Genomic DNA, 72089 nt, shown 5'->3' with positions numbered 1-72089 from the left:
ATAGGGAGTTCGGAGCTTAGGACATGCATTTTCTTTATTGCTTCAAAAATCGTAGGGGAATAGTCATCTACAAATACACAGCACGCTGATCCCACAATCTTGCGAATTCCCCCACGATCAACCAGGATCACATCGAGAGCCATTCTATTTTGCAGCGTCATTAACCTGATTCCTTTTTCTTCCAACGTCGTGTTAAATAGTATATCTGTCGTTGTGTTTATGGTATCTTTTAGTATTCTGGACAGCTGCCTTATGTTATAGGAGTTCACTATCTGGGACAAGAATGGAATGAATGATTTTGCTACGTCAGTCGCTATCAAAACACCTTCGCTACTCCTTCTGGTTCTAGATCTGGATAGTCTGCCATTGTCTGCTGTTTCTAAGAGGAACACTCCCGGGAACAGTAGACCTAGGTAACATGTACCTCCCCAGTTTCTGGGCAACCAAGGATATGCTTTCTCTCCACATATAAAATAGACTGGATCTCCCACATATACTGGTTCTATTTCCCATTTTAATACCACTGTATTCATATCATCCAGTAAATGTTCCTACTGAATAGGAGCCTTTCTTTTTTAGACAAAAAGGGACAGTTCTCGGGTTATAATTCACTGTGTAAGAAGGGGGAACTGCATCTTTGTTCCCGTCTGTTCTTACACGAAACGTCATTACATATGTTTTCACTGGAGGGGACAATCTATCTTGTCTATTTTGTCGTGTTATTTTTCGCGTACTTTTTCTCGTAGGTTCTGGGATCATCACTCGCGCTTTATGGAATATGGAACAACCCACAGGCCTCATAATTAATTCCTCAAACTCATTCATGTTTGTTCTGTCTAATTGACCCGTACCACTCTTATTCCATTTCCCATAGAACATTGCACTTAAAGATGCACTACATGCAGAACGTAATGGTAATGGCTGTACATACCAACCTATTCTTTTCCCAGCATGCTGCGGTAAAGGGGCACATACCCAGCAATTATTTTTCTTTAGAATTGCATGTGTCATATTCATAATCAATAACAGCGTATTGTTCCCATACACTTCTCTGTGTCTTTCTTTAATTGGGGACAAGGTATAAGTAATCACCTGAACCAGGCTTTCAGTAGTGGATATATTAACTATTGGTAAAAACATTCCCAATGGGTGTATAGACTCCACATACCATAATACTAAGGCTGTCGTTATTGGTGCTACCACACTCATGAAGCACATGATTAATGTCAAAGCCAGCATACAATGTTTTTTACCATGCGTATTCCTTAAGTTTACAGTCTTTATAATTAACTCATTCTCAGCAGCATTGCAGGAGGAGACTGGAACCGGTCCCGACTTGTTTCTCATGTCAATAAGTTCAACGGAATTGTCACAGTTCAGTCTGCCAGCCCTTTATAGCCTGGATTTGCTTATTTGTTTTAGGCAAGATCACTTGTCCTTTCTCATACTGCTCAGAGGACTTCTGATCAGTTATCTATTGTCTTAATACCATATGCGCCCAGCTTGTCCGCTCTGGTTCCGGACACATGTACTTTTTATGATCGCACCGAGGAGCCGCGAGTCTTGAATTGTCCGATTTGCACAATTCTCACGCTTCTCTCCTCTACACCTCTAGTTCCTTCTCCGTCCATGAGCGGAACCAGAGGTTAACATAAGCACCAAAGAACTGTGGATCACTTTGTCTTTCGAGGCCGTAAATCATATCGCCTCACTCCTGGTATTGTGTGATCCGTGAACAGTGCTGGTGCACTTCCAGATCCAGGCTCAAAGTCAGCCTGTGGCACTACAACAGGTGCTGGTGTGCGCCGCGCCAGTGATGCAGATTCGGTCTTTGGCGTGCTGGCAAGTGCTGGTGGGCGGCAAAGGGGTACACGTTTAGTGTCTGCCGGTATTTGCAATGCAGATTTCGTGTCAGCCAACAGTGATGTAGATTCTGCTGGGCAATGTTGGGGCACTCTTTGCCCTTCCCCCTTTTTGGCAATCTTTTCAGGCTTCGTTTCGAGTTTCACTTCTCACTCAGGCAGATTTGGTGGCAGTTTACTGACAACAGTTTCTTTTGTTTCTGGGACTGCTGTCTCTTTCCGGTCGTCTGGGTCAGGCAAGTCTTTCAGCGAAGATGGGATCTTTTTGGCATGGGTGGCATGGATCCACGCCTTCCGTCCATCCACCCGTATCATCGTCTGCGTTGCCAAGAGTACTTGATAGGGGCCGCGCCACCTGGGTGCTAATGATGATTTTCTTTCAAAATTCTTAAGCAGCACCCAGTCGCCTGGCTCCAGCACATGCCCCGGACCGGTGTATCTCACTGGTAGAGCCTCCTGCACCTGCTGATGAATCAAACGCAATTTCTGCATTAAAAGGCCACAATAAGTACTAAGCACAGGATGTTCTAACTCGCTAAGTCATTTTGGCTGAGGTGCGCACCAAACATTTGTCGGCCTCCCCATTACAATTTCGTACGGGGAGAGCCCAGTTCTAGCCTGTACAGACGTACGCATGCATAATAGCGCTATTGGTAATGCATCCACCCAACTCAATTTGCTTCCTGCACATATCTTGCTTATTTTTGACTTGAGGATCCCGTTGTGCCTCTCCACAAGACCGGCCGAACTCGGATGTCTTGAACTATGAAATCTCTTATTAATCTGGAGACCCGCGGATATCTGTAACACCACTGCGCCCACAAAATGTGGACCATTATCTGAATATATGACACGGGGCAAGCCAAAACGGGAAAAGTATTCTTTAAACATTACTTTTGCCGTACTCATTGCTGTGCAGTCTTTTAAGGGATATGCCTCCACCCACTAGCTGAATGCACAGATCACCACTAAGAAATATTTTAAGTTTTGGCATCCCTCCATCTTTATGAAATCAAAATGGATTACCTCAAAAGGCATAGAGGGTGGGCCAAAACTGCCTATTGGAGTCACTGTTCCCTTTCTTACATTGTGTTGTAAACACGTGATACAGTTCTGCACCAACCTCTCTGCATTCTTCTTTATGTTTTCATTCTGCCATACCGTAGATAGGTGCTGTATTATTTTTTTCGCACAGATGTGAGTAGGGCTGTGAGCCATTGTGACCATTGCAGTCACATAAGAATTTGGCAACATCCAGTTTTTAGTTCCCTTGTCCACCCAATAACCCTCCAGATCTAATTCAGCAGAGCCCTCAGCCCACCCTTGTATTTCATCGGCTGTGGCATCGGCCTGTATTTCTTTGACAGTGGCAATTCCATCTTCTATCATGCAAGGTACTTCCTCAGTCTGAACTGTCATCATTTTATTATTCAAATCAGTGGCAGTTTGTTTTGCAATTCTGTCTGCAAACGCGTTTCCCTTTCCTACTTTGTATGTTACCTTTTTATGTGCCTCGCATTTCACTATTGCTAGGCGTTTTGGAAACGTGAGTGCAGACAGTAATCGTACAATCAAAGGGCCATGTTGAATTCTGGCACCATGTGATGTCAAGAAACCTCTCTCAGCCCAGAGTCGACCAAAGTTATGAACCACCCCAAAAGCATACTGACTATCAGTATATATATTCAGATTCAAATTTTCAGAAATCTCGCAGGCTCTGGTCAATGCTATTATTTCTGCGGCTTGTGCCGAGTTGTAGGGGATTCTTTTGCTTTCTACAATGCTCTCTAGGGTAGTGACTGCGTAGGTGGCAGTTGTCGTGCCATCAGGTAATTTGAAACAAGAGCCATCACAAAATAACTCTCCATCTGACTCTTTTTGTGGGGTGTCACTTAAATCAACTCTCCCCTTCGTTTCTTCCTCAGTGACTATTAAGCAATCATGGGGTGGTGATTTGTTGTCACCAATTTCTTTTATGGGCAGGGGCATTAATTCTGCAGGATTCAAAGCGCTACACCTCATAATTTGGATATTGGGCGCGAACAAGATAATCTCATATCTTGTCAGTCTAGCGGAGGTGAGGTGTTGCATCTGTGTCCTATTTAATAGGACATCTATGGCATGTGGCACCATCAGAATTAAAGTATACCCCAATACCATCCCTTCTGTTTGTTTCATCGACGCAGCAGCCGCCGCGACAGATCGCAAACATCGTGGTAGTGCGCGCACTAAAGGGTCCAGCGCAGAAGAGAAATATCCGCACGGCCTATTTCTTCCACCTTGTTCCTGTGTCAAAACCGCCAATGCACATCCTTCACTTTCACACACAAACAGTCTAAAAACCTTTTCATAATTTGGTGTGACCAAAACTGGAGCAGAACACAAGGCAGTCTTCAATTGATCAAACGCTCTCTGACATTCCTCATCCCACTGTAAAGGCATGACCGCATCCTTTCTAGTCGAGTTCACCATCGGTTTCACAATTAACGCAAAATTACTGATCCATTGTCGGCAATACGAAGCCATGCCTATTATGGCTCTGACTCCTTTCTGTGTCTTTGGAATAGGCATACAAGAAATACTTTCTATCAGCTCTGGCGTTAGCCTTCTCCCTTCTTTCGAAAGTAGGTAGCCCAAATAGGCCACCTCCTTTCGATTATATTGAAATTTCTTCAGACTAGCTTTATGGCCATGTGCCGCTACGTGTGACAATAGTAATACAGTGCTTTCTTTACAAATCTCCTCTGTGTCAGCAGCTAACAACAGATCATCTATGTATTGCAAGAGTACACAACCCACTGGTAATTCTAGCATGTCTAGCTGCTCTTTCAATGCTCTACTCTAAATACTCTGACTTTCGGTGTATCCTTGCGGAATCTGCGTAAATGTAAATGATCGTCCTCCTAATGTGAACGCAAACAAATATCTGCTGTCCTTGTCCACCGGAATGCTAAAGAAAGCATTTTTTAGATCAATTACACTAAAGTATTCTGCTGAGACAGGTATCATTGTCAATATTGTAGTGACGTCTGGGACCAAAGGAAATTGTGGATCTACTACTTTGTTCAGCGCGCGCAAATCAATTATGAAACGGTAAGGTACTTCATTGCCTCCTTTTTTATAAACTGGAAGAATCGGGCTGTTGCATGTACTGCCTGTAATTTCTTCAATCACCCCTAATTTCACCAAATCTGTAACAATACTCTTCAATCCTTTCTCACCGTTAGCCGAAATTCTGTATTTGGGAATTCGCGGTAGTGTAACACCCTCTTTTAAAATGATCTTTATTGGCTCTATTTTCAAGCATCCTACATCATTATCATGCATTGCCCATATACAGGTTGGCACTTTACTTAATTCTACTGGTAAAGCTTCAGACATGAATTCTGAACCAGGGGCATTTTGTGGCCAAATCGTTAGAAACACCCCGTCTGACATGCAATGTATAACTGCACCTAACTTTTTCAACAAATTTAATCCCAACAGGTTCTCTCCACAATTGTCTGTTAAAAGGAAAGGACAATGTTCAGTTAATTGTCCTATGGTAACTGGGACTGGTTGGGACACTGGGTTTATGACTGGTGTACCTGCGAACCCCACGGAAACATTCTTTTGCCCTGACAGTGGTATATCCGGAACCAAGTGATGGTCTATTGAACACTTTTGCGCTCCTGTATCTACAAGGAAGCGGTGCTCCTCATTACCGACTCTCATTTCTACGTAGGGTCCTTTCTATTCTGCAGATGTGGACATTGCGCTCGCCAGTGTCCTTCCTCCTTACAGTACGCACACTGATTTGGTCCCAATGGCCCCCCATGCATATTCAAACTACTCCTTCCTTGTGCATTCCCTCTCCCTCTATTATGTCCTGCTACTTGCTGCACCGTGTCTTCAGTATGCATGCTTTCAAGTCTTCCCCCACCTGTTTTAACAACAATAATTCGTCCACCATCGCCTTTCGCCCTGGCGATGGTAACTGTTGCCGTTGATTATGTGGCCCTAGCATTTCCTTCCTATTTCTCCCGATATCCTTACCTCTGTACCCAGGTGCAGTAAACATTTCAGCATAATCATTATCCAATTCATTTTTAAGTTCAAAAAGTCCATATACATGTTCCCGTACTTCTTCATCTCTTTCTCTACAGCGTGCTAATGCATTCAAATCTAACAATCGCTGCGGTAGTAATTTCCCAATTAACTGTTTCCATCTCTCCACCAAATATTCACCCATACATTCCAACACTACCTGTCTTTCGTTGCTTCTTCGGAAGTCCTACATCGAAGCCAATGCTGCTGTCAAATCATTCCCGTCTATATACATCTCTGCCTGTTGCTGCAATTCCACCTTCCTTTCCTTGCTGATCGCGCTGCGAGTTACCCTTGTGCATCTACTTTGTTCAGTCCTGCCTCTCGCCCCCGCGGTTTCAACTTCAACCCGGGAGGGACGGACGATACCGAGTCTGTATCTAAGGCGGGAGGTGCGGATGGGACAACAGGAGCGGGGAGTGTCTGCTGTGGGCCTGGTTGGCTACTAGGAACTGGTACGTGCGCGGTCTGTGGCTGTGGGGGGGCTTGAGCTACGGGAGGGAGAGTTTGGGCTTCGGGAGGGGTTTGGGCAATAGTTACTGACGTGTTTGGTCTCGCTTCTGATCTTGGGCCTTGTTTTGTATGGATCAATATGTTTTCTATCAATTCATCTGCTATGTGCAATTCTCGTTATGGGTATATTTTTTCTATATTCAACTGGTCACGTCTACCTGACCTCCTTAGACTCTCAGTCCACTCCTCCTCCTCCTTTTCTTCCGCTACTTCATCTTTCGATTTATGCCTGCACGCATGCTTCGCTCTACTTCTAAGTCGGAGCATTGCTTCCCTTCTCCAGTCCTTAACGATATCAAATGCTGCAGGACGCGCTTTCTTTCTTATCAACACCCTTTCCAGGTTATCTATTCTCTCTATCTCAAAACTACCATTTATCGGCCACTGATGGTCTTGTTGCTTTCTGGTTTGCCTATGCCAGGTCTCACAGAATATTATCGCTCCCACACCCTACTTCACATACATCTCATACGCCGGCATTCCCCCAGGTGGTGCAATTTGGCCATCTTCCAAAGATTGTCTACCACAGCGGAAAAACCCTGCTAGGGTGGACAATACCCCAGGCATGTTTCAACCTTCCTCCTGGTTAATCAACCTTACCTAGGGCGTTTGATTTTACAAAGTCAACTCGCAACCAATATCAGGATTACTTTGAATCGGGGAATGACTCACCTGATAAATCAATTTGTCCTCCAGGACACAATTCGTCTGTATACTGACACAACCAATGACATCGTGTCTGCGTTTCTTGGCTTCCGCCTCGTTTCGGGACCCTCGCCTCCTTGTTCTCTGGCCAGATACGTCGATCAGGGATCAGATGTGTGCAGATCTGCAAAGGAATCTCTCATCACTTCTACAAGGCGCCCCGAACACCTCTTGATCCCGGATCAATCGTCCCGTCCTCGTCGTTCTCCGCCTTTACTCAATAACTACGTACATGATGGAACAAGTGGGGGAGGGTCCCTATTCGGGCGCCATCTTGAAAGGGGCCCCTAGGGGTCCCTCACGTGTATGGAAACCAGGCAAGTCACCACACACGATAGATACGCCAGACAAGAGGTTGTATTCCCAAAGCTAGGGTTTATTGCAAAGCAAATATTCTCAGTTGGCCAACTCGGTCTCACGCCCCGCGACGTGTATCTCTAGACCTCGAGGGACGCAAGAGAGTGAATTACGTACATCAGTTACATATATAAAAAATGAATATCATACAATCAGCTGTGACATGTTTAACACCCCCCTTTATTGGGTTTCTTTGAACTCGGTGTGATGGACACTTTCGACGAATATGACACCTTCAAATATCTATTCTAGTAACAATATGCAATTTTGCAAATGCGGAGACATCTTTTACTTGTTGAACAGAACACAGTGCTTCTGTTCTTGGAAGCAACCTACATTAGGGGAATAGTCACATTCCAGACCTTGCTATCTATGAGGTGCTATTTGTGTCCTGGGAGCCGACACGCTCTACAGGGCTCGGTAAAGGGGGGTCATAAGAAGAGCATAATTCAAGCCTTTAGCTGCTTTATTCTAACATATTCTACCATATAACGAGACTGGCTGGCAGCTGTGAAATCATTAAATGCCCTGCGGCTATGCTTCAAGGCTACATTCCGGAGGGAGCCGGGCATTCCTTCCCGGCTCTGCCTACGTTGCGTTTCAACGAACTCTTATTAGCCTCGCGGCCCTGCGGCCTTGTCCTAAAACGTTCAGACAACAATATTAACAGTCGAGCAGTGTAAGCAGAAAATGTGCTGCGAAGCAATTTGAACAGAAAGCAATGAGCAATTGTTAGAAAACAAAATGGCGATCCTTGTTACATCAAAATGGCCGTTCATTGGTAAATTCGGAAACCTGTATTTCTATCGTATCGTGCATGAGACGGTTGGCCCACGGCCACCAAAATAGGCTTGCCGTCAATCATGAGAGGTCTCCATTTTTCTAGACTGACAATATGGGGAGATTCTCAGAATCAAAAGAAATTGTAGCACTGCTCTCACGTTTCAAGATAGTCTTAAAAAAACTCACAGGAAATTTAAACAGAGAGGTTATGGAACGAAAATCATCAAAGAAGCAATCAATAAAGCAGAGCTCGTACCAAGGGACTCCCTATTAAAGGATAAACTAAAAACAGTGAAAACAAATCCTAAAACTCCTTTTATCACCACATACAGCACAGTGGCCAGCAGGATCAAACAAATACTAAAGAATCATTGGAATATTCTTCTCACAGACTCAAGTTTACAAAAACACCTGGACAATCATCCAGACATCTGCTTTAGAAAAGCACCGACCATCAAGAATCTGATCAGCCCAAGCTTTCTGAGCCCAATACCGAGTGAGAGAAAAATCTTTTTCCAAATGGCAAACAAAGGAACTTTTAAATGTGGCCATTGTAAATTATGTCCATTCATGAAACAAGGAAAAAAGGAAATTGATCTACCGAATGGAAAAACTAAACACATTAATCAGATGATTAACTGTAATTCTACTTATGTTATCTATGGAATTGAATGCCCATGCGGAAAGCTATACATAGGGAGCACCATAAGCAAATTAAAGATAAGAATATTTGAACATACGAGAGCAATCAGAAACAAAGATCTAAGATCCCCCATCAAATCATCCACATTTTGAGATTTCAAATTAGAACATTTTTGGCCTGGAGTAAGTGTCTTTACCCCCGAGAGGAGGTAACAAAGAAGATTTGCTGCGAAAGAACGAATGCAAATGGATTTGTATCATGGATACCTTTGTCACGGTTAAATTGTGACACGGAAATGTATAATTGGCTGTGAATTTTATTTTTATGTATTTGTATAATAGGTCTAAATTGTGCATGTATGTAAAGTTTTGATTTGATCTGTTTACTATAGATGATTTGGGAGTCACACAACTTAATGACCAAGGGGAAACCTTAGCCAGTATATATAACCTTGTTTGCAAGAATATACTACTATAGCTTAAAATTTGCTATATAATTAGTCTATACAGAATATGTCTATGTAAAATGTAAATAGAGAAATATCAGTGGGTCAATGATATAATAGAACACTAGAAGGGTAAAACTTTCAGGCAAAATTACCCATTTGAGATAATAACAAACACTATTCTAATTTAATGAACAAACATGGTTATTCCACAACAAAAGACGAGTAAAATGGTATATTTACCATTTTAGAATGGCCGCTGGTACGTACTCGAAAACCTTAGCCTTTTAGATGTTCATTTCACATTAATTCAATTGAGAATAGTTTAATTTTTAGGTAAAATGAACCATTTGCAAATAATAACTAGCAGGCTTTGATCTATTGATCAAACACAGCCATTTATCAATAAGGTACGAGTAGAATGGCATATTTACCATTCCAAAATGGCCACCGGAACGTTGAGAATGTACGTGATGATGTCATTGCGTCACGTTAGATCACGTGGACGTGGCGCGATGATGTCACAACGATGCTTTTTCAGCATAAATAGCGGAAAAAGCGATACAATGTCATCCATTCAACCAGATGCTTATCATGGCAGAGGATCGTTGTACCCAGAAGAACTAAGGTAAGAATATTAACATGTAGAATACATATTAATATAACTAAGTAGTGATAGGAAAGTATGTTAAATTGCCATCCTTCTTCAAGCATTTTAAAAAGAAATATCCTTTTCTCTCTATTTTTTGTTCACATTTTTCCAATGCAATGAGAGAAATGCAGCAAAATATCTGCAAAACTAAGGTTTAACAAAAATCATTTTTTGAAGAGTTACTAAGAGAGAGATGCAGTCAGGTATCTGCAAAATGTAAGGATTGGGTGTGGAGGAAACACCCCATATTAAGCTGTATAAAGGATTAAGCAAATCATGTGGGAATTCAACATTTGTTTGTATTAAGGATCTGTGAGCAAGTTACATGAACATTATAAGGTGTGAAGAAAACACCTAATCTGGAGGACTTTTTGTTTGTATATTTTTTAATAAAAATAATTGTGAAAAATAAAAAGAAATGACTGACTCACCTTAAATAATTCATGAAAGGTTGGCGCATGTAAGTAACTTCTCTAAAACTTTTTTTCTTTTTTCTATATTGCATCTGTGTAACAGCCACACCATTTTGGAGAAAAACTCATGCTGACAACCTAGCACAATTATTTAGAACTGTGCATCTGGCTACTTTTGTTCTGCACTTTAAATATACGGTCGCCAAGGGCATATTGCTTTATTTAAGGCTGTTAAGGTTTGTTCTAGCACCTGACGGGTTGCCTACATTTATGCACGCATGGCCTCCCGTGATGCCTGGATCTCCTCCCGAGTTGCCTGCAGCTCAGCTGAGAGCGAACGTGTGAGTCGCTCCAGCTGCTGTTCTGTCCTCAAATTTGTGGAAGCCTCAAGTTCAACAAGAGTCTCCCTGAGGTTATGGAGTTCTACCCTCAGGGCTTCCCTGTGGCCCTGTGACTCTATAGAAATGGCTTCCCGCAGAGTCTCCAGTGCCGCCCGTCGGTCCCTGTTGGACGCCAACATGTCTTCCCTGTGTGATTGGCAAATGGAGTCTGTTGCCTGCTGTTGTAGCTCCATCTGCCTTTCAGGGGGGATAATGGAAGTGGCCACCCTCTCCATTGCCTGAGCCATCATTTCAACTGATGCTGCCTGTTGGGTTGCATACCGTACATGGAGTTTTCCCATACAGTATTGCCTGGTGGCGTACGGCCACCGCGTCGGCGGGCACCACACCTGTTCGGGGCAAGGCGATCTGCACCTTGCTGTGCTGGCACTGCCTGAGGCTGCAGGACTGCATTCCCCCTCTGATCTGCTGGCCCAGGAACAGGTTCAGATGTTGTGGAGTGTGACCCTGCATCCGTAACCGCCAAAGGCAGACTTACCAACACTGACATCCCCATAGAGGGTTCTACCCCTGGTGCAAGTGGGTTGGACAGAACAGAATCCCTGCCAGAAACACTCACCTGCGACGGCACATAAGTCTCATCATCCGATTCAGCACCTGAGTAGAGGTCTGGGGAGGTGCAGCCAGAGACACCCCTGGACAGTATGGTCTGCAGTAAAATTGGGTTTTCACCCACCACCACACCACTTCCCCCACTGGTGCCCGGTCATGCCTGAGATTCCTCCTGGGTCTGCACCATCGCCTCAACCCCAACAGCATCAAGTGTGTTATCACCTGCAAAAACATGAAAGACAAAAAATGGAAACGGGCCTTAGCACCATAGCACACACATAGGCCTGACAAGCCAGAGATCCAGTACATGATTTACACATGTCCCACATGACTATAACCCTGGCATGCATGCACTGTCACTGAGTTGGAAGGGGAGGCAAAAAGCATACACTGATGACACCAAGATGGAAAAGCAACACATTTGCTGCATGCTGGGTAGCACTGGCATCACACATTAGCCTGTGAGTGGCATGTCCAATACACATACATGACACATGCCAGCACACAGATGGCATGTAGCATAGCCATGGTACATTTGGCAAGTACAGCCATATGTCAGTGAATGAGTACTGTCAGCCATCCATGTGAGATGGACATGATGAGATGAAAAATGCTACATAGTGTGACAAAATATGCATGTGCCACTCACTGCAACACATCCAGTGTACAAGAATACAGTGATTGCAGGCAGATGTACACATCAATGGTTGGTCACTTAAACTTGACAGGAAACAACTATCATGTACCACATACAAACAGGCACCAAAAACCAATGTGAGCAGGCCAATACTCAATCAGCCTGAATGGTCTGATCATTCACATAACAAGGTAACAAATGTGGACCAATGTGGGGTGTAATCAATGACAGAAGCATGTCACATATGTGATAACAGGGCTGAAAAATGTGTTGCAAAAGTGGGAGAATTGAAACAATCAGCCTGAATGAACACTGAAAAATTCTGAACAATGTTGTTGTAAGATCACAGTTCAAGGGCAACTGCAGTAATGTGGTGCTAAATGGCTACAGTGGGCAGAAGGGATACTGTCATACCCAAATCCAAGGCCAGTGAATGTTTTGGAGGAAGCACATGGGTGAACCATACCACTCAGGTGCACACACCCTCACCTGGTACTCAATCAGAACCCGTCACCCACACAACATACACATGGATTACACACACATGCATGGGCACTCACCGGACAATGCGTCGTAATCTGGTAGGTCTCCCACGCTTCCTCTGTGACGAAGGTTCCAGCAACAGACTCATGTTCAGTGAGTTGGTTGTCCTCTTGTGGAGACCCACCGCCAGTCACCAGAGTAGAAGCATGATTTGAGGCCAGCTTGTTCTTTGCTCTGCGTTTCAGGTCATTCCACCGCTTGTAGCAATCATCAGCTGTGCGCCTCACAAATCCAAGGGCACTAATGATGTCCACGATGGTCTGCCAGTGTGCCTTACGTTGACCAGGTGTGGTCTTGCACCCTGCAGTCACCACCATTTCGCGGCTATGTGCCGACACATAGGCCACAAGTGCATCAAGTTTGACGTCATTAAAGCTAGGCTTTCTTGATGTGCCGGAGTGTGTAGCGCTGTCTGGGGTCTCAGCCTGTAGTGCCAGAGCACCCTTCTTCCTCTTTTTCAAAGGTGGTGCAGATCCTGAGTGGCTTACGCCGCTCTGGTCAGTAGGGGCAGAAGCACCGGTGGACTGGGTACTAGGAGTGTGCGAATGCACAATGACCATAGGTCTTGGTGCAGGCATTGGCTGCAGGGTGATGTTGGCAGGGGCAACGTCGGTTTGATGGACCGGGACCTACACTGTCCCGGCTGGGAAACTCAGAGCTGGGGTAGATCTGAAAGGGGCCCCTAGGGGTCCCTCGCGTTATGGAAACAAGGCAAGTCACCACACACGATAGATACCCCAGACACGAGGTTGTATTCCCAAAGCTAGGGTTTATTGCAAAGCAAATAGTCTCAGTTGGCCAACTCGGTTTCACGCCCCACGACGTGTATCTTTAGACCTCGAGGGACGCAAGAGAGCGAATTACGTACATCAGTTACATATATACAAAATGCATATCATACAATCAGCTGTGACATGTTTAACACCCCCCTTTATTGGGTTTCTTTGAACTCGGTGTGATGATGGACACTTTTGACAAATATGACACCTTCGAATATCTATTCTAGTAACAATATGCAACCTTGCAAGTGCGGAGACATCTTTTATTTGTTGAACAGAACACAGTGCTTCTGTTCTTGTAAGCGAGCTACATACGAGGGAAGAGTCACATTCCAGACCTTGCTATCTATGAGGTGCTATTCGTGTCCTGGGAGCCGACACGCTCTACAGGGCTCGAAAAAGGGGGGCCGTAAGAAGAGCATAATTCAAGCCTTTAGCTGCTTTATTCTAACATATTCTACCATATAACGAGACTGGCTGGCAGCTGTGAAATGATTAAATGCCCTGCGGCTCTGCTTCAAGGCTACATTCCGGAGGGAGCCGGGTATTCCTTCCCGGAGCTGCCTACGTTGTGTTTCAATGAACTCTTATTAGCCTCGCGGCCCTGCAGCCTTGTCCTTTTACGTTCTGACAACAATGTTAACAGTCGAGCAGTGTAAGCAGAAAATGTGCTGCGAAGCAATGTGAACAGAAAGCAATGAGCAATTTGTTAGAAAACAAAATGGCGATCCTTGTTACATCAAAATGGCTGTCCATTGGTAAAATTCGGAAACCTGTATTTCTATCGTTTCGTACATGAGACGGTTGGCCTTCGGCCACCAAAATACGTTTGCCGTCAATCATGAGAGGTATCCATTTTTCTAGACTGACAGATCGAGCTGCAGCTGCCCCTGCAGCCTCCCCACCCTGTCACTTGGGGCAGCAGATGACATAGCTGCCCCAGATCCACGTGGCCTGGTGACACCAACTTGCACCACCACACGTGGCGTAGACTTGCTGACCTGAAAGTCAGCCTGGGAGTCACCCTGTGCCGGTTCAGGTGCCACAATGGGCTGGTCCAACAAGGGCTGAGCTGGGATGGTGTCAGCTACGTTTCCCACAACCATGGGGTGGCATGGGTGTCCCTGATTGCTCCTCAACACATGGGGGTCTAGGGGCACCCTGCAAATCCTGGCCACGTCCCCTACTGTGCCCATCACGCCCACCTTTTGGAGCTCAGCCACCTTTGCCTCCCTTACCGCCTGGTCGCCTCCCAACCATGGCACTGATGTTGCTGTGCGTATGGGAATAGCAGTAAACAATTGTCCTGGGCAATTGGGGGTGAAAGGGGTAGGGTACTAGATTGAATTCGTACCCTAGTGCTCTAGCAATCCTGTCTGTGACCCCTGGGGGAAGATGACATGTCACGCAATGCACAGGCACCCCGAAAACAAAGAATAACGTGCACGCAACCCCTCGTAGACCACGTGCATGGAAAAATGAACCCGCACTATGCTGTGGCACCCAGAAACACAAAATTAAGCGTTTGTGTAATACACGCAGCCTACAATGACCTCTGAAGGGGTATGCGACACACGGGGCAAGCACAGTTGGTAAATATGTGCGTGACTCACCATCTGCCTGGAAAAAGAACGTGAAAAAGACGCGCGTGTACGCGTTGGCAACACCCCCGCCAAAAGAAGAATTGTACGCTGTCTGAGAAGACAGGACAAAAGAAGAAGTGAACGCTGTTTGAGGAAACAGGCCCAACAAAAAAATTGAACGCTGTCAGAGGTAACAGGGAGTACCAACTTGAAACGCTGTGAAGTAATCGCATGTGAACCAACAAGAAGTACAGAATTCACCCACTCGCTCTCCACGAAAAGCACGTACAAGGAAATGGCGTCCTACACGTCCCTTTTAAACCGGCCCACACGTACAACGTCACTTACACATGTACGCGCTAAGGCCCTTTCCTCCAATTACACGAGCTGACACTTGGACGTGCAGTTTTTGCATGTGTACGATGAACATGCACCCGTGTTGAGGGAAAAGCCCTTGCGCGTCACGTCACAGACGGTAGGCCCTTTCCTCGGATTACACGCATTCACACGCGGATGTGCAGTTTTTTAACGCGCCCTGAACCACTATGCCCACGTCACGAGGGAAACGCCCGTGCGCGTAACGTCACAGACGCGCTTACGCGCTAAGGGCCTTTCCTCGAATTACACGCAGACATGCAATTTTTTCACGTGCCAAATCACTCCGTATGAAACTGGCCATGCAACAACACGGAAGACCACGCTCCTACCCAGAAGGCCGAATTACTGCCCCCCAGAGCCCCGAGCACGCTCCCACCTGCCATCTGCTGCTGCCTGCCTGCTGCCCAAGTGCCCTGCTATTTGCTGCCTGCACATCAGCCATCTGCAGGGGTGCAGTTGTTGTGACCACCCCTGCTGGAACTGAAGACTCCCGACTGGGATACCATCGCTCCACAGCCCAGCCCCAGGACCCAGTTGCCCACCCACACCTGCCTCTGGGGTTGCCATGTCGGGCACACCACCATCTGGCACCACTGGCAACCCCCAGGCAGGGAGGCAGAGGGCCACCAGCTTCAGTGCCAGGGAGGTTGGTGTCCTGGTGGAGCAAGTCCTGGGGCAGTATGATGCCCTCTTTGGAAGTTCTCGCGCCGACTATGAAGGACGGACCAGGATCTGGATGGACATCGTGACTGCCATCAACGAGGAGGGGGTGGCAGTCCGCGACATGAAACATGTCAAGAAGCGCTGGGAGGACTTCAGGTCCAGGACCCTCGACAAGGCCCGGCGCCTCTTGAAGGCAGCGGATGCCAATGGGCGCCGGGGCCACCTGTCCGACCACCAAATGAGGGTCCTGGAACGCATATGCCCAGCGCTCCACATCCAGGTTTGAGAGGCAGACCCGTCTGGAGTCGAGCGGTAAGTGTACATGCATACTGATTGGACGCTGTGCGTGTCGTGGCAGTAGTGTGCAGGTTGCACACATGTTTTTGTGGGGCCATGTATGGATGTGTATGTACAGGGGCGTGAGGCTGACACATGCGAGTCCTCTCATGTGTGAGACACATGGATGTGTATGTGTGGGTAAGCATGCAGGCCAAATGCAGATGTGGGAGCACACATGTTTGAATTACTGTGTATGTACGTTGGCATGGTTCTGGTTTCACACATGGATGTTGGTTCCAGCTGCATGTATCTTCACTGTGTACATGTACAAGTGTGTGTATTTGACAAGTGTGCAACTGTGATGCAACATGGATGCATGTGACACTGATATGTAGAAGGCTGAATGCCAGATGTGACATGGATGGCGATCTCATCACTGCGACATTTGGTGGAGATGTACACATGCATGTAAGTGTGGTGGCGTGTGTGCATGTCTTGTGCACTCCCCGTGTTTCATGTGATGTCAGGCTCACCTTCGGCTGCTCAAGCTGTTGTATGTGTATGGATGGTGCTGCCTGGTGCGATATTGCTGTGGAATTGCTCATGTGTGTGAGATGAAATGACCTGTGTGTGTTGGGGATTGTGATGCCATGTCTGAAGTTTGACAAAACGATCGTATTGTGATTCCAAGCAATACATGTACTAAGTTTTCACTCTGCCTACTAACCCACGAAATAGCAGATACTTATGTGCTCACTGTTGCACATCCTGAATGCAATAGCACCCTTTTGAAAATATGTCTCGTTTTCTGAAAATATGTCTATCGTGTTAGTGTTAAATAAACTTGTCTTTCTTGATACTCTCGCCGTCTTTAAGGTGTTTGTCTTTATAAGCTAGCCATTACCTAGCTTTGCTGCAAATGTTGTGACCTCCTTCCCCGTCTTGGGTCAGGGTAGCCTTTTGACTCCATTTCCTCTTTTTCCTGAAGTTTGACACTGCCACTCATGTGCAACTGTCATCTGTGTATCAGTCCATTGTACAGTGCCCTGATGCCTGTGTCCTATCTCTCCCTGTCTGCAGCGTCAACTGATGAAGAGGGCGGAGAGGGTGCTGTGGAGCAAGGCGGCAGGGATCGCACCGCCAGCTGGAGACGTAAGGCCCGGCTCCCCTCCCAGGTTGTCATCCCATCAGGGAGTGAAGAGTCTGGTGCCGCGTCCCAGGCTGCAGCTGCCGAGGGTAGGTCCAAGAGGCAGAGGTCGGAGTTGGACTCCTCGGCAGCAGAAGGGGCAGCTGAGACCCCCACAGGGTCTGACGGAGGAAGATGGCACGGAGTCATCCAGGTTGGTGGGGGGCTTGGTAGAGGAGGAGGCCGTGGAAGGGACAGACACATGGTCTGGAGGTGGGGATTCCACTGGTGCTAGTGGTGCAGTGCAGGGGCAAGGACAGGAGGCAGCACAGGCCGCCGCGGAGGTACCTGTGTGTAATCCTGTCCCCGATCCTGTGACTGCATCATCGCGCACCAGCAGGGATGCCTACGTCCAGACCCGTTTTCAGGGAGGGGATCCGCTTACAACAACTGGCCTTCGTCTCCCTGCGGACGTGGCTATCCGGGACCGGGTTGAGCCTGTCCTGAGTGGGATGGCATTGCGCCAACAGGGAATGCGAGGTAACCTGCAGTGTTTTCGTGAGGACACTGCACGTCATCTCGAATGCCTCGTTGACCTACTGGGACAGGTTGCCAGGGCCAGATTCCTCCGTTTGCTGGACCTTGTTCCGACCCCCTCCTCACCTGAACCCCCTATGTGCCAGTCGTCCTCCATGCCATCTTCCCACCCATGTATCACCTGGGTACCGTGTGGAACGGTCTTTGACCCTGCGGTCAGGCTGGTGGAGGACACATCCCTGCCACAGTCGGGAGTCGGACGTCCAGCAGGGGTGGCCACCTCAACAACTGCACCCCAGCCGGAGGAGGACGTGCAGGCAGCAAGAGCCAGGGCACAGGCACAGGCACAGCAGCAGCAACAAGGTGGGAGCCATGATGGCTCAGGGCCTTCAACATCGGAGGTGCAGGCATCGGCCAGAGGGCAGGAGGACCCAGGATTGGAAGTGTCTTCTGTGTGGCAGCGGTTGGGCCAGGCCATAGATGCGGAGCGGCAACGGGCGGAAGAGGCACGTCTCACAATGGTCAGGGCGGAGAACTCCATGCGGAGGGCTCTGAGGCGGGCCGAGTGCCTCGAGGCAATTCGCAGGGAGTTTGAGGTCCACATGTCATCGTCCCTGTGAACCCTCGGGGCCATGGAAGAGGACCGCCTCCGGGACATCGAGCAGGAGTTCGATCATGCCCTGGCCCAGGAAATCGGGAAGTGAGCCGTCGGACTAGCCCGCTGCCATTGTAAATAGTTTTTAGAGTTAGGTTTCCTTTTCCTTTTCCTTTGATTTGTGGTGAATGGACTATGCCACACACATTTGTATATAGTTTTTTTATTAGGTAGATTCTTAGGTAGGTTTCATTTCTTTCGCTGGGCTCATGGACCCTTGACAATGGATTGTACATAGTTGGACAATGGATTTATTTGAACTTTTTCTTTTGATTTTACAATGGATCAATGGATTTTTCTTTTTACGTTTCCTTCGGATTTGCATCGGTGGAGGGAGAGTTTGGACTATTTTTCTTTCGGATTTCTTTGGATTGGTTATACTTTTCATTTACTCATCTTTTGCACATGCTTTTCATTTCATGTTTGCTATTTTGTTATGCTTTCATTTCATTGCTTTATTTTTGTACAGAATACATTTTCATATTTTTGTTCCATGTGTAGGATTCGCTCATTGGGTTAATGCATGTGAAAATGTGGGTTTACTCAATCAATGCCAACCAGTGTGTGTGACGGACATGGGTTGATGTACATAGTTGACTTTTGGTTTGTGTCTTGAGATAGGCATGTCAGTGTAGGGTGGATTGGGAAATCATTGCTTCTCAAGAATGGGGTGGCGTGCTGTGGTATTTTGGTGTAGAAGTGGGCCATGATTGTGCATCTTTATTTCATGTAGGGGGGGGACATGAGTGGGGGCCTGCTGGCAGGTGCCCCTCACTGCTGGGGGGTGAGGGTGCAGGGGGACATGAGTGGGGGCCTGCTGGCAGGTGTCCCTCACTGCTGGGGGGTGGGGGTGCAGGGGGACATGAGTGGGACATGAGTGGGGGCCTGCTGGCAGGTGCCCCTCACTGCTGGGGGGTGGGAGTGCTGGGGGACATGAGTGGGGGCCTGCTGGCAGGTGCCCCTCACTGCTGGGGGGTGGGGGTGCTGGGGGACATGGGTTGGTGATCATATTGCAACGTGACATGTGGCTTGGCTGGGGGGCATGCCCATGGTGGATGGGCTGCCTGCGGGACATAACCAGGGGTGCAGGGTAGTCCCCTGTGGTGTGGGCTGCCTGCAGGGGCCGTGGAGGGGCTAGAGGGGACACCTGGAAGGACCCACACTGCCAATTCACGTGTAGGACTCCCCACGCACCACACTGGATACACGTACCCCGCTCTGACAGTGAAATCGCGTGTGAAACTTCACGCGCACCCCAGAAATACACGTACCCCGCTCGCACAGGGCCAATCGCGTGTGACACTTCCCGCAAACCCCAGTAATACACGTACCCCGCTCTGACAGCAAAATCGCGTGTGAAACTTCGAGCGCACCCCCGAAATACACGTACCCCGCTCTCACAGCAAAATCGCGTGTGAAACTTCACGCGCACCCCAGTTATACACGTACCCCGCTCGCACAGTGACAATCGCGTGTGAAACTTCCCACAAACCCCAGTTATACACGTACCCCATCACACAGGGCCAATCGCGTGTGAAACTTCCCGCGCACCCCAGTTATACACGTACCCCACTCGCACAGGGCCAATCGCGTGTGAAACTTCCCACGAACCCCAGTAATACACGTACCCCGCTCGCACAGGGCCAATCGCGTGTGAAACTTCCTGCGAACCACAGTAATACACATACCCCGCTCGCACAGGGCCAATCACGTGTGAAACTTCCCACGAACCCCAGTTATACACGTACCCCGCTCGCACAGGGCCAATCGCGTGTGAAACTTCCCGTGAACCCCAGTAATACACGTACCCTGCTCGCACAGGGCCAATCACGTGTGAACTTCCCGTGAACCCCAGTAATACACGTACCCCGCTTGCACAGGGCCAATCGCGTGTGAAACTCCCCGCGCCGGGGTGTACATGTATTCGGAGGGGTGCCGTGGGGAGTTTTACAGGCATTTTCGTGGTTGGGGGCCTGTGCGCCATGTACGGGATTTGTGCGCTGTGCATGGCGCACGGGAGGGGTTGGGGGCGTATCTGGCGCTGCTGCAGGGTCGATGCGCCACTCTGCGCCACGGCTGGTTTTGGATGTTAAAATCCATGAATACGCTGTGCGTGGAAATGGATTTTAGCGTACGCGGCTGGTGCAGACTGTCGCACGCGCACACTGTGCGCCAGCCGCGTGCGCCACTTGTGCGCTGGATTCTATGAATTACCCCCATTGTCTCTCCCTGATGGTCCTAAGTCTCATGACTTCAATGTTTATCAATGTGACACTGGCAGAGGTACCCAGATATGTATGATTACACAATTGGGTCCATACTGCTGTGAAGCAATCCCACAGAACCCCGCAGGGCATTGATATGCCCGACAAGTGTTGAGTTACATGGGATTTTGTGTTTTGTGAACTGTTTGAACGCATAGACTTTAACTCTTGAATTTCTAGCATTAAGATTGAGATTAATTTCTTTAAGGGGACCATTTCTTCCAATATGATGTGACATTTAACTCACTAGGCCCCCTTCGTGTGAAATCAAGTGTGGAAAGGTCAGCTGCTTCATCTGCCCACAATCTTCCTGGCGCTTGCTGTAGAACAAATTACTTACCCCTGGTAATAGTGTTTTTGATGGATGTTCGTCCCATGGATTCCTCATCTTGCATATATTTGTATCCCACTTTGCAGTCTCATAATTTTTATTAACAGCAGGGTACCTCGATGGTGACCATTCCTGCATCCGGACCGGACGTCGATGATAGTATATGGAGCATGTACAGCGTCCAGTTACCTCAGTTCCTAGCTTTTCCTCTCCCCATGCTCAGCCATCTTGAGGAGACCAATGTAGCCTCGTATGGGTTCTGAAAGTGAAAGACATAAAAATAAGCATTCGCTCTTAGTAAGAGGGGTAGGCTGGGAGGGCGATGAGGAATCCTTGGGAGGAACATCCATCAGAAAGAGCATTAGCAAGGGTAAGTCATTTTTTCTTCTGGTGAATTGTGTCCTCCCATGGATTCCTCATCTTAGATACACTTCCATAGCAGCTTTGAAGCTAGAGGTGGGACAAGCAGATTCTTAAGTTGCTTCAATTACCACACAATGTTGTGCAGAACCGCTTTTCCAAATCAAGCGTTCTGACCCAACAGGGTATCTAAGCAATAGTGCTTTATAGAATGTATCAGGGGAGGTCCAGGTTGCGGCACTGCAAATATCCTGCACTAGTACACCTCTCTGTAGAGCCAAAGATGTTGCACCCTGGTGGAATGGGCTCTTAAATGATCAGGGACATCTTTCTGAGCACTGGAGTAGCACTCTGAAATGCATAGGATAAACCATCTGGACAAAGTCTGCTTGGCCAGGGCTTGACCTAGTTTGTGGCCAGTGTAGCTAATGAATCCTGTCTAATATTTGACATTCTTGAAATATAAAAGCTAAGAGCTCTTTTCAGGTCAGGTCTGTGTAACCTCTCTTCATCCTTTGAAGGGAGAGGGGGGAAGAGCGCTGGGAGTGTAGATTTATTTTAGATAAATTAAATGCAGACACCACCTTTGGAAGAAAAGAGGAACGAAACTTTGAAACAATCTTCTCCCTAGAGAATAATGTGAATTTTGGCTTGTGGGATAGACTTGTAGAACACTAACTCTGTGAGCAGAAGTGATGGACACTAAAAGAGTCTTCCACGTTAGTAGCCTGAGAGGACAAGAATGGAGCGGCTCAAATGGTGCTCCCATTTGAAATGTAAGAACCAGATTCAAATCCCAGGATGGAACTAGAAATGGAGACTTCGGGACGATATTTATTAGTCCTTTCAGGAATTGTATTACAATAGGCATGTTAAAATATTAAAATAATAATTCCAAGATGGCGGGTGGTAGAGGATAGACGTACCAGCCGCGCGCTCCGGCACCGCGGGGAGAAATTGTGCAGTCCACCACCCGCCACGAGACGGTTTCACCCGCAGCTTTGAGGTAGTCCCCCTCCCCCGGCATGCCTGCGGGAGGAGAAGAAGGACGATCGTCCGGAGGAGGGCTGATCCCCGGCGTTACGTGTGTCGCGGCCCGGATCGGCCTGTGCCGTCGCCGAGGAGCCCTCATCTTGCGGAGCGGAGCCTGAGGAGAGGCAGCTGACGGGCGGCGGGCGCTGCCGGCCGGGTGTCATCTGGCTGGGGGAGCTCGGGCCCGGGGACTGCGCTGCGGCGGGGAGCGGAGGCCAGCAGCTGGAGCGCTGGTGAGCGGGAGGCGCTGCAGCTCTGGGCAGGCGCCCGCTGCTCCAGCATAAGAAGGAGGGAGATGGAGGACCGGCCGAGTCACCGCCTGGGAGATGAGTTCGGCTGCAGGCTACGTGAGGAAGGCGCAACCCAGAGGCATTGCGGTGAGTCGGGGACCCCGAGGGGAAGCCCGAGGTGGAGCGGGCTGGCCACCCGAGAGAGAACTGCAACAAGAGCGTTCGGAGGCAGCTGCCCTAGTCGCTCCCGGAGTGTTGGGGGTTCTGGCAAGGGCGGCAACAAAGGCGGCAGTGTAGCCCAAGAGGCCCCCCTTATGGACCTTTTCAGGAGGAGGCAGCTGCATCTGAGAAGCCCGTAGCACCCCCTAACCCTAAGGCTTCAATTATAGGGGTGACCTGATATTTCCTCCAGTGCTAAAGCAGGTTGCCGAGGATCACTCCAGGCTGTGTGGCCCCCGCATTGAACTTGAGCCTGCTTTTTACAGCATCCAACCCCCCCCCCCAATTGCAGCTCCCCAGTGGTGCCACACTAGTGGTCCGCTGAAGTGAGTGCTCCCTGGGCGCAGCAGCCGCCGTGAACATATTTTGAGGCCCAGGTGGGGAAGGTCCCGAGGGGGAGTTCATTGGCGCGTCGCTGGCTCACGCTAGGTGGCGTGTGGGCAGGCGCGCCGGGGTGAAGATATCGGGGGGGTAGGGCAGCCGCTTAAGGAGGTGGAAGACTGAAGGGGAAGAAAGCGCCGGATCCCACTCTGTGCGCTGGAAAACGATGCGATGGTGGCACGGAATAAAGGGAAAAGCAGCAAGTCGACGCAGGACCCACGGGACCCGCAGGGCACCCTCCGCTCCTTATGGTCTGTGCAGGATAGTGGTGATGGCTCGGTGGGCAGTAATGAAGGGCTTCAGGGGACGGGACCCGCAGGGGAGACGCAGGATATATCCCCGGTCAATAGGCAGGACTTTGTGGGTGAGATCCAGGCTCTCCACTCCAGCTTGGCTAAGGCATTCCAGGAGCAGTTCCAGCTTATGCGTTCAGACTTAAACAAAGCGCTGGGGGAAATCAAGCAAGATTTAAGGCAGCTGGGGGGAAATACTGATCTGCTGGAAAGGGGGCTTCAAGAAGTGGAAAAGGATTCTACTGCTAACAGCAAAGCCATAGAGCGCCTCGACGTGGCAACCCACAATCTGGAGGTGCAGATGGAGGATCTACAGAACAGATCCCGAAGGATAAACATACGGGTGAAGTTTCTGCGGGAGTCGGTATTGGACAAGGACTTAAAACAAGAGATTCAGGGCAGAAATACTGGGGGAGGCTGACCCGGGTAGCATTGAGCTGGACCGCGTCCACAGAGTGGGCAGGCTGTCCAAGGGGCCCTCCTCGAGACTGCCTCGAGACCAAGGGACGTCCTCGCGGCCTTCACCAGATATGCTCAGAAAGAGGCGGTCCTCCAGGCGGCGAGGAAAAAAGAGCCAATATCGTTCAAGGGCCAACAAATAGCTTTATATCAAGACCTGGCAGGTGTCACCTTGTTAAAGAGGAGACAGATGGCCCCAGTACTGAAGGTATTGCTCGAGCGAGGGGTGCGCTATAAGTTGACTTTTCCATTCGGCCTCGTTTTTGATTGGGAGGGCCATCAGAAACGGATAACGTCTGTCCAGGAGGGGGCTGATGTGTTGCAAATCGACTTGGAGGGGAGGTCCTCCGGGGGTGAGGGTTCGGTGGCAGGTGTCAGGCCAAGGCAGAGGGTGTGGGAATGGTCAACGGTGGGGGACAAAAGGCGGAAGGGAACGCGAGGGAATGGCGGATCATCCAGGGAGGGCGAGAAGGTTCCTGGGTAGAGTAAATAATTGCTGGGAAGGGGGGGCATACACAACAACCCGATGGGTAAGGGGTGGTGGACCCGTAAAGGTGGCAGACGGGCTCGGGGGCTGGGGGTGCAACATACTGGGATCAGGAAGGGCGATGAGGCCCGATTGGGGGAGGGGGTTGGAGCAGAGGGAGCGGCTGCTCTGGGGAGTTGGTAAGTGGGATGGGAGGGGAGTGGGACGGGGATCTCACCCTAAATTGGGGATTCAGGGTGGGGGAGGAGAGGGTGGGGAGTTGGGTGGAGGTCATAGCGTTCAGGGGGTAGGCTTGGTCTTCAAGGGAGTAAGACATGGAGCTAAGGGGCAGAGGGGTAATGGAGGCTCAAAATGTATCGATGGGGGAGTAGGAGGGCGAGGCATAGGGTGGGACCGGGTGCGACTGGCAGGGGCTGAGCAGGGCATGCACGCGAGTCACCAACTCAGTATTCAAGTGGTTAACGCATAATGTTAGGGGTTTGAACTCCCTGCTAAAGCGTACGAAATTAGAGCAGTTCACCAGGTCCCAGAGACCAGACATTTTGGCTATTCAGGAGACCCGTTTGCTGCGGAAGGACCAGCATCGCCTGAGGTTGAAAGGTTACTCGCAAATATTGTTTGCATCGGGTCATTGGCATTCGGGAGGGGGATGGACTTTTGCGTGAACGATACCCTTCGGGACAAGGATGGCAGGTTTATCATGGTAAGGGGCGAGTACATGGGCACTCCATACACGATAGCTTCGGTGTACGGGCCAAATGCATGCCAGGATCTGTTCCTCCGGGAGACCATGGGCACCTTACAAGAATTTGCGAGAGGGCAGGTGGTTCTGATGGGGGATCTCAACCTGGCTTGGGATAGGAGAGGGGACCGCACGCAGCAGGGGAGGGGTAGCGGAGGTGCAGCAGCTTCGCCTCAATTAAAGGGACGGTGGGAGGAAGCGGGCCTGCAGGATGTGTGGAGGGCACTAAGGGGAGAGGAGGAGAGATTTACCTTTCTTTCAGAAAGGCGTAGAACTCAGTCACGTATTGATTACATTTGGGTGTCGGCGAGCTTGGTTGGAGGGGTGGAGTCGGTAGAGGTAGGCCCCATGGGGATCGCTGATCATAAGGTAGTCCGAATGGAACTTCGATTGGGGGGGCGCAGGCAGGGGGTGTGGAGTTGGAAATTCCCTAGACGCTTCTGAGGGATCAGGCGATGAGGGAGGAGATAGATAGCAAGATCTGGGATTTCTTCGTGCGGAAGAACAGCGTTGACACGAGCTTAGAGACTAGGTGGGATGCTTTCGAAGCGATCTTGAGAGGGGAATTGATTGCCCTGCAGGCGGAGAGAAATAAATCATTGAAGGGGTTAGAGGCACAGTTGGAAGGTGAACTCGAGGCCGCCAGAGTGCGCATGGAGGAGAACCCCACCAGGAAAGTGTACACGGAGTATAAGGCAGCGGAGGGTCAGTTACGAATCTTAAGGACTAAAAAGGCTGAGGCAGCTATGCTTAGACTTAGACAAAGATTCTATGCGAAGGCCAATAAGGCAGACTCACTCCTGGCACGCTTACTGAGGGGGAATAGGGAACGGAATGTTATTGTGGCCGTGAGGGATAAGAGGGGGGTAAGGCTCACTCGGACAGAAGAGATCAAGGGTAGGTTGGCGGAGTTCGATGAGGAATTATACTCCTCGCAAAATACGGCTCTGGGAGCACAGAGGGACTTTCTTGGGGCTCCCCCCCTTCCGTGGCTGTCCAGGGATGAGAGGAGTGAGTTAGGCCAAGACATTACTGACGACGAGGTTAGAGCCATATTTGCTTTGTTGCAGGAATTGGGGAAAGGAGGGGGAGAAAGAGACCACCATAAGCAGGATGCCCCTATGTGAAGCTTCTGCAATGCAAGAAGAGTAGCTAGCCTTACTGCACAGGCTGCTGACATAGCAATGTTTAAAGGACACTCCTGACAATGATCAGAGGCTGACACCAGTGTTCACTGCAGATCTGATTGCAGGAGCCACGGTTTTGGAGGCGGCCGGAGATTTGGACGTTGAAGTGAAGCTTTTAATCCCAAGACCCGACCGACGTGATCCTTGCCACTCGACCAGCACGTGATGCCTGACCCCAGCAGACTAAGCATGCAGCTTACTCCACGCACATGGTGAGGCCAATCTGCGCCCATATAGGCCACTTGAAGCCAGCAGCACCTACAAGCTGGTCTTTTCCCCTGCCAGATTTCTCCATCCGTGCTTTTGCACACCTTTGCACCGGAGGTCCACCATCTTTGTCCTCATTTCCGGCCTGACCCCAAAATGGCGGTCGCATCGCGGCGCCGAAACAAGGCTGCCAATAGTTGCTGAGCAACTAGCTTGATCCGTGCCCAATCCGCAACGCCGGCAGGCGGAAGCCGGCTCCCGGAAGAAGGCCCGTGGAAAAAGGCCCTGTTCCACCCCTGTTCGCCTCGGGACGCCACGGCCTGCGGCCACATATGCTCGAGCAGCCTCCACCAGCCTCTACCATATGCTCGGACACTGACTACTCCCACCCTTAATGCTCTGCACTGCTATGCAAGACCGTTACGCACAGGGGTCAGAGCAGGAGCTCCCCCACAGCAACCCGCACTGCAGGAGCAACACAGAGTCACCCTGTCCCTTGACCTTTGTCCTATAAGGTAAGCCTGCGGGCTTTATCTACCCCGTACACTATCCCCAGACTTGCATGTTACTTCCATATGTGCCGCCCAAAATGCCATAGTCATACTATTAGCTACGCACTCAATGCATATGTACCTTGCTAGCCACCCCTTGTCCTGCCCAGTCTATGCCACTAAAAAAATTTGTTTTATTTTACCCTACCTCGAAAAAAATTAGCCCTCATTCCACAGTGTGCCCATGCAAATTCGAATCTAGCCATTTTGATGTGATATTCTGCCGTTCGAATTTAGCCATCTTGATGTGATATTCTGCCATTCGAATCTAGCCATTTTGATGTGATATTCTGCCATTCGAATCTAGCCATTTTGATGTGATATTCTGCCATTCGAATCTAGCCATTTTGATGTGATATTCTGCCATTCGAATCTAGCCATTTTGATGTGATATTCAGACATTCGTTTCTAGCCTGCTTAGCGGCCCTGATCCACTGCATAACTGCCTGCCCTAGCGGCCCCGCTCTATTGTGTCATTGCATGCCACTAGTGGCTCTGCTGTACATCTCTTGTCAACAAATGCAGCCCCCCGGCACACACCCCAAAGCGCCTTCACACCTCCCTTCCTCTCTATCCCTCTCCTTCACAGCCCTCTCCCTTCTGGCCATCTACAGCATGACGCCCCCAGACCGGAATGCCCACCCATGCCTTACCCCACCATCTGACCTCATACACACCACAGCGCCGTCTGCACTCCACTCCACACTCAACTACCCCACCAATCCGACCGGACATCACCCACTCCACCTCAGGCTCCACAGACTAAGAACACGCACCAAACCCCTCCTAACTCTCCGCAGCACTCCACACTCCGCACTCCTTAGGAACAACAGACTCAGCTCTCGCACCCATACATCAGCCGCCCAGACTCACCCCTCTGTCCACGCTCACTACCCTGGCACCCATCACGCTAGCACCCATCACGCTGCACCTATCACGCCCCAGCTTCACACCCCCAAATACACATCGCCCACCCCCAACACCACCAACGCCAACACTCACACCCTACGACCAGACTTAAGATGCGCTCTCATCAATGCGCGCTCTATCCATGCCCATGCCATTGAAATCAATGACCTTATCACCACCCACAATCTCGACCTACTTGCCATATCCGAAACCTGGCTCCACGAAGCCTCCAGTCCTTCCATCCACCTCGCTCTCCCTCAAAACTATACCATTCTCAGACAGGACCGAAAAAACTCCAAAGGTGGTGGCGGCGTCGCCCTCATCTTTAAAGACACCCTCTCCCTAAGAATGTGTAATCAGCAATGGGACAACAACGCTGAGCTACTCACGGCTAAACTAGCCCTCTCACCTAACTGCACCATAAACTTCTTTATCACCTACAGACCACCAGGATCACCCCTAGACTTCCAAAAACAACTCCTCCTAAACATAGGCAACAACCTCAAAAGCACCACCAAAAGCATCCTTCTAGGGGACTTTAACCTTGGTTTAGCTGACCCAAAGGACAAAGCAGCCGCAAATCTAGCCAAAGAACTATCAAACATGGGGTTCGAACACAAAATTACTGCCCCCACTCATAACAAAGGCAGATCCATTGACTGGCTAGCGGATCACAATTGCTCATCTGCAATTACATCCATCTCGGCCCTCCCATGGACGGACCACTACCTCATTCAATTCTCCATTCCTACCACGCCTACTCATAAAACCTTAACTCATGCCCCACCCACTAAAGTAAGAAGCTCTAAAAAACTCACTGCTTCCAACCTCGCCCCTCTCCTCGACATCCCTGAACTCAAGCCTCCTTTCATCCATGACCCCACCTCTCTAGCCAACATCTACTCCAGCACACTCACTCAAGCCATCGATCTCATTGCCCCTCTAGAAGAAAAAAAAGGAAAAAAATCATTGCACTGCAATTCATGGTTCACTGAAGAACTATCTGACCTTCGCACCAAGAAACGCAAAGCCCTATCCAGATGGCAAGCAGCACCTAATCAATCCTCACTTAAAGATTTTAAAGAGATCTCCTTGACCTACAAAAAAGCCATATTCCATGCTAAATCCGAATCCTACAATCAGAGAATTATTAATGCCAGCTCCAAATCAAGAGAAATATTTTCCATATTCAAAGAACTCTCCACACCGGCCTCCGTCCCAGATGAAATCATCAAGGATGAAGCCTGGTGCACAGGCATCCAGGCTGCCCTCCTCAATAAAGTTAAAACTCTCCAAGACAAAATAGCCTCACAACGCAAAGCCCTCAACACCCCCACCTGCTCACCCACACTCTCCACCAATAACGCTCTCTCACAAACACCCCTCTTTGCCTTTAGAGAAGTCTCAGAAACAGAAGTTAAAGACCTCCTCAAAAAAATTAAACCTTCCACCTGCAAAGGGGATATCTGCCCACCTTCACTAATCAAAGAGTGCTCAGAATCCCTCACCCCCATCATTACAGCCTTCATCAATGCCTCCTTCGCATCTGGAACTGTACCACATTGCCTAAAAGAAGCTTGGGTCCGCCCGCTCCTGAAAAAACCCTCCCTCGATCCTTCCTCCCCTAACAACTATCGCCCCATCACCACCGTCCCCTTTCTCCTCAAAATCTTAGACAAAGCCGCTCACAATCAAATCCAACACTACCTGGAAACCAACTCCATCCTAGGCAAAAGACAATCAGGCTTCCGCAAAAGCCATGGGACGGAAACTGCCCTTCTAGATTTAAAAAATCAAATTACCAAAATAATGGACACAGGCAAACCTGCTCTCCTCCTTCTGCTCGACCTCTCTGCAGCATTTGACTTGGTCGACCACAGCATTCTCACATCTCACCTCATCAATGCTGCACACTTCTCTCACAAGGCTACCACCTGGATCACTTCCTTCCTTGAAGGTAGGGCCATGAAAGTGTACTCAGACCAGGACAGCGCCCCCCCCACCACTATAAACTGTGGTGTCCCACAAGGATCCTGCACTGCTCCAACCCTCTACAACCTATTCACCAAACCCCTCTTTGACTTACTGGACTCCCTCAACATAGCGTACACAAATTACGCAGATGACACGCAAGTTCTCCTCCCCCTCTCCGGAGACTACGACCTAGACTCAGAAGCCCTCCTCAAAATCTACTCGACCATCCAAACCTGGATGGCTATCAATGGTCTCTGCCTAAACGGAGACAAAACCGAAATCATCATCCTAGCCCCCAACGAAACACTAACCAAACTTAGCCCCAACTATTCTCACATGCTCATCGACAATATTAGCATACCTGTCTCCTCCACAGTCAAGACCCTAGGAGTCTACATTGACGCCACACTCTCAATGACAAGACAAACCAACGCCATCGCCTCAGCTTCTGCTCTGACTACCAAACTCATCTACGCCATAAAACCCTACCTCACCACGCCTAACTGCCTCTCCATAGCCAGAGCTACCATAGGAGCCAGATTGGACTACTGCAACGCCCTCCTGGCAGGCACATCGTCAAAGAACCTAAACAGACTCCAAATAGTGCAAAACAATGCCCTCCGCGCTGCACTACACATTCCCAAAAATGAACATATTTCACAGGCCAGAAGACTTGTCCACTGGCTCCCAGTTAAGGAAAGAATCAACTTTAAAATCCTTACTCTCACACACAAGTGCATCAATCATACAGCACCCCCCTACCTATCTGAAACTATAACTAAGAACTCTTCCACCCGTCCCAGAAGAAGCCACCATGCCAACCAACTCCGAGTACCCACTGTAAAAAGAGCCAAAGCCGGCGGCATTGGTTTCCCACACATAGCTCCTAAGCTCTGGAATGCCCTCCCTAACGCCCTCAGAGCAGAACCCTCTCTGTACTCCTTTCGCAAATCTCTCAAAACCACTCTATTCAACTAACTCCATCCTTCCTTCACCCACTCCAGCTCGCACACGTCTGTTTCGAAATATGTCTGATCCGTAACGTGCATTGTAATGAAAACTGCTTTGTTGTAACCACCTTCCTTCTACGGTAACCAGACTATGTATGTCCTCATGTAACAGCGCCACGATGCCCCCGGGCTGATGTGCGCTTTAAATAAATCCGAATAAATAAATAAATAAATAGCGGCTCTCCCTGTGGTAAAGCTCCTGGCCCAGACGGCTACCCTGCATCGTTTTATAAAACCTACTCCCACTTGTTGGTTCCACACTTAACACAATTGTTCAACTCTTTTGGGTCTAGAGGTGGTATAACCCCCTCGATGGAGGAGGCCAAAATAACACTTATACACAAGGCAGGTAAAGACCCCGAGGAGTGCACATCGTATCGGCCTATTGCCCTCATAAATACGGAGGCGAAAATATACAGTAAAATATTGGCCAGGCGGCTGGAAAAGTACCTGCCCTCGTTGATTCACCAGGATCAGACAGGGTTTGTGGCTGGGAGGCAGACGGCTGATAACATCAGAAGGGTAGCCCATATTGTCGAGAAAACACGGAAGACGTCCACTCCGGCGATCCTCTTGGCGCTCGACGCCGAAAAAGCGTTTGATCGGGTGGTGTGGTCGTTTCTGTTCTTGGTCATGGAAACAATGGGCCTCAGATCAGAATTCATCAATATGGTCGCTGCAAACTATAAAAACCCTAGCTCACGGATCTTAGTTAACGGAGAGGTATTGCATCCAATTAGGCTTCAGCGGGGAACGAAACAGGGGTGTCCTCTATCTCCCTTGCTTTTTGCTATATATTTGGAACCCCTGTTAAAAGCTATAAGGGAGACAGACAGGATTCAGGGCGTACCTTTCGGGGGACACCAGCACAAGGTCGCGGCTTTTGTGGATGACATGCTACTCATATTGACGCAGCCGAAGGGATCCGTCAGGGCATGCATAGAAGTGTTGACCGAATTTGGGGGAGTGTCGGGATTGCGGATTAATTGGCAGAAGTCCGAACTGATGAATCTATCCCTTGGGGAGGACGAGGCAAAAGAACTGAAGGCACTCTCCCCTTTCAAGTGGAGCCCGGGCGAGATACGATAGTTGGGGGTTCGGGTGACCCCCTTCCCTAGGCGGCTGGTTTAGCGCAAATTACCCCCCCCCCGTGTTGAAAGCTATCAGAAAGGACCTGAATGGGTGGAGTAATCTTAGAATTTCGTGGCTCGGGAGGGGAGCAGTATTAAAAATGGTGATCCTTCCCTGCATACTTTATCTATTCCAGGCAATCCCTCTGTCTGTCCCTGCACGCTTCTTTAAGGAACTGGACCGGGTAGCCAAGTAATTTTTTTGGGAAGGAAAGAGGCCGTGTATTTCTTGGCGCCTCCTCACGGCGTCCAGAGGACGAGGGGGTTTGGGTCTACCGGATTTTAGGGGTCACCATGAGGCTGCGCTTCTCCGGGTGATCAGGGAATGGTTCGCAGCGGGCTAAGATAAACATTGGGTGAAAATGGATAAGGCAGTTGCCCAACATCACCTGGGGGAAGTACTATGGCTCCACCGAAGGCAGAGGCCGCCTCATATATATTTGAGCAATATTACGAAGTGTATGGTAGACACATGGGACAGGGCAGTGGAGAGGCGAGGGATCTCCTTCCCGTCCCCGTTTACGCCGCTATTTAATAACGGGGACTTCACACCAGGGCTGGAGAGAGTGGCGTTCCGGAGGTGGGAGGAGGGAGGATGTAGGACCCTTAGCGATAGGTTTCTTCCCCATGGAGTAAAAACATTTGAGGAATGTAAGCTACAATTTGGAGTTGGAGAGGGGGAAAGGCTCAGATATTTTCAAATTAGACACTGGGTCATGTCAACGAAAGTTAAGAAGGCAGCAACACGCGATCTGACACAATTTGAAAGTTTTCTCCTAACCCATGATGGTTCCAGAGGGCTTATATCGGATTTATATAAACTGCTAGAGAGCTCGACCCCAAAGGTTATTTGGCCGTATATAAAGAGGTGGGAGCAGCAGGGGGGGAGATGGAATGGGGAGACTGGGAGGCACTGTGGAGGTTAATCCCCAAGGTGGCTAGGGCTTCTCAATTACAGGAAGCATGGTATAAGTATGTCTATGGCTGGCATTATACCCCTGCCCGGTTGCGTGCAATGTACCCAACGGCCTCTAATGCCTGCTGGAGGGGATGTGGGGAGGTGGGTAATGCTGCACATATAAGGTCGTATTGCCCGCGTATTAGGTCCTTCTGGTGTGATATGGCGCGTGCCCAATCTACAGCCCTGAGGACGGGAGACGGTCAAGACCCTCGGGAGATTTTGTTGGGGAAGAATGTAAAGGAAGGGGAGGAAGGGGGTCGGGGGAGCCGTAAGGCGAAAGTGGTTTTTACCCTTGCGGCGATGGGGCTAATTGCTCAAAACTAGAAAAGCCCGGTGATTCCCGTGGAGCAGGACTGGTTTAGGAAAATATGGGATATTGTTTCATTGGAATGGGCCGCGTACGCGGCGGTGAGGAAGTCGGAAAGTTTCGCAGCCGATTGGGGTGAGACACTGGACTATTTGAAGGGGGAGTTCAGGGAGCAATGGTGCCCTCAAAGACTGAAGCTGCTGGACTTCCCCTATTGAGGAGGTGGAAGGGGGACATTGATCTACGGATTCTACTTACGTTATGACCGGGGTTGGGGGGGGAGGCGGGAGGGGAATTTTGTTGGTTTTCTTCGTATTGAATTGTTATGTTTTAATATTGAAATCAATAAAGAGATGTTAAAAAAAATATATATATTAAAATAAGAGTCCTGTTCTGGCGTGCGTTTGAATATAGAAAATGCCACCAAGTATGATATGATATGATAGGTTATTTATAACGCGCTTAATACCCAGAGGTTCTAAGCGCGGACCCGGGGATCAAACCTGTGTTGCTCTGTGTCATTGTGCTTCCAAGGCGAACACGTTGCACTGAGCTATCCTCCTGAGACAGTATTCCTTACAATCCCTTAACAGTAGCCACCTGCAGGCATTGATGTGCTAGGTGCAGTAAAAATGAAAGCACTGCAGGTGTATTGCAAGAGAAAGTATCTATATCGTTAGCTCAGCAGCTGCAAAACTTGTTCCAATGGCAGCATTGTAGTGCTTTAGTTGCTGGTCTTCTACCCAACAGCAACACCTCCATAATGTCTTCTGGGAGATCCGAATCTTTGTATCTTAACCTCTCAGAAACCAGGCATGTACGTTCAGCATTCTGATTCCTGGGTGAAGAAGACAGCCTCCCTCCTGCAACAGTAGATGCACTCTCTGTGGGAGACGAAATGGAGAGCAGATGGACATGTCCAGAAGGTCCGGATACCACATCCTCCTGGCCCAATCCGGGGCAATCAGGATCATGGATTTTCTGCTTTGAAACACAATTTACTTGCTGTATAATCACTTAATATGCACAATAAAATAAATAAATGAAACCTCCTGATGACTTGAGGGTTGACAGGGACTGGTGGGAACGGATATAGGAGTGGAAATGCTGAGTTCACTACAAACACGTCCCCCAGAGTTCCTCTCTGAGGAAATTCCCTAGAGCAGAAAAGATTGAATTTTCTGATGATACTGGATACAAACAGATCTACTTGAGGGCTTCCTCAGAAGGCAAAGATCTCTAAAAGGACTTCCTGAGGGAACTCAAACTTGTGGGAGATTGCGCTCTACCTGCGTCCGCCATTGTATTTCCTTCCTCAGCTAAATGAACAGCCAACAGAGATCCTGTTTTGTAGAGCCCAAAAACAGAGTTGCATTACATCCTTGTAGAGTGGTAATGACCCTAGAACCACCTCTTTTGTTGAAGTAGTGCATAGCTACAGAGTTGTCCGCCATTATCAGGACGTTCTTCCCCTGGATTGGAGGCAAAAAGATCATCAGTGCTGGTCGGATCGCCCTCAGCTCTAACAGGTTTATGTGCAGTCTTGATTCTGCTTGGAACCAAAGTTCTCATTATCAGATCGCCCATGTGCGCACCCCATCCCCTGAGAGAGGCATCCATGACTACACTCGTCTCCGGCCAGGTTTGCCAAAAAGGTTCCCCGATCATCGCATTCTCCTTGCATGCCCACCCACCTACCTTGCTCGGGACCTGAAGAAGGTCTGTCATCTGACCTGAAAACTGTGACCATTGGGATCTGAAGGCTCACTGGAGGGATCTCATCCTCAGGCCAGCCTCCGGAATCTGGAAAATGCAAGATATCATGAGGTCAAGCAACCTTAGAAAGTCGAATGCCATTAGATATTGGGTGTTTTGAAATCTCATGACCATCTGGAAGATATGTTGAGCCCGCAACTCGGGAGGCGAAGCCTTCCCTGAGGAAGAGTCCAGGACTGCCCCAATAAATTGAAGCATTTGAGAAGGCATCACCAGAGACTTCTTGAAGCTGAAGGAGAAGCCCAGTTTGTGGTGGGAGTGGCAGGTGCTGGTGAGATGTTTCAAAACCTGTTCAGGAGAATGAACTCTGATCAGCCAATCATCCAGGTAGGGAAAGATATGAATCCCGCCCCTCCTTAGATTCTCTGCCACCTCCGCCATCAACTTGGTGAAGAGCTTTGGGGCGGAGGAAAGCCTGAAAGGAAGCACTCAAAATTAATAGTGAGAACTGCCAATGGCAAATCTCTGTATCCGGTGCCCCCAATTTGCTATAACACACTTCTGCAAAACAATGTGAGGAGCTGGCCTGCCCTAGCCCATGAATTCAATCACCCTAGACAGTAACTCTCTACAATTATTATAATTGGTTATTTATAACATGCTTAATACCCAGAGGTTTCTAAGCGTGGACCCAGGGATCGAACCTGTGTTGCTGCGTGTCGTCTTGCTTCCAAGGCGAGTGCGTGGCGCATGAGTCATCCTCCCAAGGATAGGAAGCATCTGTATGCTCTGCCGGGTCTGGCTTGCCAAATTTCAGCTCTAGCGATCCATCAATGCCACTTGCTGAATATAAATTTTCATAGAGGTCCTTATGTCTGGATTCCTCCGAAATGAGGGCTTCAGGAACATTAGGTGTTCCAAACTCTAATCCAAAGGGTGGTGTATACTTGTCAGATGGATCATGGTTCTCGTATTTGGAGAACAGGGACTTAAGGAAATCCTTTATAGGGAGTGGTTTATAGGTCTACTATTTCTCCTTTGCTGGAATCGAAGGTTTTGGCGCAAAAGGCATTGATGACTTTGACGCTGATGTTGTCAATGATTTCGATGCTTTTGACATCGCAGGCTTCCACGCTATCAGCGTCGAGTACTCGAAGGAATCAAGCCTCGTTAGAATTTTCGTCCGATGAGGACTGGTCCTGTCATTGAGTCTTTGAGGGGTCGATGGCTTGTCTCACGGACTCGTGGGTGTGTGGGATTTGGCCTTAGACTTCTCCTTGTTGTCCTTTGAAGGCACAACAGGGACATGACCTTTTGTCTTCTCCTTCGAGGCAGCCAGGGCTGCCTTCTCAAAGATGTCGAGCATTTTCTGCCTAAATACCTCCCATTCGTCTGGAGTCGCCAACTTACTTGGGCAGGCTATTTTCCTTTCCGGTGAGGAATCAAAGGATGAGGAAGGAGATATATGGTGCCCTTTTTCATCTGTCTAGATGAAAATGAGGAGTGGTGTGAACGGCTCCGGGAGGGAGAGTGTTTCTTGGACCTCTTCCTCTGTGGAGTCTCGTCTCTCGACTCGTCCGACTAGCATCTTTTTGACTGTGTCGTTGAAGGGGATTTCGTAGGAGGCCTACCCGCTGCTCCCCTTACGCTCCTTCTATGCCTTAGCTGTCATTGACTGGCATGACCCACAGTGTGCTGTCCTATGCTCGACACCAAGACACCACCGACAGACCCTATGGGGAAATGTAAAGGACTTCTTGGCGCTGCAATCATGACACTTCTTAAACCCAGTCTTCAGGGTTGATGAAGCAGATGAAGAAGCCATTTCTCAAATGTCGCAGTGTCTAGGGGCACCGTTGTTTTTCAACCTATATACAGCAGACATGGTGAATTATCTAGCTCCCATCTGCGTTGGCAAGCCCAGTGTTGAATTGGACAAAGCTGCACTGGCTTGCCTATGCAGACGACATTGTGGTTTTGGACAGAACAGCCATCGGACTACAACGTCTTCTGAATGGCCTGCATTGCTATGCAATTGAAAATAGTTTAAAGTTAAATCCTACAAATTTGAAAATTATGGTTTTCAGGCACAAAAACAAATATATTGCATACCAACAATGGTCAATGGGCAGTGAGAAGATAACAAGGGTGGACCTTGGTTATAAAATCTATGCTCTGCCAGCAGTGTGTAAAGTAGAGCAGGACATTACTTTGAAAATAAAATCTTTAGCTTCACAAATGAAGAAGATACTTTGGAAATATGGTAGATTCTCAATTATTCCAGTATTGAGATTCTACCAAGCAAAGGTAGTCCCAGTTCTGCTATATGGATTGGAGGCGAAACTTCCACTTTGGAACACCACATGGCAAAAATGGGAAGGTCTCCTTTGGAAACAAGCGTTGGATTTACCAATGAGCCTGTCGATAGGTAACATCAGATATGAACTGGGCCTAAGATCATTGGAAGCTCAGGCAGGTTGGAAATTAATACCATTGTTCCAACGGATAAGTAATGCACAGGACAACGCTCTATATGCAGATATAGAAGTACACATGGAGATGAAAAAAATCGAAAATTCTTTCGAACTTGAGTCTTCAAGTGGGAAAACTTCTTTTTACTGCCGATAAAGAGAGAAAAACTCTTTCAGAGAACCCAGTGAAAGCAAAAACGAGATGGGATGAAATGGACTGGATCGGAACAATAGAAGGAATACGGTCAGGGTCCAACCCTAATCCCCTGCAGGGAGCAGATAGGAAACTAGGCTTTTTGAGTAAATATCTGATAAAGTTTCCTGATTGGAGAATTCAGAACAAATTCCTAAGACTTAGGCTGAATGCTATACATACAGGTGAAGTTATGGCGAAAAGATGGCTGGGGGAGACCGCCCGAAAACTATGCCAGATCTGTAAAAACCCAGAAGCTCAGTCCATGAAACATCTCTTAAAGACCTGTGAAGGCACAAGGAATGCTAGACTGTTTTTCTTTAATAAATTTGTGTTTGAAACAACTCACTATATGCAAGAATCATTCTGGGAAAGACTGACTGATGGTCACTCACAGTGTATGGTAATAGCGGTGATTCAAATTTTAGAAAAATGTGAGATTGTTTTGTAATTGTGAAGAGGGAAAGCAAATAGAATATATATGAAGTCTTTCCTTGGGTTTTTATTAAAGAGACATCTTGATATGAGGGGGGGAGGATACGAACTATGGATTAGATAGTCAATTGTAAATAGGAAGAATGGTTTGATTGTATGAACTGTTTTATTGTTGATTCTTTTCTCCTCCCTCTTTTGTTCTTGCTTTTGTTCTTGTTTTCTTTTTAAACCTATGTGATTGTTTTATGGTAAAATATGGAAATGTGGATTGATTGATTGTATGGTTGTAAAAGGTTAAGTTAACCAAATACAACAATACATTAAAAAAAATGTAAAGAAAATGTTGCAGTTTCTGAGGAAACCGAAAGCGTGCTGTGATCTTCGAAGCATAAGCTATCGCAGAAAAACAGAGCTGAAGTCAACAGGCGATGAACGTGTTATACAAACCTGTGATGATGTAGACCTCGATACAGAGGCCCTTGAGGGACATGGAGACATCTGCATCACCACACAGCGCCCTCTGCCAAAAAAATAATCCAAAGCAGCTGATGGTGGAAGGAAGATATCTAAAGATGAGGAATAGGTGGAAGAACATAATACATTCGAAATGGGAGACAGTACTCTTGGGCAACTGTTTGTAATGTCCATGTGTCCATGTCTGCCATTCTTATAGATACTGGGTCAGTGCGCCTCCCAAAGGGGTTTTGTGAGCCAAGTGCTCAGAGAGGTTTTGCGGCTGTAGCTGCTGTCTGTGCAGTCTTTCCTCCACCACCTCTTGAAGCACGAGCAAATCTTCTTTGCTCTGGTCTCTTGTAAGGAACTCATGGTGGCAACAGTAAAGGCAGACAAGTGATCACAGTTCAAGGGTGTTTGTTGAACAATGAATGAAGGGGGGATAAACGCCTAACCTAAACCTAAATCTAAGATGGGAGCCAGTGTCGACCATCAAATGAAAAATAAGGCAGTCCATTCCTAGGTACGTTGTGTCACATAAAAAGGCCTATACTAAAAAAAAAGAAATATTGCCAAATCCTTACAACTAACCACAAAAAGAGTGTGGGATAGGGTTTTAATAAAGAAAGTAGTGGTCTCAAATAATAAGTCACGATGCGATTACGAGGGGGTCTCCTTTCCCCACGTTTTCAGCACAGGACAAGGTGGGACCTTGGAGCACAGCACACGCTAAAGTTTTCCCGGCACGAGCAGACAGTTCCGCATCAGCTGTCAGGTCCTTCCAGGGCGAAGTCTCTTTTCAATAAAACGTCTCTTGCCTTTGAGGCCTGATGAATCCAACAAACAAACAAACACAAAGTTCGGCTTCACGTATACCTTAGGTGATAGTTTCACCCCTGGGTCCCCCTCTTCCGGGCGTAGACACTTCACAAAATCGTATTCAATAATCGATTCAACAGTTCCTTTTCCAATGAATTTTGGGTAGTAACTTTCTACCCTTGCATCTCCCACTGCGGGGCCTGGACCCATTGACAAGGGGGACAGTTCACTTACCCTGGTCTTCCAATGCTTCTTGTAATCCTGAATCTTAATATCTTTTTAAACAATTCTTCAGGCTTCGCGCCTGTGTCTCCCTCTTCCGGCTGTAGACCTTTTTAATCAACGTTTGGGTGGTAACTTTCCACCCCTGGATCTTCCTCCGTCGGGCTCGGACCCCTTTCAGATGTCAGCCTCCATCTTCAAGGTTCACTATGGCTTTTCTTACTTCCACAAAACAGTTCACTGTGGACAACTCTCTGCCGGATTCACTCCTGTCAACACACTGTTCATAGGGACTTCAAGCTTCACCCCTTTCCGTCGGCATCCCTCCGCCAGATTCACTCTTAACCTTTGTAACACTGTTCATTCATTTCACCATGCAGGATTCATTTCCCTTAGCTTCTCAATGATCTGTCAGTCAAAGACTTTTGACTGTACAGAGGATTTTACAAGACCCCTGTATGACCACTTTGACCTCCCCTCACCTCTTCCTAAGCGCTTCTGGTGACGGTAATCATTCTATCATCGGGTAATCACACAGAGTAATCCTGCCTGAGCATCCACGTGGTGCCAGTCTCCTCTGTTGCTGGTTTTCTCCTTCTTTAACTTTTCAAAGTTGAATTTAGCAGTTGGCTATTTATTGTTCAACACAGTTCAGTTTCTTATCGGCTTTTCCCTCGACTCACCGGCTCTGATGAACTGCTTGGCTTTCTTCTCCCTCGAGTCAAGGTTGGTACCACATAGACCTCCGTCCCTCCCCGGCTTAGTTCCCAGTGGAGGAGGGTCTCAGGTACCATAGATATCTTCTGCAACACATGCTGGCCTTTGTTCCCGGTCTTATGTTTCCATCTGCTGAGGTTTCACGGACCTTGATCAGAAAGGGCAAGGTCACTTCTCTCCTTGTCACCCTCTCGTTATTCGCCGTCTTTCGCCTCCTCTTGAACTGCCGTGCTGAGCTAGCCCTCACATCGTGCGGTCTGCCTTGCTCCTCTTGTGCTTGTTTGCTCCACCTTTTTTCCCTGTGGAGACGGGAAAGGGCCGTCAGGTGTGAGTGTGATTCTGGTTAATAGCCTGACTTTGCCTGACCCTTGTACTGGGACATGTCAGGTACACAGCTTGGTGGTTAGTCTGTTGTCTTTTACGGTGTAGAAAAATGTTTGTGTCGGAAAAAGGGAGATGTAGAGTTTCCAAGTTTTCTGCATGACAGGGAGGGGAAGAGGCGTTATAGGGAATTATAGTGTCTGTACCAGGGAGTTTGATAAACTTAAGAGGTGAAAGTGATAGGATTTGTGAAATAGATAGTGGGATTGTGGGAATGGCAGTGTTTTTGTCCTAGTAGACTGGGTGTTTGGAAAAGAATAACCAGAACAACGTGGAGATGAAGAATGGGGAGTATTTGAATGGAAAGCAGGAAAAAAAGGATTCTGGGAGTAGTTTTTTTTAGTGCAATGGGGTTTGGGCTCCTATCAGATACGTAGGGTTCCTGGGATTGGGGTAAGGGAGATCTTTCAGGAGAAAGGGAGGTTGAGTTGGTGCAACCTATAAAAGCTTCAGGAAGCTCCTCTTCCTCGTATCTTTCTTTGGCATAATACTGCATCTCACCTGGATATTTCCCCAAACATAACACTGGGCTCCCCTACCCAGGTGATCCTCCCTCGCTCTGCCACCCCCAGTAATGGGATCTGAGAGTGCCAGCCCGACCCGGGCAACCTGAATAAGGGACTCCCGAGGTCTACTTGGGAGAATACCCTCAGGTTTCTCACACTCTGCACAGACTGACCTCTTCCTCTTTGATTAAAGGATGAGTAGTAACGAAAGGACCACCCCCTCCAGCTCTGCGATGGTAGATGTTTTTTTTGGTGGATAACTGCCCCTAAAGACTTTGCTACATCCTTGGAAGCCAGCCATTTTCCCAAATTGTCATCTACATTGGCGCCAAATAAATTGGACCCATCAAAGGGCAAATCCAGAAGTCTTGACTAGACTACGGGTGCAAAATCAGATCTGTGCAGCCATGCAAAGCTCCTGATAACTGTGCTGGATCCCAGGGCATCTGCCGATGTAGTCTGATGTGTCTACTCCAGATTGCAGGGATTGGCATGAAGCCTCCTTCGAGTCATTAATAAGATTGTTAAATCCCTTTCTCATTTCCTCTTCTGGAATATTGTCAGCTGCTTGTACAACCGCATTCCACAATGTGTAGCTGTATTTGGCTAACACGCATGACATGTCGATTGCTTTTAAAGCCATGCTTCCACAGAAAAAAAAACGTTTTGCTAAGGCGTCACAGCACTTATCGTCCATGTCTGGAGGGATGGTAGGAAAGACTGCAGCTTTGGATGTGGAAGTAGCAGCCTGTACCGCTAAGCTTCCTGGTACAGGGTGCTTAGACAAAAATCAGAGTCCACTGAAGAGGGTTTATATTTTTCAACCAACTCCTTATTTACTGCAAGAGTGGTTTGCTTTTTTTCTCCAGATTTCAATGAGTGGGTGAGTTCTTTAGTGATGTATCAAAGGGCAACACATGCTCTTTAGGAGGGTTGTTAACTATGATATGCGTAAGGTAATCCTGGGTAATGTCCTTTGCAGGACCACCCCATCCCAACTATTCAATTACCCTGTTCATCATGGTCCCATAGGCTGCATTAAGGTGAGAATGTATGTCTGGGTATTTAGAAGTGAAGAATAGTGAATAAATAAAACTATGAGCCACTGAGTAGTTGTATGGATTACGAAGAGAACCCAAATCTTTTATTAACCATTTCTTTCTCTTATTTTATAGATTTATAATAAAGGATACATCTTCGATCCGACTCTTCAGTCTTCTGTGATAGGACCGTTCTTTACGAATGTATGAAGGTAAGTTCTAGTTCAGTTCAATGTTCATTTGTCCGTCAGTTTGTTATTTCTATTCTTTTGCTTTCGTTCTGTTCATTAAATTCTAAGTCTCTTTCTATTTTCTCTTTCAACAGTTTTCTGCTTTCTTTCGTTGTTGACTCTCTTTTCCTGCTATACAATATTTCGCCTAACCGTCAACACTTGTTTTAGGGAGTTGAACTTGTGCTTTAATAACAATAGTGTCCCATAAGAGTCCTCATATACCTTCAAACTAACAAGTGTGTTTGCTTATAGGTGTCTTGGAGCTTAGTTCAGGGCATAACAGGAAGCACTAAGCCAACTTTCGAATTTGTACTCGCACGTTTCTTTTGGCCACATTTATTTCCATAACGCTGCGCACCTGAGTTTTCTTTCCAATTCAATCATTAATGTCACTTAGTTTTAAACATGCTCTTTCTTTTCCTTCTCCCTCTATACCATCATCTTTCAGTATTCAGTACGTCCTTGCACAGCTTTACTTTACTCTAACTCCTCCCTCGTCTTCCCGTTCATTCATTCTCCTTAAACGGGATCTCGCTGTTGATCAGCTGCTTATGAACGGTTAAACAAATAGACTCGACTTCCCTGATTGTTATTACAGGGACACTCCTCCTTCTTCTCATTCATTCGTAATGTTTCCCTTCACTATTATTCACAGCCTTTGTTCCCTCATACAGTTCACGGCCGGGACTGATTCCTGCCACAAGCGCTACTACTCACAGGCTCTGCCTTTGTGGCGACAACAATCGCCTGTCCCTTGCGACGTTCGGCCCTCTCCAAGCACAACAGCGCCTCTTTCCAGATTCTAGATAAGGCAACAACGATCACCTTGTTCTTACTTCTCTCGTCAGCCCCAAGCGCAATGGCGCCACCTTCAACAGTACTCGTTGGGCGACAACGATCGCCTTATTTATATTAGAAATCTTCTTTGAGCGCAACAGCGCTTTCACCTCACTGTCTCTGACGGGCGACAACGATCGCCTCGTTATTTTGATGTAAAACCTCTTCTTTGAGCGCAACGGCGCAATTATCTTATCAGCTGGGAGCTGACAAGCTCTTCACGACCCCTCTCTCAATACGCCCAGCTGTAATCATTTTCCTCTGAGTCCTCTACCAGGTCCCTGGTCTCCTAGGCAACGACAAAGCAGAGCAACTTCATTAGGGAAAAGTACATACTGGTGGGCTTCTTCCTGTATGTACAACATAGGATCTTATTAAGAGGAACTGCATAGGTAACTATGCACATCGTCACACCCCCTTTACTAAACCCTTATGCTGGGGAAGGGTTTCAGCTCTGGACAAATAATCAGCTTGGGTTAGTAGCTTTCCAGGTTTATGAATAGTTTTAAATGAGAAGGGCTGGAGAGAAAGAAACCACCTGAGTACTCTCTGGTTTGAGTCTTTGTTACGTGCAAGCCAGATTTAAGGAGCATGGTCCGGTATTAATGTGAACTCTCTGCCCAGTAGATAATAACTCAGAGCATCAATGGCCCATTTGACTGCCAAACACTCTTTTTCTATTGTTGGATAACGTAACTCGTGAAGTAGTAATTTTCGACTTATGAATAGTATCGGTCTTTCATCCTCTCCCTGATTTTGAAATAATACTGCCCTGACACCTGTGCCTGAGGCATCAGTATGAAGGAAAAATGGAGCCTTAAAGTCTGGACAATGCTTTATTGCTTAGGGCCTCTTTTAAAGCGTTGAAGGCTTTTAGTGTTTTGAATGTTTGCCAAGTCTTCTTTGTCAAGTAGGTCTTCTTCAGCAAATCCGTGAGCGGTGCGGCCAATGTAGAGAAGTGCGGAATAAACCTCCTGTAATATCCTACAAATCCCAAAAAGGCTTGTACTTGTCTAGGAGTTTCCGGGAAGTTCAACTGCTTGATGGCTTTTAATTTCTCCTCCTGGGGTCTAATGCTTCCTTGGCCCACATGATATCCCAAATATTTAGTGTGGAAGGTTGCAACATGGATTTTCTTGGGATTTATATGTAACCCTGCTCGTTTCAATGTTTCAAGTATGGCCTCTAAATGCTTCAGATGTTCTGGCCAGGTGTGACTATAAATTATGATGTCATCTAGATAGGCTCCGACATATTGTTCATGACCTTTTTGTAATATAGTTCATTAATCTTTGAAATGTTGCTGGAGCTCCATGTAAACCAAACGGCAATACCATAAACTGATATAGCCCAGTAGGAGTAGCAAACGCTGTTTTTTCCTTATCTGAGGGTAACAATGGTATTTGCCAGTAACCCTTGGTTAAGTCTATGGTGGTAAGGAACCTTGCTTTTCCCAAATTGTTTAGCAAATCCTCTATTCTTGGCAGCGGGTAAGCGTCGAATTTAGAAACCTCATTTAATTTTCTGAAGTCCCATCTCACACTGCCATCGGGTTTTGGTACTAAAACTACAGGGGAACTCCAGTCACTATGGGATGGTTCAATTATCCCTAAATCTAGCATCTCTTGAACCTCTTGGTTAATGGCCTTTTCTTTGCCTCAGCTATTCGGTATGGTCTGAGTCTTACTATGGTCTCAGGTTTGGTGACTATGCAGTGATAAGTTAGTTTAGTCCTCCCTGGTAGGGAAGAAAATATTTCAGAAAAACCTTGCAGCAAGTGAGATAATTCATTTTTTTGAACAGATGATAACTCCGGGTTAATGTTCCGACTTTCCAATCCTACTTTCTCCTTGAACTGTGGAAAATGTTCTTCCGGTGGTACATCAAGAGGTATCATGGCCACTGCTTGAGCTGGCGGTATCCATTTTTTTAGAAGATTTACATGATATGTCTGGCAAGGTATCCTACTCCCAGGCTGCTTCACTTTATACGTTAAAGGACCTAGTACTTCTTGGATTTCATACAGTCCTCTCCATGCTGCCAACATTTTGTTTTCTGACGTGGGCAATAACACTAATACTTGTTCTCCTGTTTTGAAAGTACGTAGATGGGAGTTTTGATTATAATATCTCTCCTGTTTTATTTGAGCTTGAAGAAGATTATCCCTGGCTATGGTCTGCAGTTTCTCTACTCTTTCCTGTAATTGAGAGGCATACTCTGTCAGGGTTAGCTCACAATCTGGTTGTTCCTCCCAATTCTCTTTCAGTATATCCAATAGAGTTTGTACTGGCCTTCCAAATAGTAGCTCAAAAGGTGAAAAACCTGTCGATGACCGAGGAGTATTTCTTAAAGTCATCAGTATCCAAGGTAAGACCCTATCCCAGTCTTTATTTTCAGGAGAGGTCGTTTTCTTTAGCATTTGTTTTATGGTTTGATTGTAGCGTTCCACTAAATCATCAGTCTGTGGGTGGTAAACTGATGTCTTTAGGTGTTCAATTTTCAGGGTTTCACAGACTTGCTTGAGAATATTGGACATGAAATTTGAGCCACAGTGACGATCTACCGAGGAATTCCAACTCGATCAATAAATGGAATTAGCACATCACAAATCTGTTGAGTATTTGAGGCTTTTAAGGGAAAAGCCTCTGGATATCGGGTGGCATAATCTACACCACAAGGATATACTTATGACCTCTCCTGGATGGATCCAGGGGTCCCACAATATCGATTCCTGTTCTGCTAAAAGGTTCCAGGACCAGGGGCATAGGTTGTAAGGGTGCCTTCTTCACATTGGCTCTGTTCTTCTTTTGACACTCCTCACATGATTGGCAGAACCTAACTACTTGATTATATACTCCTGGCCAGTAGAACCTGTCTAGAATTTTTTTAGAAGTCTTCTCAGACCCTAAGTGTCCTTCCCCAACTTGTAAGTGAGCGACTTCCAGCACAGTTTTGTAGTATTTACTGGGATTTAACAATTGTTTCAATTCTTCTCCATTCCGAGACTTGCTCAGTCTGTACAGTAATCCATTCTGTTTTATGAAATGTGGTCCCTGCCCAGGTGAGCCTTCTAAGGCCCGTTCCCTGGCATATCGTAGTAACGGATCCAGTTCTTGAGCGGACCTAAAGCTATCTCCCTTCTCGTCTATTTTCCAGTCGACAGTTACAGGCAGAACATTCTTGGTTTTCCATTCTTGCTTAATTAATCTTTTTATCTTTTTACTCTTCTGTGATTTAAGAGGTGTGCTGGATATTTCTTCTTCATGGAAGGGGGCCATTTCTAATCAGCTCTTCTCGATTTCACGGACTATTTTAGCAAATTGTGGCACGACCGAACCAATTAGTAAGGGCTTAGGTAAACTGGGTAATACGGCAGCTCTTACACCCATTGTTTCCCCGGCCAGCTTAATCTGTACTTTCTTTGAAGGATAAGCCTTTATATCCCCATGAACACATCGAATAGGTATTTCCCCTGAAGAATAATAACCTTCACCTACCAGCTCCGATGTTACCGCCGTCTGTAGGCTTCCTGAATCGACCAACGCCGTGGTGGGTTTTCCATCTACTTCAGCATCACAAGTATACAGATATTGTGATTGTCTTCCTGGTATTTGTTCAGAAGATGAATTTTCCTTTAGGCAGTCAAAACTCCCCACATTCATCGGTTCCGTTTTAAGCTTCTTCGGGCAGATCCTGGCAAGGTGTCCCCAGTCCCCACAGTCGAAACACTGGGGCCCTCAAGCTGTTGTTGGAGCTTGACGATAGGTAACAGGGCCCTCGCTACTAGATCTGGAACGTACATTTTCTACTTCTGGTTTTCTTAGCATGGAGTGTGGCCACCTTGGTTGTGACATAGGTTTGTTTATAATGGCATGAGGTCTGGAATGGGTCGTATAGGATAACATCTTGCCTTGCCCAGCTTTTTGATAAGCTGAGGCTACGTCTACAGCTTTGGTTAATGATAGTCGATGATGCTGTTTGACCCATCTTTGTATAGGACCGGGAACAGCTTCAATAAATTACTCCAAGATCACTTTTTCTGTTATCTCATTAGGAGAAGACATAGCAGGTTGCAGCCACTTCTCTGCAAGCTCTTTTACTGTATAAAATAATTGTCTCGGAGTCTCTTCTCCAACCAATTTAACTTCTCTGAATTTAATTTGATACGTTTCCTCATCATGTCCCAATCGTTCCAACACGACTTTCGTCATGTCCCCATAGTTTGAGTCTCCCACTGGGTTTGCAGCTTGGTAAGCACATTGCATTTCACCGGTCATTATGGGTGCTATGTAATGACACCATCTCTCGGTGGGGACTGTGCGTTTCGGGCCACTCTCTCGAAATTTACAAAAAAATGTGCGGGGTCCTCACCAGCCGAGTATTTTTGCAAAACTAAAGTGGGGACTTGAGGATTATTTCTAACATTTGTAACTTCTAACAACTGAGCCTGTTGCAGTTGTAATGCTTGCTGGAACGCTAACCTGTCCACCTGGGCTTGCTGGCTCTGAATTTGTACGATTGTTGTAGTAGTTGCTGCCCTTCACTCAGAGTCTTAATAAGTTCCTCCATGGCGTTCTCGCAATCCCACTTTTGACACCAAATGTAGAAGTGAAGAAGAATAGTGAATAAATAAAACTATGAGCCAGCGAGTAGTTGTATGGATTACGAAGAGAACCCAAATCTTTTATTAACCATTTCTTTTTCTTATTTTATAGATTTATAATAAAGGATACATCTTAGAGCCGACTCTTCAGTCTTCTGTGATAGGACCGTTCTTTACGAATGTATGAAGGTAAGTTCTAGTTCAGTTCAATGTTCATTTGTCCATCAGTTTGTTATTTCTATTCTTTTGCTTTCATTCTGTTCATTAAATTCTAAGTCTCTTTCTATTTTCTCTTTTAATAGTTTTCTGCTTTCTTTCGTTGTTGACTCTCTTTTCCTGCTATACAATATTTCGCCTGACTGTCAACACTTGTTTTAGGGAGTTGAACTTGTGCTTTAATAACAATAGTGTCCCATAAGAGTCCTCATATACCTTCAAACTAACAAGTGTGTTTGCTTATAGGTGTCTTGGAGCTTAGTTCAGGGCATAACAGGAAGCACTAAGCCAACTTTCGAATTTGTGCTCACACATTTCTTTTGGCCACTTTTATTTCCAGAATGCTGTGCACCTGAGTTTTCTTGCCAATTCAATCATTAATCTCACTTCATTGTAAACGTGCTCTTTCTTTTCCTTCTCCCTCTATGCCATCATCTTTCAGTATTCGGTACGTCCTTGCACAGCTTTACTTTACTCTAACTCCTCCCTCGTCTTTCCGTTCATTCGTTCTCCTTAAACGGGATCTCGCTGTTGATCAGCTGCTCATGAATGGTTAAACAAATAGACTCGACTTCCCTGATTGTTATTAGACGGACACTCCTCCTTCTTCTCATTCGTTCGTAATGTTTCCCTTCACTATTATTCACAGCCTTTGTTCCCTCATACAGTTCACGCCCAGGACTAATTCCTGCCACAAGCGCAACGGCGCTACTATTCACAGTCTCTGCCTTCGTGGCGACAACAATCGCCTGTCCTTGCGACGTTCGGCCCTCTCCAAGCGCAACAGCGCCTCTTTCCAGATTCTAGATAAGGCGACAACGATCACCTTGTTCTTACTTCTCTCGCCAGCTACAAGCGCAACAGCGCCACCTTCAACAGTATCTGTTGGGCGACAACGATCACCTTACTTATTTATATTAGAAATCTTCTTTGAGCGCAACGGCGCTTTCACCTCACTTTCTCTGACAGGCGACAACAATCGCCTCGTTATTTCGATGTAAAACCTCTTCTTTGAGCGCAACCGCGCAATTATCTTATCAGCTGGGATCTGACAAGCTCTTCACGACCCCTCTCTCAATACGCCCAGCTGTAACCATTTTCCTCTGAGTCCTCTACCACGTCCCTGGTCTCCTAGGCAACGACAAAGCAGAGCAACTTCATTAGAGGAAAGTACATACTGCAGGGTTTCTTCCTGTATGTACAACATAGGATCTTAAGAGGAACTGTATAGGTAACTATACACATCGTCACAGGGTATCAAATGTGTCTTCAAGGGAATTATCTGGTCCAATAGCGTCTTAAGCAGAAGACTAGGTCTTCCATCTGCAATTCCTCCAAAATAAGTTCCTCACAGACATTTTCCAGCCCCAAAATGCTCATACCTGAAGGGAACCGTGTCTTCCCCTCCATCTTCTTCAAAAGGGGAACCAAAAGATTTAAAAAATGCAGTCTTTGACTGTGGTTTGTATCTCAATGTTGACATTGAAGGTACCTTTGACTTTGATGATTTCTTCATAGAGGATGTTGATGCAGATTTTTGTGATCAATACTGACTCAACGCCACTCGGGTAGCCATCTTGGAGGTCTTCAGACGCTGGCTTTTAGGAATGCGGGTCGAGGCCTTAACAGATTCACTGCCAGTCCTGGAGAACAAAGTGGGATTTCCACCCTTCTTTGGTTCTTTCGAGGGGTAAGTAGAAGATGCCTTCAAGAATACCTCCAACATTTTTATCCTAAAACTCTCCCATTCAGCTGCCAAGCCAGTCTTTTTGGAGAAAGGTACCTGGCACTGGTCAGGCGAGGAATCGGACAAGGAAGATCGATGGCATTGCTTTTTCTTCTTCTTAGAATATGAAGAATAATGAAAATCATTCCTGGATCTAGATCTAATGGAGCGTTTCAATCTTTTCTCTAGCCTTTCAGGAGATTTGTCTCCTGTGGATCTCCTTCCTTTTGAAGATTTTCTTTTCAAAGGTGAGGAGGATGGAGATTTGGATACCGACCGACCTAGGAGGAGCTCTGATCTTCTCTCCTTCAAGGCCTTACTAGTCGACTGGCAAGAGCCACACTCATTGTGGGTTTTGCCCAGGCATCAGAGACAAATGCTGTGCAATATCTTCAAATCCCAGTCCACACATCTCTTGAAGCCTCTTTTAGGCATAGACTTCGTGACAGCATCACCAAACCAAAAAATCAATAAGTATGATGTGCATCGACAAAAAAAGGTTTTCGCTGAGGTTAGTCAAACCATCTGAGGAACATGCTGTGCATCTGGAAAAATGTAAATGAGCTAACAGGGTGCAGTGCGTACTATATATACTATCAACATCAGTTGCAGACGCGGGAATCGTAACTGTCGAGCTACATCAACGCTGAAGCCACACAGTACACCCAGCTGTCGAAAAAAATCGGTGACTGAAAAGCAGGCTACAAATATATCTAGGATGAGGAATCCGTTGGATGACACAATCCATTAGAAATGGTATAGTATTGAATTTGACTTAACATTGCTCAGCTTTCTGCTGTGTTGGACGTTCTTGCGGTTTACTTCCCCTTCATTTGACACACAGCTTGCTGCTGAACCGCAAGGTTTAACTGCATGACAATCAGTATTTTCATTCAGGAATTGGAATGCTGACTTGTTATGTTTCCGGGAGTAATGAGAATAACAATGTTTTCCACTGAGACTGGCTGACTATTCTGAGGCATGTTGTACGCTATAGTCCTTCATATGGAAAGATGGTGTAGAGGAAATCAATCAACTCTGGGTGAGGTTAGTTTGTCAAATCTTAAACATCGGCACTGAAGAAAAACACAGATAAGAACAGACATGCAGATCCCTGTACAGTTCCAGTCTGTGATCTTATGCCCCAGCAAAATGATTCCTCTTCATACCTTTGTCATTCATTTAGTTTGAATAAACTGAATTGACTACTTCCATGAGATCATCAGGTGGCTGGCCTTCTCCAATTAAGCCAGGCCATGCCAGACAATGTCAAAACAGAATCTACATGGGAACTTTGCAGCTGCAAGCAACAAGTACATTTTCTTAACAGCAATAGTATGAATGCAGTCTTCAACAGAGTGACTTATATAGAATTGTATATGGGTGACTATGCATTATGGCAATAATCCCCAACGTGTAGCTCGGGAGTAACATGTGGCTGACGGCACCCTAAACTGTTGCTCGCCAGTTGCTCTGGGTCATGGTGTGGAGGTCTAGCAGGAGGTGCTGAAGGGATGAGACCTCAGTCGCAGTATAGCCAGGACAGAGTCCTGCACTGTACGAGAATGTTGGCCAATGAGCCTGCAGTGATTTTTTTTTTGAAAATGTATTCTTCATTTATAACACGCTTAATACCAGTGAGTGGTTTATAAGTGCAGGATTGGGATTTGAACCTCTGTTGTGCTGCATTGTCTTGCTTCCAAGACAAACGCATTGCCCCCAAGCTATCCTTCCACCCGAGGTTCCAGCGGACTTAGGTTTTATATATGCAAGATTTGAGTTTGTTGCCACCATGCACATTATTTTTCAGTAAATGTCCTTACTTGTTATAGCAGTGTCATTGTTAAAACCCTGCCATCTGGACTTCAAGATGGCCGCCGACACCAGATAGAAGTGCCAACCGCGCTCTCAAGCCTATAAGCTGCTAAACGAGCCTGCTGGAGCAGTGAAGGACCAGGCAGATAGGAGGCGAAACGGGAGAAACCAGCGGACACAAGTGCACTCCAGTGGGCAGCAGCGGATTCCACCCACAAGCTGCTACGGTGGGGAGGAGGAGACCCGGCATAGAGCCCGAGACACCTGGCCGGAGAAGGACACGAGTGGCGGCTGCTGGATCCCGAGAAGGCCTGAACGTGGAAAGGACAGCACTCAAGACCAAAGTGAGGGTGAAGGGCCCTGAGACACCCACCGACCCGGGGGACAGCAGTCCGCAAGGGTGACACACAGCAACCTTTCCCAAAGTGCGGGAGGAGAGCCCTGACACCGTAACAGGGGTAGTCGCAGCCCCAGGGACAGCGCCAGCGGCATGGCTGTGCAAGCACACGTGGGTGAGCAGGGGGAGCCGGACACAAGCGGCAAGTGCCAACAAGAACGAGGGGGCTCTCCGGAACAGATAGACGGGCACGAAGTGAATGAATCAGGCCGTGGATGAGGACGAAGACCCCTCAGAGAGTGAGGGACGCTGGGGACCGAACGTGGTCTCCTGGACAGAAGGGAAAGGAAGAGGCCCGGCAAAGGACGCCGTGGGAAGGAACACCATAGCAAGCAGGAGAATCCCCCCCGTAAGGCTGGAACACCCTAACGAGCGTGGGACAGGCGGGGGCCACTGAGGTGGAGGATCCCCACCATAGTCATACAAGGGCCCAGACGGAGTTGAAAAAAGGGGAGGGTCTCCAGGCCCCCCGCCCCCAGAGACTGAGGCCCTAACGGGCTAGAGAGAGGAGGCCGGATCAGGGGAGTACTGCAGCGCAAAGAGGTGGAGACAGAGCTGGGGAGCAGGGGCGCTGCAGAGGACTGCAGGCCTTCACACTAACGGAGCAGGGGCTCTCCCTCCCCCCACTCACGCAGTGCAAGTGGAAACAGCCTATATCTGGGCCCACAGATTAGCCCAGACCACCTCTCCAAGGCAGGGACATCTGGTAATCAACATAGGGGGATGGAGCCCTGGTAGAGCTTGGGAGGGCCAGACCCCATCTAAGGGGGGATAACCACACATCCACACTACACGGACCCCACAGCAGGACAAGACCTAGGAGACCCTCTGCAGGAGCGGAACTAAGGAGGAGAAGGGTTGGGGAATCCTACATTTTGAGGGGGAATACGCCACAGCAGAAGAGTAGCAGTTGGTCTGCGGATCGAGGCAGGGGATCACTCCATAGCCTTCCAAGGTTACCCAGCTATGACGGCAAAGTCCAAAGGCAGGATGAATAAAGGAGCACCTCCTCACGCTGATACCCCCGGAACTTTACTGATGATGTGGCCAGCCTGGGAAACCAGAGAGGCTCCCAGGAGCACCCAGGAGGGGTTAACTGGACGTAGCACCCCTGAGGAAGCGGACCCATCGACTCCAATGTCACGCCAGGACTTCCAATGGGGAAATACGCTCTATGCAGGCCACCCTGGTGAGAACATTCCAGGATCAATTTCAGCTGATGTGATCGGTCCTCAATTTGGCCGTGGTGGAAAAAAAATAGGAAATGGGGCAAATGGGCGAGAGGACAGACCTCCCGGAGAAGGGTTTACAGGAGGTCGATAGAGAAACAATGGCAAACATTGAGGCTATATAAAGTCTGGACACAGCAACACAGAATCTTGAGCTCCACATGGAAGACTTCGAGAACAGATCCCGAAGGATCAACATTAGGTTGAAACGGTTATGAAAACGGTGGTGGACAGAGAGCGGAAAAGGGTTATGCAGGAAATATTTGCAGATCTGCTGCGAGAATCGAGCCCACGCTCAGTGGAATTGGGTTGGGTCCACAGAGTGGGCCGGCTAAATAAGAATCCTAACGCTAGACCGAGGGACGTCCTGGCAGCTTTCACAAGATACGCGCAAAAGGAAGCAATCCTGAGAGCGGCAAGACTACAAGAACACATAAAATACAAGGACCAACAGATCGAGCTGTACCAGGATTTAGCTAACAGTACCGTACTCAAGAGTCGTCAAATGGGACAGATCCTCTCGGTGCTTAAAGAATGCGGAATCAAGTACAAGTGGACCTCCCCCTTCGGTCTTCTTTTTGAATGGGCAGGCATGCAAAAACGAATAGCTACGTTGCAAGAAGGGGCGGACATATTACATTTAGACCTGGACCAGGAACAACGGGGGGACGGACCTGACAGGTCTCCAGGAACAGAGAGCAGGTCAAGACCAAGGCCATGGGAATGGACCACGGTTGGAGACAAACGAAGAATGAAAGCAACAGTACAGAGACTGCCATGGAAGGAGGGAGGCGAGAAGTCAAACAATGAGGAGGGGGATGAATCGAGTGGGGGGAAAACCTGATCAGGTAGAGCAATGAAGGGGTGGTGGACACAAAGGGGGTAACAAGAGCAAGGGGGTAGAGGGGCCAAACATCATGAAGTTAAAAAGGGCGGAGAGGTTCGATAAGGGGGAAGGGAGGAGAAGGAGGATAGGGGGGACCCTTCGAAGGGAGGGAAGGGAGGGGGGCAAGGGAGGGGTGAATATATAAGGATACGAAGCAGGCAAGGTCGAGGCTGTGGAGGAGGTGGGAGGGCAGACTAATTAGAAGGGGCAAAACAGAAGATCAGTTGGGGTGGGGGTTGGTGCAGGCAGAAGAGGAAACACAGAATAAGGCGGGTACTATGGCACATCAACAGGCAAAGGCCACAATCAATGACACACGCCTTCAAGTGGTTGACCCACAATGTTAGGGGACTCAATTCCCACCTGAAAAGGAAGACGTTAGAGAAATTCACGAGGAAAGAAGGTCCAGACATCCTGGGCCTACAAGAAACATCTCCTGTTTAAAGATCAGGGACACCTCAAATTGCGAGGGTTCGAACACATATTTCAAGCTTCGGGAGTGACAAAGACAGGGAGAGTGGCTCCGACTATTAAAAATGCAATAGATTTCAGGGTAATGGCGGTCCTTAAGTATGAAGGGGGCAGGTATGTTTTCGCTAGAGGGACTCACACCTAGATCTCCCCTACACCATAGCAGTCATTTACACTCCCTACTCAGGCCATGAAACATTCCTGAGACGCTTCCTGGGAATATTAGAAGACAAAGCGAGGGGCCAAATAATTGTGCTGGGAGACCTCAACATGGCCTGGGATAAGGAACGAGACAAGTCGGGGGAGAGAGGTAAAGGAGGGGGGTAGTGGCATCTGCAGAACTATGGGACAGGATGGAATGGGTAGGCCTAAGGGACCTGTGGCGGGAAGTGAAGGGTGATGAGGAGGGATATACATTCCTCTCAAGCGTACACAGCACACAGTTGAGATTTGATTATATATGGGTCTCAAAGGCCCTGATGGGACAAGTCAGGGAAGTAAAAGTGGGCCCTATTGGCATAGCAGACCATAAAATTGTCTCCATGAGGATGGAGGTAGGATGCAGATAGAGGGGGTTGTGGGGATGGAAATACCCAGGAACTTTGTTAAGGGATCCAGTAATAAGGGAGGAAATGGAAGGGAAAATCAAAGTGTTTTTAGACCAATAAGAGGGCGGACAAAAGGGAGGATATCAGGTGGGACGCATTTAAGGCTACTCTGAGGGGGGAGTTAATAGCTGCTAAAGTACAGAGAGAGAGGCAGCTCCGAGTGCTGGAAGCAATGTTGGAGGCGGGGGTAGAGGCAGCAAGGAAGGCGGCAGGGAAGACCCCCATCAGGGCCTCTCTGAGGGAGTACAGATGGGCTATGGGTCATCTAGGGGTCCTTCGAACAAAGAAAGCAGAAGGGGCGCTACTCTTCATTCAACAAAAATATTACGCTAAGGCAAATAAGGTGGACACCCTCCTGGCGTGTCTCTGCTGAAGGGAGCGGGGGCCAAAAACGAGATTACGGCATTGAAAACTAACACTGGGGAGCACATTACACACACAGAGGACATTCAGGAATGCTTAGAGAGTTTCTATGAGACACTTGAAACGTCACAAAATCCCCAGCCCCGTAAACAGGTGGATTTCTTAGAGAGCGTCAAGATGCAGACAATTAGTAGGGTTGCCCAGGTCAATCTAGGAAATTACAGAGGAGGAGGTGAAGAGAGTCATAGGGAGTCTACCAGCGAATAAAGCACCAGGCCCAGGCGGCTATACAGCAGCTTTTTATAAAACTTTGCACCCATTCTAGTACCACACCTGACAACTCTTCAACGCATTCAAAACTACGGGCACCATAACCCCCTCCATGGAAGAGGCCAAGGTAACTCTAATTCTTAAACTTAATAAAGACCCCTTGGAACGCACATCCTACAAACCATTAGCACTCATTAGTGTGGATGCAAAAATGTACACTAAAATCTTAGCAATAGACTCGAAGGGCTCCTCCCGGACCTGATTCACCCGGACCAGGCGGGATTTGTTAGAGGCAGACAGACGGCGTATAATATTAGGAGGGTGGCACACTTACTGGAGAAGGCATTGAAAACGAACACACCCCTGCAGTACTCTTATCACTTGACGCCGAAAAAAGCGTTTTGACCGAATTGAGTGGCCCTTTCTGTTTCGAACCATGGAGAAAATAGGCCTGGGTGGGGAGTTTCTCAAAATTGTGCAAGCAAATTATCAGACCCCGGTGATGCGCCTGGAGGTAAATGGAGCTAGGTCACGTCCTATATGATTGGGTAGGGGAACAAAACAGGGGTGCCCTCTTTCCCCGTTGCTCTACGCAATCTACCTGGAACCCCTCCTGCAGGTAATACGTGCAGCCAAAGAAATACAAGGTACTCCTTTCGGGGGACAACAACATAAGGTCGCAGCATTCACCAATGACATGCTGCTCACGCTCACTAACCCCCTGGAATCCATCCGAGCGGGTTAGGACCTATTACAGAAATCTAGGGAGGTGTCAGGCCTGCAAATTAACATATGCAAGTCCGAGCTGATGAGCCTTACCCTAGGGTCGGAGGAATGCAACACGCTTAGAACATCAACTCTGTTTGTGTGGAGACCGGGGGGGATTAGGTATCTAGGAGTGAATATTACTCCAGCTCTCTCGGGATGGTATGCGGCTAGCTATCCTCCCCTATTGAAGGAAATAAAGCAGGAATTCCACAAATGGAGGAATCTTTGGAATTCTTGGATGGAGAGGCAAGGAGCAGTGAAAATTGTCACCTTGCCATGCATATTATACCTATTTCAGGCAATCCCACAGAGGGTACCAGTGAGCTTCTTTATGGAGCTATGGACCTTGACCAGTGAATTTATTTGAGAGGGTAAGAAGGCGAGGATAGGCGGGCAGCTGCTTGGGGACTGGCACTCCCCAATATCTGGTAAAACTACTAGGCTATGCAACTAAGGGTTATTAGAGGGAGCGTGAGGGGAAACAGTGGGTTAAGATTGATCGAGCAGTAACGCAACATGATCTAAAGGAATTCCGGTGGCTCCCGAAACAGCACAGACTGAAACACATGTACGAGAGCACCATCACAAAGCCTGTAGCGGACAATTGGGGCAAGCTAGTGAAAGACCGGGGAATCACTACTTTCCCATCCCCTTCACACCTATTTTCAATAATGATGGGTTTTCGCCTGGCACTGAGAAAGGGTCATTCAGGAAATGGCGGGAAGGAGGATGCAGGAAACCTTTGGATATGTTCTGGGGGGAGGAGATCTTATCCTTCATAGAATGTAAAAGTGAATTTGCTGTGGGAGAAGGGGAAATGCTTCAATATGTCTAATTGCAATACTGGGTGATGAACCCAAGGATAAGGGAGGCTGCCACCAGAGAGGTCACGCCATTTGAGAAGTTCTCACTGCCGAATGATGGAGCTAAGGGGCTGATCTTTAATCTATACAGGATCTTAGACGATGCCACTCTTAGACAACACTGGCCTTATATGAAGAGATGGGAGCAGATACCGGGCAGGGAAATAGAAAGGAAGAATGGGGGAGACTGTGGGGAAAGATTCCCAGGTTGGCAAGAGCTTCCCAACTGCAGGAGACCTGGTATAAAATACTTTATGGGTGGCATTCTACGCCAGCCTGCCTGTACAATATGTACCCGGGGGTATCTGGGGAGTGCTGGAGGGGGTGCGGGAAGGAGGGCACAGCGGAAGATATTTGGTGGAGGTTCCCAAAAATTGTGCCCTTCTGGAGGGAGCTACAGCTGGGGCACGACCAGGCCTACGGGGTGCGGTTGTAGACCACCAGAACTGGTTCTGCCGGGCCTCAAGGAGGGGGCGGCAGTGGAGGAACCCAAAAATCTGGAAAAAGCAAGAGTGCTGTTGACATTGGCAGCAATTATTATAATTGCACAAAGATGGAAGAATAAGAGTATACCCACGACACAGGACTGGCTGCGCAAAGTATGGGAAATAGTGGCTCTGGAACGGGCTACATATGCCATGAATGGGAATGTGCATACATTCGCAAAAGACTGGGGTGAAACTCTAGCTTTTCTCAAAGAAGACTTTCGGATCAATTGGTGTCCCCAATGCCTCAGACTCTTAGACTGTATCGTGTTAGGCCCATGGCAGTGGGACAGAGTTAAACTTGACAGCGCCTCTAAGGGGGGAAGACAGGGAGTGGGAGAAATTGGGTGGCTTATTTAACATGTTGTACATTTAGTAAACAGAATAAAAAATGTACAAAAACCTCCCATCTTCGGATACTTTGCCAAGCTGACAAATGTGTCATTGAGCAAAATTATTGAACCATGTTTGTGTCCTGGAGAAAATGGGCATATTTTGCTCCTTTGTACAGCTAGTAGGTGCATAATGGACAAATAAGTGGCATGCATGAGGTTGGCATCATGGGAGGAAACAAAGACAACAGATTCAAAGCTGAACAATAGTATTTTATTAAAGAAAAGGTCAGGATGGAGTAAGGCCTAACTTGCCCTATAGTAAGGTGAGATATATAGTAAGGTGAGATTTTCCCTACCTAAAGAAACTAAGGAAAGTCTGTGTCATCATGTTCAACTTAAGAGTCTGTCTGTGTCCAAATCCTATGCTGGCCCTCACAACTAATACAAAAACAATGTGTAGGGACGTCAACCAAAAAAGTGTTCCAAACAAAGTTCTGAGCTGTTTTCTAGCTGTGACTTACTCTTTAGCTTCCTTTCCCAAATGTCAACAAGTTGTGGCGATCAGGGTACCCTTCCCCAAGTTCAACACAGTTCCAGGGTAACACAGTTCCAAGGCACCAATACTTGGGGTTCCCTTCCCCAAGCTTAGAGTAAATACCAAAAGAAATATCTTATAGCCTTGTCTTTCAACTGGACTTTCACAATTCTTTATAATACTTTATAACTCCGGGTTCCCTTCCACAAGTCTAATATTCAGTATCAGTAGTTTTCCTGTCTTCATCAAAGTAAACTTCCTTGTTGGCATGGATATGTTCTCTGGTCTAGGCGCAGTTTTAGACCATGCGGTCCACCTATTACAGGTCACACAGCCAAGAACTAAGCATTGACTTTTCCATCATCCTTTGTTTCACAAATAGCACTTCTCTGGTCCTGGCGCAGTTTTAGACCACACGGTCCACCCTTTACAGGTTATGCACCCAGGAACTTCCACGTTTCTTTGAGCTCAATAATTTGATCAACATGCAATTTCTTTAACCACAGCATCACAACTTTAACAAATACATTATTTCTTAATCTTGATTTGGCTCTATTCAAAGTGTCTTTCATTCAGGTAAATAGTTCAGTTTGTCAAAGATGTTGCTTTCACTTAAAACTTGGGCTTTCACTTGATAAAGTATACCTTTACTTGTTTCTTTCAATAGTACTCAAACAAATGCCTCCTTGCTTGTTTCGTTATTTGCAGTATTCAGTGAAGGTTACTTTTGCTTTATTTCATCCAGTTAAATAAGTTCCTTTCACTTGTGTCAACCATTACAGTATTCATCGCAACATTGCGGTGACCGCTCATCTCGTTCCAGTGGCCTACGTGGCCTTACAGGTTAAACAAACCCAGCCCTTACTCAAGAGCTCACATGCACTCAACTTACTATACTAAAACACGCCTTGATAAAGACCCATGTCTCGCCTTAAGGTACCCCACTCTTTCTCCTCCTCTGTTTAACAGGTCTGGTTGGATAATATATTCTGCCCTTCTCAGAAACCAGGGAACAAGATGAACAATATCCCATAACCACTTCTGGGATAGGGGTTCGTTTCTGATGGGAGGATGTGGAATATCGAGTCTCACTCATGGGCATCCCACCTCCAATACCCAAGGACCCTCCATCCAGATGATCCTCCCTCGCTTGTCCACCCCCAGGGGCAGGATCCAAAAGCGATGGCTTTTCCCTGGCCACCTGCACAGAGGATGCAAAGGGAGTAGAAGTGAGAAGACCATCAGGTTTCTCACAATACCACCCAACTTACCTTCAATGAATACATTGCATACACTGCCTTTTGTACACGTGGGGTTTGTGTTTGATGCCACCATGCATTATATTTATTAGAAATATACATTTTAGTGTCAACAATATTTATTTTTACGTAGTGTCCTAGTGGAACATGATAATCGTTTGATACTCTGCCCATCTTGCATCTGGATAATGGGTAGATAAGGTTAATGGCATGCCACATATTTCATAATTAAATTGCCCTATATTCAAATCCAATTAAATTACAGTTAATTCATTTAAATTAACAAGCCAATTAATTAATCCAAATACTTGGTTAACACTGCCACACAACTATAAAGTGGTCATCAAATGCTCAAAGTTTTGACAAATGATTGCCACTAAGTTTTGAATAAAATCCCTTTTGGGCAGAGAAAAGAGGCTCCAAATCCTTTAGAAAAATATATTGTTTATTCTTACCACTTTTTCACCAATGTAACATGACTCAGGAGCTTTAAAATACGCTATTTGCATTACATGCCAATACAATTCTAAGATGTAACCTCCAAAGCCCCAGTAAAGGGATCTTTAAAGCCTACCATGCAATGACCAGTATTACTCAATCAATATTTATTGAATTGTATTTCTCCATTAAACCCTTAAATGCCCAGGACGAGGTATCTCGTCCTCAGCACTACTTTTGCAGTGCCAAGGACAAGATACCTCGTCCTTTTTGGCACTAGTGTTTGAGCGATCGCTGCAAAGCAGCGATTGCACACATTTGAAATCCAACCCACGAGCTATGTGAGGAGGAGGTTCCTCCTCACGGCCTGGGGGTTAGATTTCCTTTTTTTTATTGTAGTCTTAGTTCTTTACAAAACTTTTATTGCATCCATTAAAGAAAAACATCATTCATCATTATATCCATTAAGAAAAACATCCTTCAAACCAAGGAGAAGCATACAGTAAATAACACAAGTTAAGAAAACAGTCCAGAATTCAACAAGTTACTTCTCCACAATATTCCAGATTATAATAGATCTACCGTACAGTTCTTCAGGAGCTACCATTGTTCAAGTTTCAGTTCTCCTTGCTTCACTAAATTGCAGCTCTTATGAAACGGTCACCTCAAGGATTTTGTCCATGTAGTCAACCACTGCACATGTCAGTTTGATGTTATTGACTGATATCACATAGGTCCACCACTCTTCCATATTATCGTTCTTTTGAGCAAACCGTCCCAATAGTTGAGATCTCACTGTTGCGGTTTCTACCCATTCAGTTAACAAGTGCTTTATTGATTCTGGGTATTGCTTGCAATAGCGACAGAAGTTATCTTAGTTATCTTTAGTATTTTTGTTGCACCTTAACCACAACATCTCTTTGGTCTTGAGGGCATTTAGTTTTAATCTTAAAAACTGATCTCCATGATGTCTTGATGGGCACCTTATCAGGTATTTTGGATGTTTGTCGAGACTATTTCCACCTGCACCTAGATCGAGAGCCAATTGTAAATTTCCTCTTTTTTCTGAGTTTACAATCCAGCTCCATTTTTCCAGTTTCTTTTTTGCCAATTGAGGGCAGGCAATTAGCAGTTCTTTTTTTATGTCAGCTGCTGTTAGTACTTGTTCCATTTTAGTTTTCCATATCTTCAATAGTCCTGTTTCTCAATATCACCTACAAAGATCTGATACGGTGGAGCTGGAGGATCCAGCCACATTTTCCTCATAGTTGCTAATGATTTCCATAACACTGTGCTGTACAGGGAACTTATTGCAAGTTCGTAGCGCAATGTTGTTATAGAGACATATTGCGGCACTCTGAGAACCTTTCGCCAGAATTCACCTTCAAGCACTCGCCATATTTTCTGATCAAGATTTGACCCTGCTTCGGCACCAAATGTTATTGCAGGTATTACTTTTTGTAAATTAAAAGGCAATACTGGTTGTGTGGAGAATTTTCCATATTCCCTGTGCACTTGTGCGCCTTGTAGAGCTAGTGTTATCATGCAATCTGTCAAATTCTGGTGCCACGGTTGGTCACAGATCGAGGCGAGGTGTTAAAAACCACCCCTAGGTATCTTATTGACAAGGTCGAGCAAATAGGTTCATCTGCTACGTACCATCGAAACTTTCTATTTTTTGGGCCAGCCTGTGTGCCAATTGCCATTAATTTTGTTTTGGATGTATTTATTTCAAGATCGTTTTGTAACAAATAGTCATGCAACTTATTTAAGAGGCGCTGAAGACCTATCTGAGTACAATCTAACAGTACCAGATAATCTGCGTAGCGTAGGATATACAACTAACCGGTTCATTATTTTTGGAGGTAAACACTGAGCTTGGTCCAATGCGGATGTGATGTCGGCTATAAACAGCTTAAAAAGCTGTGCTGCCAGTGGACACCCCTGCTTAACACCTTTTTCAGTTCTTATCTCATTTGTTAACTCATCCCCTTTGTTCACTCGAACACGAATTGAGGTACCTGTGTGTAGAGCACGCACAGGAGCCAACAAGTCGTCAGGACATTTCCACCAAGAAAGCTTCTGCCACAACAAATCTCGGTTAATACCATCAAACGCTTGTCTCATGTCGACAAATGCCAGGAATAGTTTTTTTCCCTTCAACGCTTCAAGTTTGAGAATGTTGAGTATCAGAAGGTTCACCTCGGTCCCCATTCCTTTAGTGAACCCAGTTTGCCGACCATCACAGATACCCACAGTAACTGCCCAGTGTGCTAACTTCCATTGCAGGAACGATGCAAAGACCTTCCCGATAGTATCGAGAAGGGCAATCGGGCGATAGTTGGAAGGCTCAGCCCGAATGCCCTTCTTAAAAATCGGGACGATCACAGCCTTCAACCAGGAATACGGGACAAGTTTGAGCGTTGCAATCTTTTTAAATAAGGCTTCAATAAACACTGTCCAACTCTCCTTATTCTGTTTTAGCATCACATTTGTGACGCCATCAGGGCCAGGAGCCTGTGAATTTTTTAAATGCTCAATGGCTTCATAGATGTCTTCTGCAGATTCTTGTACATTCCAAGACTTGCTACAAGTGGTTGTTCCGGCAGACTCTAGTCTCTTTGGTTTTTTATATACTGACCCAAAGTGAAGTTCCCATTCGGCGGCTGAAATTTGGTTTGCAATGCATGGATTACACTTTCAATTCTCCTTATTCAATATTGCACAAATCTCTCTTGACTTATATTTCATAAATAAGTTCCAACATGATTTTGCCTCTTTCTTGGTCTCGAATGACATTTGATTTTAGCCAGTTGCAAAACTGTTGACGATGATTTTTTATTGCTTTTTCCACTTCTTCTTGTGGCCTATTTTTTTCAGTTGTCTAATGTCCTTGCGAGGCTTTATTTTGGCAAGCTGCACCACTCTGCTGTATATATGTTTATGCTTATGTCCTTCAACCCTTAGACATGATGTTTTCACCATGTATTGTAACAGTAGAGGAGCGTAATTGATATCTTCATTATTTTGTTCAGCAAAAAGTTTATCATTTAGTTCTTGTATGCGATAGCCATGAATTCGTAATCTGTTGCCACCAGAGTTTGCTATTACTGGCTCGTTGTAGATCTGAACAGAGACAATTTTTCTCATAAGCCAAGCAAGTCTCTACACATTGTGGTCAATTTTATTCTCGAAGAGCACCCGGAGCGCTACTATTTTATTAAATAGATTATTTGAAGCCCAGATGTAATCGAAGATTTTTTGGTTTTGATCTTTGCCCCAAGTGAATTTTGGTGGAACATCACCATTTACGTTGCCATTTAACATTATACAGTTACGACATTGTAAGGCAGATTTCCATCTTTGTCCTCGCGGGGGAAGATCATTCCACAACATCGGCGTATTGATTTTCAACTTTTGATTTTCCTTAAACCAAGAGCAGTTTAAGTCTCCACACATTAGTATCAATGTATATTTGTATACAATTCCATATATTCATAGATCATGGTAGTAACTGATTTAATAAACATTTCTGCGTCTATCATGTCAGGGTTCCAGTAGCAGTTCAGCAGCAACAAACGTGATCGGTCAGCAAATTCGGGTTCCCTAGACTCAGGAATAGTTCCCTGCAGGAACAAGTTTTGATTTTTTATTGACGTCTCCCCGAGCCATGTCTCTTGTAGACAAATCGCAAAGTTGTTTTCTAAGCTCACTGAGAAGTCATTAAATGGGTGCTGAAAACCCCTTGTGTTTCATGAAATTAACACGCAGTGTCCTCCGCTACCACATTTCATAGCTATTGTGTTTGATGACCAGAATCGTCACCAAATGTTTCTGTCTCAGACATTTGGCACTTGAGTTTTTCTTATGTTCGAGGGCTGACAAGTCATCATTCTCCTAAGAGACTCACGCCGTTCTTCATTAGTCACTACCTCCATGTTCTCCAACGTACATGAGTATGTCTCTTTCGACTTTCTGTCGATGGGTTCGGTAGTGATCTCAAACCTGAAGAAAAGTAAATCATCGGTTGCATCGAGGATCATTTTCTTAACTGCTTGAGATTTTATATCTAGTAGAACTTGATCAGAATGCTTCTCAGTTGCGTATTCTACAATCTTAATGTCCTCAGATTCAATGGTCCGTAGGGCTAGAATACAATTGAATAGTATCATGACATTTCCACGGTTTAGATTGACTTCATTGTCATCTGTCTGTATGTTTTGAAGTCACAATTTCGCATGGTTCGTTAGACAGCTTTCCTTCAAAATGTTCAAATCCTTTCACTGGAAAATGCTTGTTTCTTACGTTGGCTTATAGTTAGCCTTGGATTCAGTTTTATTTGCTCTTGTATCTTTAAAGGCCCATTCGATCCTTTTCCTTCTGCAGCCGTTTTTGAGCAAACCCCACTTTTCTAATCAGTTGGCTATTGCTCTGGGTTATTTTAACAGGTGACTTAATTACAGCGCCCAATTCTTGGTGCCCTGACTCAAGGGAGACGCCTTCGCATTTCGTGTCTTCTTCAATCGAGTACGTCGATGGATCAGATAGATCTATCGAAGTGGTCGATGAGTTTGTCACCAGCTTTCAATAATATTTCACTTTTGGATTTTACGTCGGATACAGACCCACCACTCTTTGTTGAAGGCCTAATAAAAAGACCTGGTCTTGGTGGAGTCGACAGATTCTGTATGAATTTTCTCACATTTGTGCATTGTCTTTTCGCTGGATTATTTTTTTGTTTCAGTTTTTTCTGCTCCTGTGGAACACTACGTTTTCTCCTTCTCGTCAATTGTTATTTTTGCACAGAATATGCCAAAAGGCTGTTGTATGTTTCCCGTAAGAACATCTGTTGGTTTGGATCCTAGTGACTCATTGATATTTATAACTTTGTTTGTCACTGGATCTGTATTTGATGTTCCACTTTCAATTACACAAGGTTGACACAGGATTTGGTCTTTTGATCGTAGTGACTGTTGTTCATGAACATCAGTCAATATACCCACCTGTTCAGTGATAGTTCCAATAGAGGCCGATATTTGGGAAGACTATTACCCTGACTCCCTACCGAGGCTTTTATAGTCATTAGGTTGTTTATTTACAAGGCATTCAAAGTTACACTTGCAGTTGTTGATTTTGAGAGAACAGCCCCTCTGCAGCACGTCTGGATAGATTGCCCACGTTCAAAGTGTTGCATCCATTTAAAAGCCTCCGATAGTCCTTCAGTGAGGTCGTGGTTAGATGCTTGATCTCTTGCAGCCAACTCACTGAGTATCCGTTGCCAAGGCAAGGTTAGCTCAGCTTCGCGCTGCAACTGAGTTTGAAGAAATCCATTGAAACTTTCAATTTTTGTTAATTTGCTTGTAAGGTCCTGTAACATTGCTGCTTGATCTCTAGAAGCCTTGTTCAAGGATTCATACAATTTAACGAACGGTATGAGTGCTAGTGATGTAGCAGCCAGAACATTATTATGGATTTGTATTGCAGCAGCAATAGATAGATTTGTCTTGTGGCCAGGGTCAAGCGATTGTTCCAACCCACTTGTTGACATGTTTTCTTTATTTTGCCGTCTTCCTGAGTTCTGGTTATCAGTTTGTATTATTTGAACAGGTGCGCCTGCTTCTGCACGCCCTGTTTTTTCAGGCAGTGGAGAGCTTTTTGCACCTTGTATTGGTACTTGACTCTGTAGCCACGGCCTCTGATCACCATTACAGTTGTCGACTGACTCTGAAAGATTGTATGTTCGTTTGCTGATGTTCCGCGGAGAATTAGAAAAACGTGCACATAGCACATAGTTTTTCCTTAACCGCCAGATAATCAGCTTTCAAACGCTCCCCCAGTCTTGCTCGAGCTACATCAATATTCACGTCTGCACCAGAGATGGTAATAAATTCACTTAGTTCATCTCTTGCCATTGCAACTTCTTCCATCCTACTTTTGTCCCTTAACGATAATGCAACATTCAAATCATTGGTGGAAGTATGGGTTGCTCTTTTGGTTGTGTCATGTTGTTCAGTATTCTGAGACCGAATAAATACATGTACAGAGCGAGAAACCATTTCTCTGTCTTAAGACACTTGGCCCTGGGTTGCAGGATGTTCATTAGTGCCAGGAGGTTCACTGGTTTCGTGGCCTACCGGTGCCTGGATAATTACTTCATTCAAGTTGTTTCCAGTTTTCTCGTGCGCCGCCTCGTTTGAACAATTGTGAATATGCCTCTCGGGTCTTTCTGATAGAACAGTTATGTCTAGTAGCTCATTGTATGTTACATCGAAGGGGGTGTAGAACAATGCTGAGTTAATTTCCTGCCACTAGGAGGGAGCATTGAGTTCAAAATTAAATCAGTGGGGTCTTCTGGCACCGGAACAAGACCTTCCAACGTTAACAAATTGTTCGAGTCAATCATTATGAGGCTCAAACCAGTTAAGGGACCATCAGAGTTAGTGTATGAGTTGGCCACCAAGTTATCTGTAACGCTCACCTGTAAGGGCTGCGGGTGTTCAGTACTTATAGCAGCACAGGGTTTCAAGTCATTGATGTTAGTTACGTCATTCTCATGGACCGTCGATTGTGCAACAGATTTTCTTACCTTCGGTGTGATGTTTCCAGCTTTCATCATCGACCACGGATTCAGCAGTCACCGATGTTGCAAAGTCATTCTCCTAGTAAGTGGACCAGCTTCCGCAATTGATCCCACCGAAGAGGCTGGAGACGCCATCTTCGTCTTGCACCCCACGCGACCCGTCGCAGACTGTGGCAGACTGATTAAGTCTAAACAGCGCTCCGCGCGGTCACACACCTTTTATAGGTGGAGTTACGTTAAAGTCGCAGTGCAGAAATGGGCAGGCAATCGACCCCAATGTTCAAATATCGAGGAAGTTCAATTCACACAAAAACACACGGTAAATGCCGTAGAACGTCGCTGCAGCTCCTCTGAAGTGACTGTGGCAGACTGATTAACTCTACATGTAACTCTGCGTAAAGCGCGCTAATGTGAAACTGAAAGTAAATTTCACTGCTGCAGCCATTTTCGTCTCTCCCTGTGCAATCTCCTCACTAGCCTGGGCCTTGTCTCCACTCAGGTGATTCTCCCACAGTACACCGCCCCCAGGATTGGGACCAGGAAATGTCTGCCCTTTCCCAGCCACCTGGGAGGAGACTTTAGGCAGGGTTTTGGTGGGGGATCCACACGATTCTACAAAAGAGTTAACGGGAGGGGGAGGGTGGGCAGTTTGGTAGCAAGGGATCTACAACTCATCAGGGGAGGAAGCAATGGGGAGTCTCAGGTAGAGTGGGAGTGGAGAGTGTGTGGACCTAGGTGTTCGGGAGGAGCCATCCATGGAAGAGGAGAGTATTGAGCTCCTTCTGAAACTGTACAAGCATGGGCATGAGTCTGATGTTGACAGGGAGGTGCTTCCAGAGTCTTGGAGTTTAGACAGAGAAGGCCTGTCTTCTGGGTCTTTCCTTCCTGCAACAATTGGGTTTAAGTCTGCACATGCCCTTACTTCTGGTGCACCGTAGGTCTCTGGAGATGCTGAGTTGGGCAGTGAGGTCTTAGAACTGCTGATTATATATATGGGATAGATGAGTATCCTGAACCTAAGAAAGGAAAAAAGAAAAAAGAAAAAGACCAGATTGTAAATCTAAGGAAGAGATCAATATGCACCCCACTGTTGGCTATATTTGGTAATAGCTGACCTGAGTAAGATGAACTCTCAGATGGTATGAATCCTTAGGCAGATAGCACACAACGAAAGGAGAAAATAACAAACAGGGAGTTAGTAAAGGGAAAATAACCCTGGCGGCACGAGGGACGAATTAGACACGGGTTGGTGCATAAACAGGATAGCGTTCAGAATGCACAAGTAACAAGTAATGCAATAAGAGTTCCAAACGGGTCCAAAGACGAAGAGCCAGGTATCAGGAAAATGAAAATCAGTTTGTTCCGTGTGTACGTCAATAATGTAGAGAAGTCACAGAAACCCATTTGATCGGAACTGGCAGCGGCTTCTTTAAAAAGTCCAACTACTCACATACATACCAGGCCGGATTCTCAAGAGGGGCCAGAGGCACGATGGTACTAATCCATAAACGAGTTCCGCTGCAGGTCAGTAAAGTGCGGACCGACCCCCGTGGTCAATTCGTAGTGATACTCTGTGACATATGGGGAGAACGATGGGGTCTCATTGCAGCCTACGCTCCCCCAACACTCACAAAGGAACTCCTCGGTGAACTACAGAACATCCTGCTAGAGGAACAAGCAGACCTGTGGGCACTAGGGGGGGATTTTAATGAAGTCATGGAGGTCACTTCTGATAGATCACACAGGGGACCCGGGATTCGGCATACCCCGACTCCTCTATACACATTTGCCGAAACACTAGGATTGTCCGACACGTGGAGAACACTACACGACACTGACACCGGATTCTCGTTTTACTCCCATGCACATAAGACATTCTCGAGAATTGACTGCTTTCATCCCTCGCAACATGTCCCATAGACTCATCTCCGCTGAATTTTTGGCAAGAGGCCCTCAGTAACAGCCCTAGACAATGCCAGGACCGCTGAGTTTCTACGAGAGGGGGGATAAGGCAAACAAAACCCTGGCCTGGCTGGAGAGACGCGAACAAAGCAAGGGGTATGTGAGGACCATCCGATCGCCTGAAGCGGAACTATTGACAGCAGACTCCGACATAGTGGAAGCATTTGCCACCTACTACGAAAAACATTACTCTCCACCCGTAGTGAGTACCACACCCAATCGCTCCAACTTTTTCGACCAGATAGAGGTCCCGAGACTCTCCACACAACAGGCAGAACTCCTAGACACTGAGATTACAGAGAATGAAGTGCAGGATGCGCTAGCACAGCTCCAAACTGGAAAGACCCCGGGGCCTAACGGTTTCCCAGTGGAGACCTGGAAACACCTCGGCAACACATTTACAGAACACATGCATCGCTTGTTCCTCCGGAGCAAAGAACAGGGCGCACTCCCCCTTGACCTCATGAAAACATACATAGTGGTTATTCCTAAACCCGGGAAGCCCCCAGACGATTGTGTCTCCTATCGGCCAATCTCGCTGATCAACGGGGAGGCAAAAATCGTTGCACGGGTACTGGCAAATAGGCTGATTGGGGTGATTGAATCCCTCGTCCACCCAGATCAGTGTGGGTTCATGCCCAACAGATCCACTCTCATAAACCTACGTAGAGTCCAACTTGCTCTCAACAGGGCCCCAGAGATACATTGCCCACTAGCCGTGCTAGCGGTCGACTTCGAAAAAGCATTTGACTCAGTCGGGTGGGAGGCCCTATGGGAGATCATGGGCCGGATTAACTTTGGTCAGGGTTTCATCTCATGGGTGAAATTTCTCTATGAATCCCTAGAAGCAACTGTGAGAGTGAATGGCAGGTCTTCCAGATCGATTCCACTGGGCCGCGGAACCAGGCAGGGCTGGCCCTTCTCCCCCCTCCTATTCCTACTAGCCATCGAGCCGTTAGCAATGAAACTCTGAACAGACAAAAATTGGTCTGGATTCACCTGGCCAGGAGGAGGAGAGGATCGACTCTCGCTATACGCAGATGACCTCCTCTTATACCTTAGAAACCCTGTGAGCTCCTGTCCAATGGTGTCCCATACTTTCCCATTTCCCCTACATATTAGGGACTACCAAAATTTCGCTGGCCTGAAGGTGAACAACCAAAAAACCATATACTTCCCGATCCAGGGAGGTGACACCGCGATCCCCGAGACCTGCCCTTACCACGTCTCCATCCGAGACTTCACATATCTGGGCATACGGATTGGCCCAACTCTGGACAGATTCCTTCAGCTTAACCTACAACCTGTACTCGACAGATTATTATTTTTAAAAAAAAAAAACTTTATTGGTTTTAAAAAAAATAAACTAGACACAATAATCATCAATAAGACATCCTCAATCGTAGATCTAGTGTCTTCTCCTACCCTCCCTCCCTTCCCTCCCTCCCCCAAGACCACGGGCAGTTCATCAGTGCCAGCTTACGAGCCAGGGCCATCGCTTCTGTCTGAGGTGCTATCTGACACATTGGGGTGGAGTAATGGTACTGTTAGCGCTACCCAATGCTGTAGTTCTTCGCTGGAGTTTAGTCTCTGTTCCTGGATTGCAGTTTCCCAAGCTCCGGTCTCAGCAGTTATCCACCTTCTAAGATCCCCCCACCATTGTGCCTCACTTGGGCTTTTTGGGCTTTTCCATCCCATGGCTATGCGTCTTTTCGCTGTGATGTATATTAGATCTTTGAGTCTGTTGAGAGGCTTGTTTTTTTCTGCTGCATCTGTAGCTACCTAGAATACAAGCCACAGGCCTAAGGACTTCCTCTTCAATGTCTGCCTCAGCAACTCTTTTTTTTTTATTTGTGTCCAGAAACCCTGTATTACTGGGCAGCCCCAGAACATACGAGTCATTCCAGCCCTGGGCTCGTTGCATTTGGGGCACGCCTGGGTCCCCGCACCTTTGAACCTCGATATGGCTTCCAGCGTGAGATAGGCTCTGTTAGTAATGTACAGATGGATGAGTTGTAAACAGGCATTTCTGGAGATTTTTTTGTGATAGTGGGTTATCTCTTCCCATTCTTTATCTTCAAATTCAAGGCCCAGTTCACTTTCCCATTTCGCCTTGCATTTGAGCTCATTTCTAGTCGTACCTTGCATCAAGGCCTCGTAGAGTCGTGAAGTTTCGTGGCCTCCCTCAGCAGCGTTTAACATAGTTTCTATGGTATCGTGTTCCGTTGCAGAGTTGGCAGCCTCAGGCCATCTGTCCTTCAAGGCTCACATCACTGCTCCACGGAGCAAGAACAGTCCGGCAGGTAGGCCTGTGGCCTCACTGAGTTTGGTGAACGTTAAGGTATCTTGTTCTTGAACCAAGTCTCCCAGCGTGGCCACTCCGTAGGGTTCCCATTGGGTACGCACTTCCAGATGTCCCATGCGCGTTTCGCCATGATTGCTGCTATGGGGATTTGCAGAGAGTATGGGTCTGCTGTTCCGACCGTTTTGCAGGCCCGTTTCCAAAGCTGGATCCCCAGTTTGGCCATGTATGGGCAGTGACATGTAGTACTCTCCTCGACCCAGAGTAGATCTCTGAGTAATAGGCGGGGAAGAGCAGGTTGGAGGAGTCGGGTGTCCGCCGTACTCTCG

Source organism: Ambystoma mexicanum, chromosome 10 (genome assembly GCF_040938575.1).
Source record: "Ambystoma mexicanum isolate Mex_15411 chromosome 10, UKY_AmexF1_1, whole genome shotgun sequence".
Classification (NCBI taxonomy): domain Eukaryota; kingdom Metazoa; phylum Chordata; class Amphibia; order Caudata; family Ambystomatidae; genus Ambystoma; species Ambystoma mexicanum.
This window is presented reverse-complemented; position numbering follows the sequence as displayed.